This window comes from Pan troglodytes, chromosome 1 (genome assembly GCF_028858775.2).
Source record: "Pan troglodytes isolate AG18354 chromosome 1, NHGRI_mPanTro3-v2.0_pri, whole genome shotgun sequence".
Taxonomy (NCBI): domain Eukaryota; kingdom Metazoa; phylum Chordata; class Mammalia; order Primates; family Hominidae; genus Pan; species Pan troglodytes.
The window spans coordinates 52154164-52206935 of NC_072398.2; the positions used below are offsets into that span (position 1 = coordinate 52154164).

A 52772-nucleotide genomic window follows, 5' to 3' on the forward strand; every position below is an offset into this window, starting at 1 on the left:
GGTTTTTATGGTTTTAGGTCTAACGTTTAAATCTTTAATCCATCTTGAATTGATTTTTGTATAAGGTGTAAGGAAGGGATCCAGTTTCAGCTTTCTACATATGGCTAGCCAGTTTTCCCAGCACCATTTATTAAATAGGGAATCCTTTCCCCATTGCTTGTTTTTCTCAGGTTTGTCAAAGATCAGATGGTTGTAGTCAGTGTGGCGATTCCTCAGGGATCTAGAACTAGAAATACCATTTGACCCAGCCATCCCATTACTGGGTATATACCCAAATGACTATAAATCATGCTGCTATAAAGACACATGCACACGTATGTTTATTGCGGCATTATTCACAATAGCAAAGACTTGGAACCAACCCAAATGTCCAACAATGATAGACTGGATTAAGAAAATGTGGCACATATACACCATGGAATACTATGCAGCCATAAAAAATGATGAGTTCATATCCTTTGTAGGGACATGGATGAAATTGGAAACCATCATTCTCAGTAAACTATCGCAAGAACAAAAAACCAAACACCGCATATTCTCACTCATAGGTGGGAATTGAACAATGAGATCACATGGACACAGGAAGGGGAATATCATACTCTGGGGACTGTGGTGGGGAGGGGGGAGGGGGGAGGGATAGCATTGGGAGATGTACCTAATGCTGGATGACGAGTTGGTGGGTGCAGCGCACCAGCATGGCACATGTATACATATGTAACTAACCTGCACAATGTGCACATGTACCCTAAAACTTAAAGTATAATAAAAATAAATAAATAAATAAATAAATTCATACCCCAAAATAAAAATAAAAAAAAAAAGGTTCTGATGGAGATTTGGGAAGATACAGTTTAAATCATGGCACTCCTTTGCTCTGACCCTTCATCAACAGATCCTACCTTCCAAGCGCCAGGTTTTAGAGATCAGATGACCATAAATACTAGAGAAATAACATTAAATATGTGGTCTGTTTTGCAAAACAGAAAAATATTGGTGCCTGCCAGGTTAATTTTAACCCCAGATTCTTTAAAATAAATGGTTTGTAATTTGATGGTGAATTCAATTACCAGCTTATAGTCAGACTTTGGAAAAGTTCTCTCTTCACCAGGTCTTAGTTGTTCTTGTTAAATGAGAATTTTATAATTGATCAAACTAACCTCTCTAGTGAATATTAAGTGATACAAATCCTAGGAAGATAGTGACAGATTTTAATTGGTTAAAAAAAATTAAGTGGTAAGATGATGTATTAGTGTTTCCCAGAGAAACAGAATGTACAGTGTGAGATGTATGTAGATAGATGAGATAGAGAGAGATATTTTTATGCTATTGGTTTACTTAATTTGTGGGTATATGCAAGTCCAAAATTCATAGGCTAATGGAGTAGAAGCTCAGACAAGGGTTGATGTTACAGTCTTGAGGTAGAACTTCTTCTCTGGGAAGCCTAAGTTTTGACTCTTATTGCTTCAATTGACTGAATGTGACCCACCCACATTATCAAGGGTAAACTTTACTTAAAGTCAACTTATTGTAGATGTTATTAACTCCATCTATAAAATACCTTCTTCACAGCAACACTTAGATTAACATTTGATTAAATAACTAGGCTTGATAGCCTAGGCAAGTTGACACATAAAACTAGCCATTGCAGCTGCTAATTCTCACCAAAACACAAATTATTTTGATTATCTATGTGGATATACATAGTTACAAGCTCTGAAAGAAGGCAGACATGAGCTCCCAGGCTGTGACTGTTAGGAATTGACATTTCAAGATACCTGGGGTAACGTCTAGATATAATTCCTTCAGTTACCAGTAATATACTATGAAGTACCAAATAGCTGGAAGGAGAATATTTAATGCTCCTACCCAAAGAAATGAAAAATGTTTGAGATAATGGATATACTAATTACCCTAACTGACCATTATACATTATATATATGGAAACATTACTATGTACTCCATGAATATATACAGTTATTGTCAATTTTTTAAAAAAGAAAAAAAAGACAATTCCTAGGTTGTTACTTAGATTTGGTGAAGATAGTCCTCACCATTGTGACACATCTCAGATTGTAATTGCATTTTCACAAATCAACACAAAACTTTATTTATGAATAAAAATGAGTAAAACAGTACTTGAAAAATGAAATTGAAAACAAATTTAATAGTAAATTCAGAAAAAGGTGTGCATTTTACTAATAGTAATGCCATTGATTCTATTTTTCTTCACAACTGGGATATACCAGTTTCCCATTCTGACACATTGCTTGAAATGAATGAGATTTTGTTGGATGATATCCAGATTTACAAACAAATTCAACTATGTCACCTGTTCTTGAATAAAGCTTTTGTTGGTTTGTCCACTTTAATTTTATGTTATATTTTTCCATAATTTCTTGTGATATTACACATGGATCTGAAAGTAGAAAAAAATGAACATAAAACATTAAGTAGTATGCAAATCTTCATAGACTCTCAGGTTTTCAAGTAGAATGTTATATGATGGTTGAGGAATTACTTCTCAAAATCCTTTTCAAACCAATGCTGTAAAAACAAAATATAGATTTAAGTAAATTTAAAATGGTAAATGATGTAAAAATGAGGTACTATGTTTAATGGATGATAATTAGATGTTATTACTGAAGATTCATAACATCAATTGTCATATTAAGATAGTTGCATTTTAGAACCTATCATTGCTGTTTTTGTTTGATTATGATATTGGTGAAAGAATCCAAACTTTCAGTAATAAGATGAACAAGAACTGGGAATCAAATAGAGAAATGTAATGACATTAATAGCTAATAATATGGTATTATTTACTTGAAATTTGAAAAGAGAGCAGATTTTAAGAGTCCTCATCTCTCTCTCTCTCTCTCACACACACACACACACACACACACTTACACACAATGGTAACCATAGGTGGTGATGAATGTGTTAATTAATTTATAGTAATCATTGCTTTATGAATATATCAAATCAACATGTTGTAGAACATAAATATGTATTCTTTTTATCAACTAAATGTTTTTAAATAAAATATAAATATAAAGAGAAAAATTTCTAAACTTTACATTCTATCATACAGACATTTGGTAGGCAAGCATTCAGCAGAATGCTTGTTTGTTAATCTGTGAAAATTCTATTACAAACAGTGAAATATCAGTTTGTATCATATAGACATTTGGTAGGCAAGCATTCAGCAGAATGCTTGTTTGTTAATCTGTGAAAATTCTATTACAAACAGTGAAATATCAGTTTGTATCATATAGACATTTGGTAGGCAAGCATTCAGCAGAATGCTTGTTTGTTAATCTGTGAAAATTCTATTACAAACAGTGAAATATCACTGATTTTTTCCAGAATCCATGAGAATATTAAAGTACTTACCTAAGCATTTTGGTGGTTCTGACCATTGTCCGTTTCTACATGTTATTTGATTGTTACCCTCAAGTTGATACAAGTTCTGGCATTGGTACTCAACTGATGAACCTGGAGCATATACTGACAATTGGAATGAAGTAATGTCTCCATTGTCAATAGGTGGAGGGGGCCCACATTTTTCTGCAGAAACTAAAAAAACATCATTTGATTTACTGGGAGAGTAAATAAAAATACAAGTTCAAATAAGGCAAATACAAACAAGGCACTTTATATTCTATCAGGGCTTTTGTGATTTGTGCTGAATGAAATGATTCCCGGAGTAAAATTTATCCTACAAACTGAAAGTTAAATTTTCAGTTCTTTTCTCCTCCCTGAATGAACACATACAGCATTAACAAAGATGACACTTTGTAGTATTCCAGGATTAAGAAATGTTTTTCTAAAGGAATACATGCTAAACAGATAGAAATCTATGACAAAACACAGAAAGTTTCTTATTTTAAATTCAACATTCTTTGGAGTTTATTGGGTCTGTAGTCATTTCATTCTTTATTTTCATTTGCCTTACAAAAGAAACATTAACTCCTTGAAAAATTTAAAGAATACAAATTAATAGAAACTAAAAGGGAATTGCTGGATTCTTGGTATTGGCAAAATGAGGAACAAACTTTTCTACCTTTTCCTTATGCTAAGTACAACTCAAATTTTGAACACAAAGTAAAAAAAAAAAAAAGGAAAAGAACATAAAAAAACTCTGAAAGATGTAGAGAATTTCAAGTTGCTGGAGACTTCAGGACTCAAGGAATGACACAGCAGGGTGTCATGTGGGTTTTCTTTTGGACTCCTTTGTATCCTGGATAGGACACTGGAGAAGACTGCAACCCAGTATTGATATGAGGTTCAGACAGAGAAAGAAAATCCCCAGAAGAGCCTACTTTCTATACCCAAAAGCCCAGGAAAAGAGCAGCCTTACAAGACAAAAATCATTTTTAACAATAACTTACATACTGTAGGAAAGATCCTAAGAAGCCAGTGACCACCCACCACACTTCCAGATAAACAGAGGTCAACTGAGGAACCTAGACTTCTACCCACATGGTCAAGTAACAAGACACTGCTCCCTTTTCCCATGACTGATGTCAGCAGAAGCCAAATGGGAAACCTGGGCTTATACCCACCATGGCAGCAATGGAACCTGCCAAATAAGATTTTTGCAATCCAGTACTCAAAATATAACACCTAAAATATCTAGAATAAATTTAAAAATTACTCTTCATATTAAGGACCAGGAAACTCTCAAAAGGGAAAAGACAATTATTAATAACAAAAGACAACACTAAGAAGACACAGATGTTGAAATTGATGATGCTTTAAAAAATCCAATAGGAATTATAAACCCAAATAGTAAAACAATAATTAAAAAAAATCCTCTGGATAGGCTTAATAATACATTGGGAGATGACAGATGAATAAATTCATGAACTTCAATACAGAGCAATATTAATTACCCAGTCTGAAAATAGACTGAAAACAGAAAGCTGAACTGAGCTTAGAGAACTTTAGAATAAGACAAACAACAACAAATAAGGAGAGGCAATCCAGAAAGAGAAGAGAAAAAGTATTGGGCTGAAAACAAAAAAATGACTGAACACTTCCCAGATTGACCATAAGGCATAAACTAATAGTGACATGTAGAACTAACGAATACTATACAATATTTTTCTCATAACTTGAAAAAATATACATCTATTTTGACTTAATTACATTAAACTATTCCAAATCTATCAAAAATACAAGAAGGGAATGATATTAGAAGACTGAGGAGATATTGGTAGCTGGAGCACTTGAGATTGCTCTCTTTTGCATTCACATCATTTATTGCACATACTTGTCACCTGATATAGTTAGGCTTTGTGTCTCCACTCACACCACTCACATCTTATCTTGAATTGTAATCCCCAGATATTGAGGCAGAGACCTGGTGGGGGGTGGTTGGATCATGGGGATGGCTTCCCCCATGCTGTTCTCATGATAGTGAGTGAGTTCTCATGAGATCTGATGGTTTTATAAGTGTTTGGAAGTTCCTCCTTCGTCCACTTGTCTCTCTCCTGCTGCCTTGTGAAGAAGTGCCTGCCCCTGCTTCTGCCATGATTGTAAGTTTTCTGAAGCCACAGCCATGTGGAACTGTGAGTCAATTAAACCTATTTTATTTATTTATTATTATTATTTTTTTGAGACAGAGTCTCGCTCTGTCACCCAGACTGCAGTACAGTGGCACTATCTCGGCTCACTGCAGCCTCTGCCTCCCCAGCTCAAGTGATTCTCATGCCTCAGCCTCCCAAATAGCCGAGATTACAGGAGTGCACCACCATGCCCAGCTAATTTTTATATTTTATCAAAGACAGAGTTTCACCATGTGGGTCAGGCTAGTCCCAAATTCCTGACCTCAAGTGATTCACCTGCCCCTGTCTCCCAAAGCGCTAGGATTACAGGTGTGAGCCACCATGTCTGGCCAAACCTATTTTACTGATATATTACCCAGGTTGGAGAAGTTCTTTATAGCAGTGTGACAGTGGACTAATACAGTAGATTGGTACAGTGGGCACTGCTATAAAGATACCTGAAAATGTGGAAGTGACTTTGGAACTGGGTAACAGGCAGAGGTTGGAACAGCTTAGGGGGCTCAGAAGAAGATAGGAAGATGAGGGAAAGTTTGGAACCCCCTTGAGACTTGTTCAATGGTTTTGACCAAAATGCTTATAGAGATATGGACAATGAAGTCCAGGCTGAAGTGGTCTTAGATGGAGATGAGAAACTTATTAGGAACTGGAGCAAAGGTCACTCTTGCTATGCTGTAGCAAAGAGACTAGTGTCAATTTGCCCCTGCCCTAGAGATGTGTGGAACTTTGAAGTTGAGAGCGATGATTTAGGGTAACTGGAGTAGGAAATTTCTAAGCAGCAAAATGTTCAAGAGTGACAGAGTATAAAAGTTTGCAAAATTTGCTGCCTGACCATGTGGTAGAAGAGAAAACTCATATTCTGGGGAGTAATTCAATCCTGCTGCAGAAATTTGCATAAGTTACAAGAAGCCAAATGTTAATAGCCTAAGACAATGGGGAAAATGACTCCAGGGCATGTCAGAGATCTTTGAGGCTTTCCCCATCACAGGCCCAAAGGCCTAGGAGGGAAAAATATTTTCATGGGCCTGGGCCCTGCTGCTGTGTGCAGCCTCACGACCTGGTGCCCTGCTGAGTCCTAGCTGCTCCAGCTCCCGCCGTGGCTAAATGGGGCCAACATATAGCTCAGGTCATTTTTTCAGAAGGTGCAAACCTCGAACTTTGGCAGCTTCCACATGGTGTTGTGCCTGTGGGTGCACAGAAGACAAGATTTGAGGTTTTTTTTGGTTCCAGGTGGGAACCTCTTCCTGGATTTCTGAGGTTGTGTGGAAACTTCTGCATGTTTAGGCGGAAGTCTGCAGGGGTGGAGTCTGCAGGTTCATGGAGAACCTCTGCTAGGGCAGAGTGGAAGGGAAATGTAGGGTTGGAACCCCCACACAGAGTCACCACTGAGGCACTGCCTAGTGGAGCTATGAGTAGGGGGCTACTCTCCTCCAGACCACAGAATGGTAGATACACCAACAGCTTGTACTATGCACCTGGAAAGGCTGCAGGCACTCAATGCCAGCCCATGAGAGTAGCCCTGGGGGCTGAACCCTGCAAAGCCACAGAAGTGGAGCTACCCAAGGCCTTGGAAGCCTACCCCTTGCACCAGTGTGTCCTGGATGTGAGATGAGGAGTCAAATGAGACCTTTTTTGGAGATTTAAGATTTAAGGAGTGCCCTGCTGGGTTTTGAACTTGTGTGGGGACTGTAGCCCCTTTCTTTTGGCCAGTTTCGCCCATATGGGCAGAAAGTTGGAGGGAAATTATAAAGCAAATTATTCCCAATTTTACCAAATGGGTAACTAAATATCAAAGACTTTTTAAAAAACCCATCTTCTAGGTTTTTTGAACCTTTCCATTATTCTCAACTCCATCACTAGTATGTTTATAAAAACTAACTCATTATGAATATCTTCTGATTCAATTAGAAATAGTTATGTATATGAATATGTGTTTATTTTTCTTATTTAATCATCTTTCATTAATGGTTAGTTCATAAAAGTATATATTAATTCTTATGTAAACTACATAATTGACATTCAAGACGAAGTAAATAATCCAAATAAATCAAGTATACACAAAAAAATTGAAATATTTTCTAATAATCTCATAAATATTTAAAGTAACTAGTTTTATGTACTGTTATAGGCACTTTAATGGTTTGATTGCAGTTTACTCAAGCAAATCCCACTAGAATGTGACTCATTTCACTTATATAAAACTTGTATCCCTAAATCTCTGTATTTTATTCCAATATTTGGATGGCAATTCTTTATTGATTATCATCTTTTAAAAAATCTAATTGTAAAAACAAAATGCCATTGAAAACAATTGATCTGTCTGGGTACAGTGGCTCATGACTGTTACATCAGCACTTTGGGATACCAAGGTTGGTGGATCGCCTGAGGTTGGGAGTTGGAGACCAGCCTGGCCAATTTGGTGAAACCCTGGCTCTACTAAGAATACAAAAATTAGCTGGGTGTGGTGACACATGCCTGTAATCCCAACTACTCAGGAGGCTGAGGCACAAGAATTGCTTGAACTTTGAAGGTAGAATTTGCAGGGAGCCAAGATCCCACCATTGTACTCCAGCCTGGGCAACACAGTGAGACTCTGTCTCAAAAAATAAATAAGTAAATAAGTAAGTAAGTAAATAAATAAATAAATAAATAATCTTGGCTGATGTAGGGTTTCCCAGCTGCTTTATTCATATAAGGTTATTGCATGGTGTTGTAAACGGAATAACAGCCCCCAGAGATTGCACTGCACTAATCCCTGCAACATAGATTACCATAACTTGCAAAATGTTACCTTACATGAAAAAACAGACTGTGCAGCTATCATTAGGAGTCTAGTTGCCCTGAAACTTTATTAACTCTCCACAGCGTTCTTGAGCTACCATTCAACCTTGGACATAGAGTGTTCCGCTAAATTCTTCCACTTTGGAGATTCTGACTTCCTCCATCTACTCTGATAACCTCAATATGTTGCCTTATGCTTTTGGAATAAGGGACAGGCAGAGAGGGAAAGGTAGCAATATTCTGAGAACTTGAACAAAAAGATGTGTTCTTTGTCAGATTAAATAAAATGTGCTAAGTTTTGAAGCAAGTTTATTTTGGCAACTTAGTTTCTAAATGTCATTACCCACTGAATGGAACCAGAACTTATTGGAGGTATGGTTGATTCTAGTTCTTAGACGGGGAAAACATGAATTAAACCCCTGATATTTTTTGTGTCACAAAGCAACAGACTTAATCAAAGCCTAACAAAGTCTTACAGACTGTACACAAGAGCCAGCTTGTATGGGATACAGCTGGTCAAACTTAATTTGTCAAGCTTCTAAATTATAATTGTTGGGCTGACAATAGCCATCATCCCACGAAATGAAGAGAGCTTGTTCATGACATAGAGAGAGCATGGAAATATTTATGCCATCACTGAAGGCTATAAATCCTAAACCCTATTCAATCACTGCAATTTTCTGGTATTCATAACATTTGTTCTTTTTTTTTTTTTTTTTGCAAATGTTAATAGTGTTTAATCCCCTAGTAATAGAAAGAGGCTATGACTTAACTGTTTACTGAAAAACTGTCACAGTTTCAGCTGTTTTAAGAAGACTCAATTTTCTAGAAGTGTAAATTTAGTGAAGACAGGGTCTCACTCTGTTGCCCAGGTTGAAGTGCACTGGTGCAGTCATAGCTCACTGCAGCCTTGAACACCTGGGCTCAAGTGATCCTCCTACTTCAGACTTACCAGTGGCTGGGACTAGAGGCACACACCACTGTGCCCTGCTCTAGAGGTTTAAAATTAAGAATTAAAGGTGTGGAATAATATTTGATAACATAACATCTTTTGAAAGGCATACCACGGATTCTATTTCCTATTGGATGGAATAGCTGGTATCAACATAACCTCCCACTGGAAAAAAATTAGAAAACTGTACAAAATATATTTCAAGAACACTGGAAATCACCCAGCACATGACCGTGATGACTAAGAAAATGAAAAAAACTTGAAACCCCAAACTACCATAGCACACAGCCCCATCTGTTTGCTGACAGGCTGTTTCTAGACTCTGTGCTGTGAGGGAGAACCCAGCAAGAACTCAATGGTCTTCTTTAGTTGAGACTAATAAGGTCAGTCTTGGAGACTATGGTGGCCTTAATTAAAGGAAATCATTTAAATCTTTCTTTATTTTTATTTTTAACAGTCTTGCTCTGTCGCCAAGGCTAGAGTGCAGTGGCGCGATCTCAGCTCACTTCAACCTCTGCTTCCCGGGTTCAAGTGATACTCCTGCCTCAGTCTCCTGAGAAGCTGGAATTACAGGTGTGTGCCACTACATCCGGCTAATTTTTTGAATTTTTAGTAGAGAAAGCATTTCATCATGTTGGCCAGGTTGGTCTCCAACTCCTGGTCTCAAGTGATCTGCGCACCTTGGCCCTCCAAAGTGCTGGGATGAAGGTGTGAGCCACCCCACCCGGCCAAAAATTATTTTTCTTAGTCAACGATAATTTCAAACCTGAAGTGAGTTTTTCATAGTTTAGGTTTGTTTCTAAAAATCGTTTTTCCCACTAAAAGGCACTGGAATTTCATACAGAAATTATTGAAAGTTAGTCTGTAGTAGGAAAAGTCAAGGAAAGCATGGGACTTTTTGTTATGCCAAAGCTTAATGGGGGCACATGAAATATACACAAAAGCCAGCTTCTTAGTGAGATTTGAAACACATTTGAGCATCCCAAAGAAGTACAATGGCAATTAATTGTAATGCATTGGGTACTGAAAATGATCAGTTTAAAAGGGATTTAGAAGCAACCCTGCTCTACATTACTAATTGTCACCCTTGACACTTTGTTACGGCAACTCTAGTAGATGAATATAAAATTTATACAATTCTGAAAGGATATTCATAATTAAAAATAACGTTCTTGACAACCTATCTTTAAATAAGTATAAATAACTTATGACTTAATGGAAGAAATAATGGCCAATACAAATTCAATGAACATTATAATAGGTTACAATTACAAATTTTCTGTCGAGTTTGTCTTTCAAATAGTGTGGTTTCCAAAAGAATTGGTGTGCCGATTTTATTGTTCAGAACTGAAATATCAACTACCATTAAAAAAATTTTATTAGCATAAGCAATTCACAAAGTATGTCCTTCATTAATGATATGAAAAATATTTCTTAGATTTGATTTACTAGATTCTGAATATAGATGAATACAGATATATATACACATAAAGTATTCAAGAAGACAAAAATCAGCAGGAAAATACACCCAAGATATAATTACCAAATTCTGATGAATAGCCTCTAAAATCTGTGTGGTGGCTACATATATATATACTCTTGAGTAAAAAGTAAAAAATTATTTTTAGTTATTAATGTTCTTTTAATAAATTGTGTAAATATCATGGTATTCATCTGCTAGAGCTACCATAACAAAGTACCACTGATTTCATAGAAATTTATTTTCTCACAGTTCTGGAGGCTAATAGTTTGAGATAGAGCTTTCAACAGGATTGGATTCTTCTGAGACCTCTTCCTTTGCCTTGTAAATGGTTGTATTCTTTCTATGCCTTGCGTGATCTTTCTCTATATGGTGTGTTCTTATTTTCTCTTCTTATATAGACACCAGTTATATTGGAGTAGGACCCACCTGAATCATTGACCTTTAACTTAATTACATTTTTAAGCACTCCTTCTCCAAATGCAGTCACATTCTCAGGTATTGGGAATTTGGACTTTAACAAATGAATTTTGGTGGGATGCAGTTGAGCCAATGCTACTGAATACACAAAGATGTTTCTCTCTAACCAAGACGTTGAAAGTAACCCAATGAGTTACTTTCTCCTTTGAGAAATATAGGTGCGACCCAAATTTACAAGACATTTTGCTCAAGTTTACTCTTACAAAAAGTTCATTGGAGGAGACAAGTTTTCAACTGGAATATCAGATAAGGAAGAATTTGTCATCATTCATTTTTTATAGTGCTTTTAAGAAAGTAAGTAAGAAAGTATAGTGCATATGCTTCTCTAATTCCAGTCATTTCAAAATGGTACTACTTTTTTCTTTTCATTCTACTTTAATCTATTTAATCTTTATTTGAAAAAAATGTACCTGTATCAGTTCAGTTAACAAAGGAAATAACAGGAGAATTTCCTTTTCTTTCCATTTTGGCACAGATCAAGTTTGATTTTGCACAAGAAATAAAACTAGCAAATCATGTGATAGATAACACTGTAAAACCTAAAGCTCTTTACCTAGAATCAAATAAAGTGGCATAGCTTTGAGAAGAGAGGCTGAGGGAAAAGATACTCTCATAAATTGATAATTGGATTTCCAGTATTACCCTCCACTACATTTGTTGAAATATTATGAAGTTTTGGATAATTACAAAATTTATATTCTTCATTAATGGCCACAAACCCTTGATTGTCCATGATTTTTGACCCATGTGGTTCCACTGCTAATGTTACGAGATAGTTCTTTAATATGCAAGGCCTGCATTCAAAAAGATAGTTAATATAGAAAATATATGACTGTTGAGGAGAAAACAAATCAGTGAACAATAACATAAAGCTATAAAAAATAATTATTTATGTATTTATTTATTGAACATTTGCTAGTGAGCTCAGAAATGCAAAATTTACTGTCATTTAAAAGTAAGTTAAGTATATAGTCTACTTTTTGATTACATTCATGTTGTGATTTACATGTTGCTAATCTTGTTGAAATATTAAGTTCATATTAATGTTAATTCATTTTAGCAGCTTTCTTAAGGTATTATAGAAATAAAAGAAACTGCAGAATTTAAAATGTACTATTTGATGTTTTGATATATGAATCTATAAAAAATCACCATCTGTAAGATTATGAAAATATCAGTCACTCCCCTTGCATTACAAATAAGAAACTTCTGAACGTTTTAAGGTTAGAATCTGTCTAGTGACATGTTTCCTACTTAAAGTTTCATGAGTATATTCACATATCTCCATAATCAATATTAAATGTCTTTTACACTGTAGAACTTATAAAACAAAGAAAATATTATTCATTGTTTAAGTTAAAATGAGATAATTTTTCATAAAATTAATTTCTGTTATAGTCTTACAAAATATGCTATTTCTACTAGCATAGTGAATAAATCCTCTTTGGTTCATAAAAAATTGTAGACATGGAGACATAGGAAGCTAGATATTACATGAAGTTACATTTAAGATGGGAGCTGAGTGTTTAGATCTCTTTCAATTTAGCTTGTCCATTAGCATAGGAAACCCACAAGGTGAGAATGACATTAATTAGTAACAACATGTTAGATATTCTCAGTAGTATAGTAATGCAAAAGTTTCAGTTGTACTGTTTGGAGTTTGAAATCTTTCATTATTAGTTACCAAGGGTGATTCCGAATTTGAGGAAACTACCACGAAGCTAGGCCTTTAAGTTCACTTAGTAAATATCAAAGTTCAGAGAGTTTGCAAAATGCTTCAATAATTCCAGTTAGTGGTTTCACAACCATCTGTGGAATTGATTCCCTGAAATGTACGTGTAAAATATTATTTAGGGACAGTAATGGACTGAATCCAAAAGTAATATAAAACATTAATTTATTTTATTTCTCATTTTTTGAGTAAAGAGAGTATCAATAAAGGGAACGAAAGGCTTCTGCAACTATTGGAAGAACTGAGGGAACAAAGGTCAAAAATGCTATTTCCAGAAAATTCCAAAGTTCAGGAATCTTAGTGATGCCCCACTAATTATCCATTGTACTGCAGTGGATGTTTTTTAGGAAAACTTCCAGAAGCAAGGAAAGCTACTGTTGGTGATCTCAGCTGCTACCAGCAGCTGCTACCGGATAATGCCTTGTCTTTCACTTGGTCCAAGTTTTCTTTAGGTACATCTCATGGGGGAATCTAAGGGAGAAGCAAGCTAAAATACAAATACAGCTACAAATACAAATACAAGCTAAAAATAAAATAGCTTGTAAAATACAAATACAAGCTAAAATAAAAATTCCTAATACAGATCGTATTAGGAATAAATAGAAAATCAAAACAAACAAATAATGAGTAAGTTGATTAAATCAGTAATAAAATTCACCTATCAAAAAAGCCCAACACCTGTTATCTTCACTGCTGAATTCAACCAAACAGTATAAAAAACTAGTAGTATTGTTTCTCAAACTATGCATAAAATAAAGATGGGTAGACATACACAAACCAATAGATGTAACATATCACAATAACAGAATGAACAAAAGTATATGATCATTTTAATAGAAGTACTAAAAACATTTGAGAAACTTTGACATTTCTTCGTGATAAAGAGTCTCCACAAATTAGGCAGAGCAGAGCCAGATGGTGGAATAGGAGACACCAACCATTCCCCTTCAAAGATACCAAGTTAACAACTATGTACACAGAAAAAAAAAAAACACCTTCATAAAATGAAAACATTATCAGATTGGCACTCATAGTACATGGTTTTAACTTCATATCCCTGAAAGAGGCACGTAAGAGATAGGTCAGAAAATCTTGAGTCACTGACACTACCCTTTCCCCTCTCCCCACACTTGCAGCTGTGCCATGGTGTACAGAGCCTTGCTCTAGGCACTGACGGAGGGAGAACATAGCAATTGTGAGGCATTGAACAAAATGCTGTGCTGTTAGAGCAGAAAGGAAAACCAAACCAAACTGAGCTAACCCCTTCCCATGGAGGGAGTATTTAAACCAATGCTAGCCATGACAGTATTGCTGACCGCAGGGGTCTGAAATCAAGTTCCCACAAATCTTGCCACCTAGGGCTACCTACCATGCATTGTGTCTCTAAATAAACTAGAAAGACAGTCTAGGACATAAGGACTGCACACGTATGTGAGTCCTAGTGCTGAACTAGGCTCAGAGACTATGGATTGGGGGAAGACACAGAATATTCAGAGACACCAACTGCACCAGCTGAGGCAGCCAAGAGCGTGCTGGCATCACCCAACCCCTAACCCCAGGCTTCACATTTCCCAGCTCCAAAAGAAACCCCTTCCTTCTGCTTGAGGAGAGGAGAGGGAAGAACGGGGAAGACTTTGTCTTACATCTTGGATATCAGCTCAGACAAAGCAGGACAGGGCAACTGTCAAAGGAATGAGGCCCCTGCTTTAAGCCCTAGCTCCCAGATGACATTTCTTGACATACCCTGAACCAAAAGGGAACCCAATGCCCTGAAGGAAATGATGCAGTCCTGGCAGCATTCACCCAGCCTAACTGAAGAGCCCTTGGCCCTCAATAACCTGCAGTGATACCCAGATACTATGTTGAGGGCCTTAGGTGAGCCTCTGAGACTTGCTGGCTTCAGTTACCAGCATGGCCACAGGGGGTAGAGAACCACCTGGGCTCCCAGGGTCCCCAGTTCCTGGACTTGACTGGTGGGTGGCATTTTTGGACATACCGTGGACCAGATGGGAGCCCAGTTCCCAGAAGGGTGAATCCTAGGCTAGCCAGCATTCACCACAAACTGACTTAGGAGCACCTAAACCTTAAGGGAACATCAGCAGTTGTCTGGCAGTACTCCTCATGGCCTGGAGTGGTGTTAGACCATAGGGTGAGGCTCCTCTGACTTTGGAAAGGGGAGGGAACAGCGAGGAGGATTTTTTTATATTATTATACTTTAAGGTTTAGGGTACATGTGCACAACGTGCAGGTTAGTTACATATGTATACATGTGCCATGTTGGTGTGCTGAACCCAGTAACTCGTCATTTAACATTAGGTATATCTCCAAATGCTATCCCTCCCCCCTCCCCCCACCCCACAACATTTTAACTTGCAATATGACTGCCAGCCCGATACAGTACCACATAACATCAAACAGACATCTAAGGTTTTTGAAACTGGTCCCCTAGAAACTACCCTGGTCCAGGGGCCCTCATCACCCTGAATTCTCTCAGATCATGTGCAAGACCATCAATACAGTACCCCCAGAAGTCTGCAAGAACCACTGCATTGCTGGGATTTTGACACCCTGTAAAGAAGTTACAGCTTAGGTCACAACACCCAAGTCCTTTCAAACATGTGGAACATCTTGCCAAGAAGGATGGTTACAATTAAGCCCAGACAGTGAAGAAAACAATAAATACCTAACTCTTCAGTGCCCAGACACAGAAGAATATCTGCTAGCATTAACGCCATCCAAGAAAACCCGACCTCACCAAATGAACTAAACAAAGCACCAGGGAACAATCCTAGAGAAACTGAGATATGTCACCTTTCAAACAACGAATTCAAAATAGTTTTGTTGAAGAAACTCAAAGCAAATCAAGATAACACAGAGAAGGAATTCTGAACTCTATCAGATAAATTGAACAAAGAGATTGAAATAATTTTAAAAAATCAAGCGGAGATTCTGGAGCCGAAACATGCAATTGACATACTGAAGAAGATATTACACGTGCTATTCTTTAATAGCAGAATAGATCAAGCAGAAGAAAGAATTGTTGAGCTTGAAGACAAGCTATGTGAAAATACACAGTCAGAGGAGACAAAAAAATAAAGAATTAAAAACAATGAAGTATGCCTACAGTATCTAAAAAATAACCTCCAAAAAGCAAATCTAAGAGTATTCACCTTAAGGAAGAAGTAGAGAACGAGATAGGAGTAGAAAGTTTATTCAAATGGATAATCACAAAGAACTTCCCAAACCTAGAGAATGATATCTATATCTACAAGAAGGTTATAGAATGCCAAGCAGATTTAACCCAAAGAAGACTACCTCAACTCATTTAATAATCAAATTCTCTAAGGTCAAGGATAAAGAGACTATTCTAAAATCAGTAAGAACAAAGAAATAAATAACATACAATGGAGCACCAATACATCTGGTAGCAGGCTTTTTAGAGGATTCCTTACAGGAGTGATATGACACATGCTGACAGAAAAATAACGTTTATCCTAGAGTAGAATATCTGGTGAGAATATCCCTTAAACATAAAGAAGAAATAAAGACATTCTCAGATAAGGAAAAGGTGAGGAATTTTATTATGCCAGACCTGTCCTACAAGAAATGCTAAAGGGAATATTTCCATCAAAAAACGAAATTCATGAACAATAAATAATCACCTGAAGACACAAATCTCACTGGTAATAGTAAGTACATAGAAAAATACAGAATATTAAAACACTGCAACTGGGTTGTGTAAGCTAATATCCTAAGTAGAAAGACTAAATAATGAACTAATGAAACATAATAACTACAGATTTTCAAGACATAGTCTGTGCAATAAGATAAAAATAGAAACAACAAAAAGTTTGAAAGCAGAAGGGAAAATTAAGGTGGAGAGTATTTATGAGTTTTCTTTGGCTTGTTTGTTTATGCAAACAGTGTTAAGTTGTTTTCTGGTTATAAGATAGTATTTGCAATCCTTATGGTAAGTTGAAACAAAAAATTAAAGAATCTGGAAATTAAAGAATATGCCCCTGAATGCACAGTGGATCAATGAAGAAATTAAAATATTTTGTGAAACAAATGATAATGGAAACACAAAACCTATGGGATATAGCAGTTTTAGTACCAAGAGAAAAATTTATAGCTATAAGTGACTACATAAAAAAGAAAGGAAAAACTTCAAATAAACAATTTGGTGATTCATGTTAAAGAATTAGAAAAGGAAGGGCAATCCAAACCCAAAATTATTAGAAGAAAATAAATAATAAATATCACAGCAGATAAACTTGAAATTGAAATGAATAAAATACAAAGATCAATGAAACATAAGTTGTTATTTTAAAATATTAAAGATGCTGATAAACCTTTATCCAGACTAAGAGAAAAAGAGTGAGAATTCAAATAAATAAAATCAGAAATGAAAAGGAAACATTACATCTGATCCTGGAGAAATTCAAAGAATCATTATTAGCCACTATGTGGAATGATATTCCAATAAATTGGAAAGTCTAGAAGAAATGGACAAATTCCTAGACACATAAAACCTATTAAGATTGAAGCAGAAAGAAATCCAAAACCTGAACAGATCAATTATTAATACAAGTAATGAGATCAAAGCCAGAATAAAAAGTTCCATAGTAAAGAAAAGCTCAGGACATATTGGCTTCACTGTTGAATTCTCCCTAACATTTAAAGAAGAACTAGTACCAATTCTACTCTAACTATTTTGAAAAATAGAGGAGGAGGAGGAGCAAATACTTCCAATGTGAGGCTAATATTACCCTGAAAAGAAAATAAGACAAAGACACATGAAAAAAAGAATACTACAGGTCAATATCTCTGACAAACGTAATTGTAAAAATTCTCAACAAAAGAATAGCAACAAATTTAACAGCATACTAGAAAGATCACTCAACATGACCAAATGGGATTTATCCTTGAGATGCAAAGATGGCTCAACATACACAACTCAATCAATGTAATACATCATACCAACACAATGAAGGATATAAACCACATGATTATTTCAATTGATTCCAAAAAGGCATTTGATAAAATTCAAAATCCTTCATGATAAAACACTAAAGAAAACTGAAGATAGAAGGAACACACCCAAACATAATCAAAGCTGCATTTGACAGACACACAGCTACTCTCATGCTGAATGGAGAAAGTCTGAAATCATTTCCTCAAAGTACTGGAACATGACGAGGATACCCAGTTCACCACTGTTATTCAACATAATACTGGAAGTCCTGGCTACAGCAGTTAGACAAGAGAGGGATATAAAGGTATCCAAATTGAAAAGAAAGAAGCCAAATTATCTTTGTTTGCAGATGGTATAACTTTTTTTTGATAAACGTAAGGTAATCACCAGAAAAGTATTAGAACTGATAAACAAGTCCAGTAAGGGTGCAAGATATAATATCAACATAAAAAACCACTAGTATTTGTATATGCTGACAGCAAACAATCTGAAAAAAATCCTAAAGGTAATCCCATTTACAGTAACCACAGATAAAATTAAATAATTAGATATTAAGCAAAGAAGTCAAAGATCTCTATAAGAAAAACAGTAAAACACTAAAAATAGAAGTTGAAGAGGACACCAAAAAAAAAAGATATTTCATGATCATCGACTGGAAGGATCAATATTGTTATAATGTCCATACTACCCAAGGCAATCTACAGATTCAAGAAATCACTATGAAAATACCTGGGACATTCTTCACAGTAATAGAGAAAAACAATCCTAAAATTTTTATGGTACCACAAAAGCTAAAGGTACCCAAAATAGCTAAAGCTATCCTAAGCAATAAAAACAAAACTGAAGGAATAACATTACCTGACTTCAAATTATACTACAGAGTTTTAGTAACTAAAACAGGATAGTACTGGCAAAAAACAGACATACAGTCTAATGGAACAGAATAGAAAACACAGAAACAAATGTACACATCTACAGTGAATGCATTTTTGACAAAGGGACGCTGTGGAAAAGACAGTCTCTTCAATTAACAGTTCTAGGAAAACAGGATTTTCATATGCAGAAGAAGGAAACTAGACCTCTATGTTTCACCATATCCAAAAATCAAATCAAATGGATAAAGACTTAAGTCTAAGACCTCAAACTATGAAACTTCTACCAGAAAACACTGGGGAAAATCTCAAGGACTTTGTTCTGGGCAAAAATTTCTTCAGCATTAACTCACAAGCACAGGCAAGCAAAGCAGAAATGGACAAATGAGATCACATCAGGTTAAAAATGTTCTGCACAGCAAAGGACACAATGAACAAAGTGAAGAAATAACACTGAGTGGGACAAAATATTGCAAACTACCCATCTGACAGGGGATTAATAACCAGAATAATTAAAGAGCTCAAACAACTCTATCAGAAATCATCTAATAATCAGATCAAAAAAGGGCAAAAGATCTGAATATAGATTTCTTAAAAGGATACATTCAAATGGAAAACAGACATGTGAAAAGATGATCAACATAACTGATCATCAGAGAAATGCAAATCAAAACTACAGTGAGATATCATCTCACTCCAGTAAAAATGGCTTATATGGAAAAGAGAGAAAATAGCAGATGCTAATGAGGATGTGGAGAATAGGGAAATCTTGTACACTGTTGGTGGGAAGGTAAATTAATACAACCACTATGGAGAACAGTTTGGAGGTTTCTTAGAAAACTAAAAATTGAGCTACCTTATGATCCAGCCATCCTAATGCTGTGTATACACCAGCAGTGTACGGAAATCAGTGTATGGAAGCGATATCTGCACACCTATGTTTGTTGCCTCACTGTATACAATAGCTACGATTTGGAAGCCACCAAAGTGTCCATCAACAGATGAATGAATAAATAAAATGTGGCACACATACACAATGGAGTACTACTTTGCCATAATAAAGAATGAGATCCAATCATTTGCAACAACATGGATGGAACTGGAGATCATTATTTTAAGTGAAATTAGCCAGGCACAGAAATACAAACCTCACATGTTCTCACTTATCTGTGGCATCTAAAAATCAAAACAATTGAACTCTTGGACATAGAAAGTTGAAGGATGGTTACTAGAGACTGTGAAGGGTGGTATAGGGCTAGAGGGGAGATGGGGATGGTCAATGTGTACCAAAAAAAAAAAAAATAGAGAAAATAAATAAGTCCATCTATTTGACAACACAATCGGTTGGCTATAGTCAATGATAACTTACTTATACATTTTAAAATAACTTATACAGTATTATTGGATGGTTGGAACTCAAAGGAAAGATACTTGAGGGCATGTATACCCCATTCTCCATGATGTGCTTATTTCACATTGTATGCCTGTATCAAAACATTCTAAGTACTCCATCAATACATACACCTACTGTACACCTATGATGTGCACATGAAAATTTAAAAACATATGTATAGAAGAAAAGTACCCCAATACCATAAATAGCATATATGAGAAACCCATAGGTAACTTTTATATTCCATGGCTGTCATCACAATGTGTTATTGGCATTGACCAGAGTAGAATAAAACACTACTAGATATGTAAAGAAGCAGAAAATACGGCCCATATTTAGAAGAAAAAGATCTATCAATAATGCTAAAGACAAACCATATAGTAAATATAGTGAAATAAGCAAAACCTCCCCCATAACTTTAAAATAACTGCAAAACATAAGATAAAAATCTTCAGGAAAATATATACGTAAATGTTGAAGAGAGGTGGAATTTCAGTTGAATAATGACATTTAGCCAAGTATAACAGGTTACTGAAAACATTTTCAGTTATAATGAAATTTTACTCTATCTGTAAGTAGTGCTCGTAAAAACTTTATAAAAGTATTGTAATTTTAAAAACTATTGTTAGTATTTTAAAGATGGTTGTTTTTGAAACTCTATAAAAAGGAGAAATAAATATTTTTGAAAATAATTTTATTTGTCCAAGTGTCCCAACCTTTTGCAACATCTGTGATTGGTCAGAAATATGGATAATAATAAACTTTAAAATACAGCACAAGGTGTTTTCAAAGTTCTTTGCATAAAATATAATCAGAAATTACTGACCAAGGACCTTAGTGAAGAACACCAGGAATCCACTAATATTGTTAAGTGTGCTATTAACAAAAAAAGAGTAAGCCCCTTCATTAATTACTTTTTAAAGTATAGCATAGCAAAAAACCTTGACTATCCAAAATGACACACAAAAGTAAGTAGGTTCCTCAGCGGTTATTTAGGAGGTTATATGACTTTATGTATTAGTTGATAGTATTTTAATTTTTTCAATATTCAGTGAATACAAAGTGAAATACCCAAACTGAAACGTGCTTCATACTTTTATCTTTTTTTACACAAAATTTCTCCTATGGAATAATTTTAGATTTACATAAAAGTTGTAAAGAGTATTCAGATAAGGTCTTTGTTAATCTGAAAATCAATAAAACAAAGATTAGATTTATTACATGAATGTCAAATGAACTTATTTTTTGTAAGATAAGCATACTTACAACAGACATTTAACTTCTCTTTCTGTAGTAGTTAGAAAGGCTAGGCTTAAATATATTAAATAGAATATATGTACTCACAGCAATATTGAAATATATAATATTATCACTATTATTATTATTATTAAGTGTGAACACCATGCTGTGAAATAGATAGTAAAATGTATTCCTCTAGTCTAACTGAAAATTTATACCCTTTGACCAACACCTCCTAGAAACACCGCCATCCCTTCAGCTTCTGGTAACCACCACTCTACTCTCACCTTCTGTAAATTTGAATTTTTTAGATTCCACATATCAATAAGATCGTGCAGGATTTTTCTTTGTGTTGACTTTATTTTAGATAGCATAATGTCCACTAGATTCATCCACGTTTTCCCTATTGACAAAATTGTCTTCTTTTTAGTTTGTATAGTATTCTACTGTGTGTCTATACCACATATTCTCTTTTTGTAAACATTTTCATTTATTTTTTATTGGCAAATAAAATTGCATATATTTATTATGTAAAACATATTGTGTTGAAATATGTATACATTAGATAATGGCTAAATCAAGCTAATAAATATATGCTTTACTTCACATACTTCTCATTTTTGTGTGTGGTGGGACTGCTTAAAATCTACACTAAGTAGTTTTCAAGAATACAACATATTATTGTTAACTAAAGTCACCATATTTTACAACGAATTGCACGTATAAGTGCAATCATGTGGTTTTGTCTGTCTTATTCCACCTAACTTAATGTCCTCCCTGTTTATTCTATGTTCTTGAAAATGCAGGATTTCCTTTTTTCAAAGCTGAATAGTATTACATTGTGTATATAGACCACATTTTCTTTATCTATTCATCTGTAATGGATACTTAAGTTGATTCCATATTTTGGCTATTATAAATAATGCTGTAATGAACATGGGAATGCAGATAACTCTTTGACATACTGATTCCTTTTTCTTTGTACATATATTCAGTAGTAGGATTACTGGATTGATTATATGTTCTGTTTTTCATTTTTGACAAACTCTATAGTATTTTCCATAATGGCTGTACTAATATACATTTCCATTAACAATGTGCAAGTGTGTCCTTTTCTCCAGATGTTTGATAACACTTGATTTTTTTTGTATTGTTGATAATAATACTTGTTGGCCATTGGTACGTCTTCTTTTCAGAAATGTCCATTCAGGTACATTGCCTATTTTTAAATTGGTTAATTCCTTTTTATTAGCCATTGAGTTGAGTTCCTTATATATTTTGAATATTAACACTTTATCAGATATATGGCTTGCAAATATTTTTCCAACTCATGAGTTGTCTCTTCACTCTGGGCATTGTTTAATTTGCTGTGGAGAAGCTTTTTAGTTTGATGTAATACAATGTGTGTATTTTTCCTTTTGTTGCCTATGCTTGGGGAACCAATCCAAGAAATCATAGCCCAGACCAATGTCATGTATTTTTTTCTCTTTTATTTTCCTCTAGCAGTTTTATAGTTTCAAGCTTTACATGTCAGTCTTACATATATTCTGAGTAGTTTTATGTAGTGTGAAACAGCGGATCAATTACATTCTTCTATATGTGAATATCCATTTTCCCAGCAAGATGTATTGAAGAGACTATTATTTTCCCTATGTGAGTTCTTGTCATCTTTATTGAAAATATATTGAATTCTATTCTGTTTTATTGGTGTCTTGTTTTATGCCAATGTCATGCTATCTTGCCTATAATAGCATTATATCATAACTCAAAATTTAGAAGTGTAATGCCTCCAGCTTTGTTCTTTTTAATGAAAATTACTTTGACCTTCGGGATCTCTTGTCATTTCATACATATTTTTGAACTGTTTTTCATTTTTCTGTGAAAAATGACATTAGAATTTTGATGGGGACTGCATTAAATCCTTACATCTTTTTGTGTAATATGAACATTTTACCCATATTAAATCTTGCAGTCCCTGAACATGGGCTATTTTTCTGTTTATGTGTGTCTTCTTCAATTTGTTTCATCAATATTGTATTGTTTAAAATATATAGATTTTTGAGATCCTTGGTTAAATTTACTCCTAATTTTATTTTTTGGTGTTATCAGAAAAGGAATAGTTCTTTAAATTTCTTTTTCAGACAGTTTATTGTTAGTATATAAGAAAGAAAAAAGCAAAATCTAAGAATGAAGAAAACAAGTGAAAATTAATATACAACTCTATGGATTCGGTAATAGGGTGAACCAGAGATAAGAAGTACTTAAATCATTTTTGAAAAGAAGATTCACACTCAGAGTCAACTATCTAGGGGCAAAATAAACACAAAGAAATTTTAATTTTCACTTAGTTTCATTACAACGTTTCATTACACTTTTGACATTTTCATGAATGAGTCAGTAAAGACAAATGAGAGAAGAATATATTTAATGAGCATAAACATATAGTTAGAATAAACAAGATCTAGTATTTGATAGCACAACAGGGTGACTATAGTCAAAAGTAATTTATTGCACATTTTAAAATAAAAGGGATAATTGGATTGTTTGTAACACAAAGAAAGTATAAATGCGAGAGATGATGAATACCTCATTTACCCTGATGTGATTATTACACCTTGTATGCCTGTATCAAAATATTTTATGTACCTCATACATACATAGATGTACCATATACTCACAAAAATGAAAACATGTATATACTAAAGTTGTTTTCACAGATGTATTATTAAATTTGAATTGTAAAATCCAGTGAGAACAAAAAACTTTTATATTTTATTTATATTTCAAAGATTTTACCACCAAAAATCCGTGAAAATAATTATATTTCCAAAGTATTGGACATTCCCATCTATTACCAATACTTCATGGTTCTTGAGTTCTAAATTTTATTCTGCTTTAAAAATAATCAGACTTTCTAGGAAAGGTGTATGATTTTGAATGTTGGGCAGAGGAAATATAAAGTGAACTTAGAACATGTTATGCTGAAAAAAAAAGACAGAAATACTCAGATAAAATTAGGGCACATGAGAAGCAATGAGGAGCCAGTTTCCAGAGATATCCAGATTGAATAAATCAAAATACACGACTCCAAGGTGATACAAACAACTACAACAAACAAAAAACCTTTCTGTTTTTACAAAAAGACATATTTATATTTCAAAACCTAGAAGTAATATTTTGGTCCATTAACTTCCATTTTTACTAATTAATGTAATCAATTTTTTCACCTCTATAAAAGTATCATTGGCAAATACAAATTTTTATATTCACGTTATACAACATATTATTTTGATATACATAACATTTTATGATGATTATCATAATGAAGCTAATCAAATATCCAATATCTCACCTTGTTACCTTTTGTATGAATGACATCAGAACACTTAAGAACTATTGTCTTTGTAATTTCAAATATATAATATATTATTAATAACTATAGTCATCATGCTTTACACTAGGTCTCCAGAAATTATTTGTCTTATACCTTGTATCCTCTGACTGACATCTCTCTATTTCTCCCACTGTGCAACCCCTGGTAACTATACTTCTACTCTCCATATCTATGAGCTCAGGTGTTTTTTAGATTCCAAATATAAATGACATCATGCAGCATTTGTCTTTCTGTGTCTGGTTTACTTCACTTACTTAATATCTGCCATGTTTATCAATGTTGTTAAAAAAGGCAGATTTGCCTTCTTTTTAAAGGCAGAATTTAATGTGTTCCACTGTATATATGCACCACATTTTCTTTATTCAATCATCTTTGACAGAAACATAAGTTGTTTCCATATCATAGCTATTGTGAACAATCCTGCAAAAAACATGAGAGTGCAGATATTTCTTAGACATACTGATTTTGTTTTCTTTGTTTATACACCCAGAAGTGGAATTGCTGAGTCATACGATAGTTCTATGTTTAATATTTTGAGGAACCTCCATATGGTTTTCTACAATGGCTGTAACAATCTACATTCCCACCTATAATGTACAAGTGTTTCCTTTTTTCCACATCCTAACCAACACTTGTCATGGAGCTTCAGTGAAATTATTGAAAAATTTATGGGGACAACACCCCAAAAGAAATCAGCCATTTAGAAACAGATAACTCATTTTAGGCAGAGGCAAGACAATGTTAAGGATGAAGCCCACAGCGGCAGACTAGCCACACTAATTTGTGAGAAAAAAATAATTTTGCTCACATCTGGATTAAAGACGACTGATGACTAAGAGCAGAATCAATATTCAACACCATAATTAGTTCACCTTACAAATTCTGATGGGAAAATCAATGTTAAAGCAAAATTTCCATTCAGTGAGACCCAAGACCATTGCACCCAGATGAGGTGTAGTAGACAAGAGAAGAGTGTTTTGTTTTTGAGACTGAGTCTGGCTCCGTTGCCCAGGCTGGAGTGCTGTGGGGCAATCTCAGTTCACTGGAAGCTCCGCCTGCCGGGTTCAGGCCATTCTCCTGCCTCAGCCTCCCCAGTAGCTGGGACTACAGGCGCCCACCACCTCGCCCGCAGATTTTTTTTGTTTTTAGTAGAGACGGGGTTTCACCGCGTTAGCCAGGATAGTCTCGATCTCCTGACCTCGTGATCCTCACGCTTCGGCCTCCCAAAGTGCTGGGATTACAGGCGTGAGCCACGGCGCCCGGCCAGCAAGGGAATAGTTTTTAACAGAAAGTGTATTAAACAAGTGGGAATAAGAACCTGAAACATTTCTTCAAAGATTTGTAACAAGAGCTGAAACATGAGTTTATCAGTATGATCCTGAATACAAAACATAATCAAAGCAATGGCATACCAAAGGTGGAAGTGGTCCAATGAAAGCAAAAGCAGGCCAGTCAGGAGAAAACATCATGGCAACAGTTTGTGAGATGGCCAAGGCATTTTACTAGTTGAGTTCTGGAAGGCCAAAGAGTAACATTTGCTTCTTAAGAGAATGTTTTGAGAAAGATTTCAAAGCTTTAGCAGAAAAATGCCCAGGAAAACTTCATCAGAGAGTCCTCCTCCACCAGAACAATGCTCCTGCTCATTCCTCTCAACAGACAGAAACAATTTTGTGAGAATTTTTATGGGAAATCTTTGAGCATTCCTACATTACAGTCCTGATTTGCCTTCCCCTGACTTCTTTCTTTTGCCTAATTTTAAAAAATCTTACAAAGGGTACCCATTGTTTCGGTTAATTATGTGAAAAAGACTGCTTAACATGGATATAGTCCCAGAACCATCGAGTCTTTAGGGGTGGACTAAATGGCTTGTATCACTGTTTTCAAAAGTGTGTTGAACTTGATGGAGCTTATGTTAAGAAATAAAGTGTAGTTTTAAAATTTTCTTATTTTAATTCAATTTTCCATGAATATTTGGAAGTGCCTTTATATGTGCATGATTTTATTTAGGAGCTTTTAATTCTGTCTACGTATCTTTTTTGTATCAGGACTAAACTGTTCTGATTATTATAGATTTGTAGTGTAATTTGAAACCAGAGAGCACGATAGTGTGCTGTCTCTTCCTTTTTTGTCTTGTAAGACTGCTTTAGCTATTTGGTGTCCCTTGTTCTATATTAATTTTAGAATTTTTTTTCCATTTCTGCGAAAGATGTGTTTAGAATATTGACAATATTGCATGGAATCTGGAGTTTTAGGTATTGAAGACAATTTTATAATATTGATTCTTTTGATCCTTGAAGACAGGACATCTTTTCATTTATTTGTGTTTTCTTCCATTTCTTTCATCAATAGTTTATAGTTTTCAGTGTACAGAACTCTCATCTCCTTGCTTTGATTTAGTCTCAAGTATTTTATTATTTTTGATGCTATTGTAAATTAGATGTTTGTTTTCAATTTCTTATTTCAATAGCTTGCTGTTAGTGTATAGAAATGTAACTGGCTCTGTCTGTAGATCTTGTACCCTGCAACTTTACTGAATTGGTTATTACTTTTAGCAAAGTTTGGTGAAGTCCTTGGGTTTTCCATGTATATAATGAGATCATGTCATCTGCAAACAGAGACAACTGTCTTCTTTTCCAAATTCCATGCCTAATAGCTCTAGCCAGGATTTCCAGCACTATGTTGAACAGAAGTGGTGAGAGTGAGCCTCCTTGTTTTTTTTTTTTTTTCTGATCATGGACAAAAATGTTTCAACTTTTCACTCTTGCGTATAATGTTAAATGTGAGCTTGTGATATGTAGCCTTTATTGTCTTGGGGTAATTTATTTTATGGCTAATTTGTTGAGACTTTTTATCATGAAAGGATGTTGATTTTGCTAAATGCTTTTTCTGTATCTATTGAGATGAATATACAATTTTTGCTTTTCATTCTTTTAATTCGGTGTGGAACAGTAATTGATTGGTGTATGTATACTATCTTTACATCCCAGATATACATCCCCTTTCATTATGGCGAGTGATTCTTTTAATGTGTTGTGTTCACTTTGGAGGTATTTTGTTGAGCATTTTTGCCTCTATATTCATGAAGAATATTGACCTCTAATTGTTTTTTTTAGTATCCATGTGTGGCTCTGGTGTCAGTATGATTTTTGCCCTCATATAATAAAACTGAGAGTTCACTCTTAAATTTTTGACAGAATTTGGGAAGGATTAGGATTGATTCTTTAAATGTTTGGTAGGATTCCATCTGTCATGAGGCCACGAGTTTTGTTTTGTTTTGTTTTGTTTTTGATGAGAGACTTTTTAATACTTGTTCATTTTTCTTACTCATTACTGTTCTGTATTAATTTTGTATTTCATTATGTTTCAGTAATCTTGGTAGGTTGTAGATGTCTATGAATGTATCTGTTTCCATTAGGTTATCCAACAGTTATATGTTGGCATATAACTGTTTATAGCGGTCTCTTCTGTTTTTTTGTATTTCTGTGCTATCAGTTACAATGTTTCCTGTTTCATTTCTAATTTTATTTGTTCCTTCTCTCTTTTTTAGTTCAGCTAAAGGTTTGTCAATCTTGTTTATATTTTCAAAAGCCAACTTCTAGTTTTGTGGATCCTCTATTATTTTTCCAGTCTGTTTTATTTATTTCTGTTCTGTACCTTACTATTTTTTTCTTTCCACTAGCTTTGGGTTAATTTTTTTCTTCATTTTCTAGTTTCCAGAGATACAAAGTTACTTGCTTTATTAGGATCTTCATGGAGTCATTCATATCTCTAAACATCCCTTTATACTGCTTTTGTTGCATACCATATGTTTTTTAGTATGTTGCTTTTCCATTTTTGTTTTTCTCAAGATATTTTTAAATTTCCCTTTGAATTTCTTCATTGCCCCATTGGTTGTTCAGGATCATGTTGTTTAATTTCCATATATTTGTGAATTTCCTAACATTTCTTCTGCTATTGTTTTCTAGTTTCATATGACAATGTTAAAAAAATTTATGTAATTTCAATCTTTTTAAAATTTTTTAAGACTTGTTTTGTGGCCCAACATATGATCTATATTGGAGATTATACCTTGTGTGCTTGAGAAGAATGTTTATTCTACTGTTGTCAAATGGAATGTTCTATATAGGTCTGATAGGTCCATTTGGTCTAACATAGAGCTCAAGTCCAATGTTTTTATTGATTTCTGTATAGACTGTCTATCCATTGTTGAATGTGGGTTATTGAAGTCCCCTACTATTACTGCATTGTTGTCTATTTCTTCCTTTAGATGTATTAATGCTTGCTTTATAAGTTTCATTGCTCCCATGTTGAGTGCATATATATTTGCAATAGTTATAATCTATTTGTGAATTGACTCCTTTATTACTGTATAATGGCCTTCCTTGTTTCTTTTTACAGATTTGACTTAAAATTCAATTTTAGTTAATGTTAGTATATCCCCCCTGCTTTCTTTTGGTTTCCATTTACATGGAACATATTTGTTTATCCTTATGCTGTGCTATGGTCTGCATAGTAGTACCCTTTCAAAATTTGTATGTTACATCCTCATCACTATGGTGATAATATCAGAAAGTAAGGACTTTTTAGGTGATTAGGTCATGAGGATTCCACCCTAATACATTGGATTAGTCTTTTTACAAAGAAGAGTCATGGAACTCCCTTGCCCCTTCCACATTGTAAGGACATAGTAGGAAGGCACAAGCCCTTACAAGACATCAAATCAGTTAGTATCTTAAGCTGGAAAATCTCAGCCTCTAAAACTGTATGAAATAAATTTCTATTTTTTATAAACTAGCCAGTTTATGGTAATTTCTTATAGTGGCCCAAATGTACTAAAACAATTTAGGAATAAACGTATATTCCTAAGTGTTAACATTTCTATCAACATAACTTGCTAATTATAACAAATGTCCTTTAGATTTTTGAAATCTGGCTTTCCTCAACTCAAGCAATTTATCTAAATCAGGATCACTAACAAGGGGACAGCCTGAGTATATAAGCCACCTGATTTTATACGGTAAGAAGTAATAAGGTATCATTAAATAATATTTGTGTTGTATTATTGATATCTTTATTTTTCACATAATGGCTTCACCTTCTTTATGAGTTTAAAATGTTCCTAATCAAAAATGATTTTACCTAACTAGTGCTAATTAAAAAGAATGAATATAAAAATTACATTTCAGAACCTTACTATTGAAATTTCCAAAACTCTTCTACTCCAAAAATACTTAAGAGGCTATTTGATGTTAAGATCATTACTGATGAAATCTTTATCATTCTCAACATGCACCGCCTTGCTTGTTAGACATCATTATTTTAAAATAAGTTGTGCTTTTGTTTCCAAAGTGATACATGTTAAAGGTAGAAAAATCAGAGGATACTGATATATACAAAAGAATTAAACCATAACTTTTACCCCGACTATCTCTAAACACACACACACATGCACACACATACACACACACACATACATATACATATAAATATATATATATACACACACATTTATCTATAGTTTTGAATTTCCTGGCAATATTTTTTCTATAAACATTAAATCAGGGCAAGAGTATCGTGTTTCTGTGTTTGCAAGTGAGTGCATGCAAGTGAGCATGTTATAACTGATACTGTATTTTTATTTTTTGTATGTTTATGTTGTAATATTTATATACCCAATTACGTTTTAATTCTTCTTTATGATTAGTTTGCATTATCATGTGTGCTAGATTGACATCTTGTAGAAGTATCTACATTTCATCAGTTTTGGTGCATTAATGTATTGATATCACTTTTGGTCCATTTATGTATTGATAAATAGTAATTACTTATATCTCATTACCCACATGAGTTAAGACTTGCCTTGGTTTTTACATCTTTGTAAAGTGATATAATTTTGAAATTAGAGACAATGATATGTTTTCCATTTACTGTAAAACAATGAGCCTCCGAAGCTATGGAGAAAGCTTTGAGAGATTTAAGAGTGATGAACAGAAATAAAGTCTGAAAAATTGCATCTAATTTCTTGCCACAAACATTTTATGAACTGGACACAACGGTTAGTTTTCCAAGTTTTAATATGGTGCTATTAAGAAGAGAGCCACCGGTCTCGGCTTATAATTACATTTTCACAGATTAATCCAAAATTTTACGTATGAATAAAAAGGAGTAAAACAATACTTAAAAAAATGAAATTAAGAACTGATTTAATACTAAAGTTCTGAATAAAGGTGTGCATTTTATGATTGATTCTATCTTTTTACACAAGTTGGATACTCCAGTTTCCCATCCCAACATGTTGTTCGCAATGTGTGAGAACTTGGTGAAAGACGATATCCATGTTTACACACAAATTCAACTGTTTCACCTGTTCTCGAATAAAGTTTCTGTTTGGCTGTCCACCTTAATGCTATGTTACACTTTTCCATAATTTCTCGGGATATTACACACGGATCTGAAAATAAAAAACAGTAAACATAAAACATTAAGTAGTATGCAAATCTTCATAGACTTTCAGGTTTTCAAGTAGAGTGTTATATGATGGTTCAGGAATTATTTCTCAAAACACTGTCCAAACAGACTATGTAAAAACATCATATTGATTTAAATAAACTTAAAATGGTAATCGATGTGAAAATGAGGTTCTATGTTTAATGTATGAGAATTAGGGGTGTATTATCAATGATTCATTACATCAGTTGTCATTTTAGGATCCCTGCATTTTAGAACTTATCATTGCTGCTTTTGTTTGATTAAGATATTGGTCAAAGAGTACAAACTTTCAGCTATAATATGAATAAGAACTTGGAATCAAACATAGAGATCTAGTGATATTTAGAGCTAATAATATTGTATTGTTTATCTGAAAATTGGTAAGAAAGCAGATTTTAAGTGTCCTCACCATAAACACACACACACATACTCACACACCCACCTACACCCAATGGTAAGCATAGGTGATGAAGAATGTGCTAATTAATTTGTGGTAATCATTGTAGCATAAATATATCAAAACAGCATATTGTCAAACATGAAAGTATATTTTTATTTATCAACTAAATTCTTTCAAATAAAATATAAATATAAAGAGAAAAATTACTTTTTTTGTGTTGTTTTTATTGAGACGGAGTCTCGCTCTGTCACCCAGGCTGGAGTGCAGTGGCGCGAACTCGGCTCACTGCAACCTCCGCCTCCCGGGTTCCCGCCATTTTCCTGCCTCAGACTCCCGACTAGCTGGGACTACAGGTGCCCGTCACCATGCCGGTTATTATTATTATTTTGTATTTTTAGTAGAGACGGGGTTTCACCGTGTTAGCCAGGATGGTCTCAATCTCCTGACCTCGTGATCTGCCCGCCTCGGCCTCCCAAAGTGCTGGGATTACAGGTGTGAGCCACCGCACCCAGCCCTAAAGAGAAAAATTTCTAAACTTTACTTTCTAAAAGAAATTTTTGGTAGGCAGGCATTCAGCAGAATGGTTGTTCAATAATCTGTGATTATTTTGTTACCAACAGCAAAATATCAGACTCATCACACTGATATTTCCAGCCACGTGAATATTAAAGTACTTACGTAAGCATTTTGGTGGTTCTGACCATTGTCCATTTCTACATGTTATTCGCTTGTTACCCTCAAGTTCATACAAGTTCTGGCATTGGTACTCAACTGATGAAGCTGGAGCATATACTGACAACGGGAATGAAGTAATGTCCCCATTGTCAATAGGTGGAGGGGGCCCACATTCTCCCGTAGAATCTAAAAAACATCATTTCATCACTTGATTTATTGTGAGAGCAAATCAAAATACAAGTTCAAATAAGGCAAATACAAACACAGCACTTTATATAATATCAACAGTTTTGTGATTTCTGGTAAAAGAAATGAGTCCTGGAAGAAATTTTAACCCTTTAAACTGAAAGTAATATATTTAAGTTCTTTTCTCCTTACTGAAAGAACACATAAAACATTAACAAATATTGCTGCTTATGGTAGATCAGGATTAAGAAATATCTTTCCGAATGAATACATGCTAAACATAGAAAACTATGACAAAGAAAGTTTCTTATTTCATATTCAACATTCTTTGGAGTAACACTATGAGGACACGGGTTTTGAAATTGATGATGGTTCTTAAAAATCCCGTAGGAATTATAAAATGGAAAAGTATGACAAAAATTTTTTTTAAAACACTGAATATACTTAATAATACATGGGGAGCTGACAGACAAATCCATGAACTTGAACATACAGCAATATAAATTACCCACTCTGAAAATAGACTGAAAACAAAAAACTGAACTGAGACATTCAGAAAAATACAACAACAAATAATGCAGATGCAGAAAAAGAAGAGAAAGGATATTGGGCTGGAAAAATGAATAAATAAAAGGATGCCTGAAAACTTCCCATTTTGACCATAAGGCATAAACTTATATTTAAGAAGCTGAGTGAACTCCAAAGAGGATAAAAACATTGGAATTTATACCAATATACATTAAAATAAAACTACTTTAAAAAAAGAAAAAAATACCTTGAAAGCAACTAGACAAAAACTATGCATTTCCTTGAGGGGATCAACAATTCAAATGATGGCAAGTTTTTAATCTATAACCATGTGGCACAGTTTTCAAGTGTTCAAAGAACTGTCAACTCCAAATTTTATATCCAGTGACACGATCTTTTACAAGTAAAGGGGTAAATATAGACATTCTCAGAGAAAGGGAAACCAAGAGAATATGTCTCCAGTAGACCTATGCCTAAAGATTAACTAAAGGAATTCTTCAAATTAAAATAAAACAGATAAAAGAAAGAGCTTGAGACTTTAGGATCCTGAAAAAATAGAACGATATAATGGATAAAAAGAGGAGTCAATATAACACGATATCTTTTTCCTCATAAGTTTTTTCAATTATGTTTGATACTTGAAGCAAATGAGTTTAATATGGTGCTCAATGCATGCAGAGAAAATACGACTGGCATTTATACTTACAATGTGGAGAGTATAAATGGATCTACATGAAAGTAAGCTTTCCATATTCCAGTTGTTGATTTAAATGTCAGTGCCAGTAGACAGTAATATATTATTACATATATATAGTATTAGCTAGAGCAACAACTTTTTAAAAGGAGGAGAAAAGCTATGCAAAGAGATACAATGGAAAACAATACATATGAATCAAAATTAATCTCCTTAATAATTTTCCCTACAGGGAATGGAGGAATAGGGAAATAGGACTGAAACCCAGTGGGAACAGACAGAAACAAATAAATGACAGAGGTTTAAGTCCTATATATCAATAATTATGTTAAGTGTAATTGGTCCAAGTGCACCAGTTAACAGGCCATGAAAGGATGAATGGATATGTAAACAAGACCCAACTATATGCTGTCTACAAAAACTCACTTCAATAATAAACGTAGGTAGAGTCTAAGTAACATAGTGAAAAAAAAAACACAGGACAACATTAATTTTAAAACATAAAGGTGAGTAAGATACAATTTCCTTTTCTGGTTTCCCTTACTCCATCTCTATATATTAGAATGACCCAGGACTATGTGCTCGGACTTCTTTTTATAAATACAGTCAGTCACACACCTTTAAATATAATCCATATACTGAAGATGCCCACATTTATATCACAATCTATGATCTCTCTTCAACTGCCTATTCCATATCTTAGAATGCACATCACTTATGGCTGTCAAATGCACATAATGTATCTTTTATTACACGTATTCCTGAGAAGGAACTAAGTGTTGTAATGCTTAAAAAGTATTTTTTTTCAGGTTCCAACTCTTTTAATTTGGTCGAATCTTTCTCAAAAATAATATACCCTATTACTTGTGTTCTGTTCACAGGAAGAATTGACTTTTAAGCACCATCAATCATTTTATTTGCATTTGAAAAATCTATTAATAAAAATGACTTCATTTTATTTAAATCAACATATTTTAACCCTGCTATACTCCCCCAAAATGTTAAAAGAAATATAATACTCTACCTTTGCATTGAGGTGGTTCTGTCCAGTATCCATTTAAACACATCACTTCTTCATCCCCAAACATTTCATAAGGGCTCCTACATTGATAACGTACTCTCTCACCAGATGGATATTTACTCATCTGTCTCGACAGTATATGAGCATTTTGTACTGTGGGCGGATTCACACAGGAAGCGTCTGAATAGAAAAAAAGAAGTGGTTCCACCTAGTGTTCATTTTGAGTAGCAAATCAACTAATACAGTTACAAATATATTTCAAGACGAATTTAAAATAAGTAGACAATCTCATCAAATATTTTGTTGATTTTAATAAATTTAAATGTAATATTGAGGAAAAGACATGAAACTATTTTTTGTCAGGTACAAGCTTTGATGTTTTAAATTTCTTCTTCATCCTTCGCTAGAACACTGATAGACCTTTATTTTTCCCTTCTGGAAGCCAGTGTAAACGAAAGTTTTCCTGGATATCTCTCTTTGAGTTTGAGTAGAACAAATATTACCAGTTCTATTTATTTAACATTAATTTATAAAATGCAAAAAGTCAGCATAAATAGATTATGTGATACCAGATTTTTGTTTGCAATCATCCTGCTTATACATTTTAGCCTCTTAAAAATAAACACAAATAGGCATTTTCTTAGTGAATAAGCAAAGATTTAAAAACACATTCTGAAAATTACCCAAGTTAGTAGAGAAGAAGAATGGTTAATCAAAGGCTCTAAATTGGAGATGTGGAAAAATAAAAGAAAATAAGTCTATAATAATAAAAATAACTTCAGATAATTTAATTGCCAATGATTAAGGATACTATGCTGAACAATGCAAAATTCATCAGAGAGTTTCAGGTCCATGTGTAGTGATAATAGACTATAGCAATGCTTCTCACACAGAAGTGTGCATAGAATTCCCTGGAGGGGTTGGTAAAACAGATTCAGGGTTCTATTTCGACATTTTTGATTCCGTGTGTCTAGAATGAGCTTATGGAATTGTATTTTCATTTCAAACAATCTCCAAGAAGATGATGATGCTACCGGTTTAGCGACCACACTTTGAGAACATTTGATTTATATAGGTAGGCAAACTATGTTATTCAACATCCACTTGGACACAATTGGAACTGAAAATCAAATGAATAATGATAAAAGTATGTGGTAAAACCTATATTTAACCTGTAAAAAAGATTTATTTCCCTTAAACTTTATAATAGATAACAGCATATGAGAGAACAGCATTGTACTTACCAGTGGACCTGCATTTGGGAGGAGTGGACCAGCCCCGTTCTACACATGAAATGTTGTTCTCATTTTTTTGAAGTCTGTATCCTGTGTTGCAAATAATTTGTACAGTATCACCTTCCAGATGTGTTTGTCCTGAAGATTCAGAATGACCATTTTCCACAAAAGGAAAGAAACACAGTCCTAAGGACCAAAAACGGATTAATATACAAGATGGAAGTAGCAAAGAAAAAGTACAACTGCATTTTAAAATATTTTAATAAACCGGGTGAAGTGGCTCACTCTGGTAATCCCTGCGCTTTGGGAGGCTGAAGCGAGTGGATCACTTGAGGCCAGGAGTTCGAGACCAGCCTGGCCAACATGGTGAAACCCTGTTTCTACTAAAAATACAAAAATTAGCGGGCATAGTGGTGCGCACTTGTAATTCCAGCTACTCTGGAGGCTGAGACAGGAGAATCACTTGAACCCAGAAGGCAGAGGTAGCAGTGAGTTGAGATGGCTCAAAAACAAAACAAAACCAAACAAACAAACGAACAAAAAAACTTAAAAGGAAAGCTTTCAAAGCTGAAATCAAATATAAGCATTTTCAAAAGAAGTTAACTCATGCTACTATATATATGATGAAATATATTTGGTTCTTTTATATGTATATATAGAAGAAAATATTTCATTTTCTTGCTCTATGGTTTTTATAATGAAATATTTTAGTTTGTCAACCTTTTAGGGACAAAAGAACCTCTTCATATATCTATTTCTCTCTTAACTCTCATAAATGTTTCTTAGGAGAAAGATCATTGCTATCTCCTTTTTTGCCTCATGTATCTGTCTCCCAATTTTTTTTCTTTTAATACAGCTGTTATCATTGGAGTCTGCTCTCTACATTTATTGGAGAATTAATATAGCTACACTGTGAAGGACCAAAGAAATTATTTATTGAAATATAAAAGTGAAAATGCTAAACCTCCTTTCAATATGCGAAAGAATGGTAAATTCAAAACAGAATATGTATAAAAATGACATTTAAAAGGAAAACTTTGATCAGGCTGCTGCGAAATGAATATTAGTAAAGAAATATTAGCAGTCAAATATATTAAAGATCAGTTTAAAAAAATTAATATATTTCAACATGTAGAGCATTTCCAGGTAACACAAGACAGTTGACATATTTATTCTTCATCGATTCTTATAGGAGGCATCTCAAAATAGGGGGACTACATCTCCCATCTTTCCAGCTCCTTTGGTCACTGTCCCTGTGATTATCAAGACCTTATGATCTTGTCTGGCATATCCTTCTCTATTCACTGAATGACATCCATTTAATGAACAGAGCATTTACTCACTGAGACACTTTGGTGTTGGTGACCATCCTTCTTCTGTGCATGTTATGCGAGTCCAAAAGGATTTTGGAGGAGACACAAAATTATATTCACAGGAGTAATAGAAAACTTCCCCTGTAGGAACCTGGGAAAATGGCTTATATTTTTCTTCATCATATAGAATTCCATGGTTTATTTTTGGAAAATCACAAAATGTTGCTGGGAAAATAACATAAAACTGAAGAATTACATAATAAGTTACATAAATAAATCACTAGATTATATTTTAATCATCTCACTTATAGTGTTTTTCTTTCATTTAGCTTAAATGCCTTTAGCTTAAATGCTTTCCAGTGTACAAATTAGGAATGAAAAGACATCACTAACTAGGAGTACATGAGTATTTGAGGAGGTAATTGTTAATGAATATAAAATTTATATTTTGGAGTGATATGAAATATGAACTCTCCTGCAATGTCTTCAAGAAGAAAACCCACACACAACAATTTAAGAATGAAGACAGATTGTAAGAGTAGCAAATCTTCCTGATCTACATAGTATACAGTAGAGAAGTGATAGGGTTGTTCTTAGCTCTCAATTTACTTATTTTCTCTATTCTCATTGACTGCCATAGGTGTCTCTGCCAGAAACTCTGTCCTATTTTTTTTTTCTGGTGCAGTAAAGGTGTTGGATATGTAGTTTTGTTTTTTGTTTATTAATATCATTTTGAATATTTGCTGGTTACAAAGTTAATATAGTTTCAGTGGAAATAATTTAGGGAATATAAGAAAATCACTAAGAACAACTCAATCAAGATAAAGTTAGAGCTAAATTCTGGTTAATGTTGTATATACAAATATGTATTTGTATATTTGTATTTATATATTTATACTTGTGAACACACACACACGCACATATATATACATATATATATATATATATATATATACAGTCAGCCCCACTCGTTTCACTTCCTCTGATTCAACCAACTGCAGATCAAAAATATTTGAAAAAAACAATAAAGATAATAAAACAATAAAAATAATGCAATTAAAAATACAATATAACAACTATTTTTACAGCATTTACGTTGTATTAGGTATTATAAATACTCTAGAGATTCCTTAAATTGTGTGAGAGGGCTGAGTGTGGTAGCTCATGCCTGTAATCCCAGCACTTTGGGAGGCTGAGGTGGGTGGGTCACTTGAGGTCAGGAATTTGAGACCAGCCTGGCCAACATGGTGAAACCCCATCTCTACTAAAAATACAAAAAATAGCCAGGTGTGGTGGTGCACGCCTGTAATCCCAGCTACCTGGGAGGCTGAGGCACAAGAATCACTTGAACCCAGGAGGGGGAGGTTGCAGTGAGCCGAGATCATGCCACTAAACTCGAGCCTGGGGGTGACAGAGCAAGACTCCACCTCAAAAAAAATTAAAATAAAATAAAATAAATTGTATGGGAGGATATGCACAGGTTATGTACAAATACTACACCATTCTCTCTTAGACACTTGAGTATCCTTGGATTTTGGTATCTGCTGGGGGTGGGTAGCGTCCTGGAACCAATTCCTTGAGGATGCTAAAGGACTACTGTATATATGTATAAATACATCCATACGCACTATGGTGCAAGATATATTAAAACAATGTAGAAAATGGGTGAAATCTTCATACTTTTTACTCTTTTTTTGTGTACACATGCATATATACACACACATATTTTTTATTAGACTTTATACTTTATTTACAGGTTTTTCACAGCAAGATTGAGTGGAAGGTAGAGATTTCCTATATACCACTTCCTCTTCCCTACCACATGCATAACCTCCCTCACTGTCAATATAATTACCACCCAAAGTTCATAGTTTATGTTGGGGTTCACTCTTGATGTTGTACGTTCTATGGGTTTGATATGCTTTATCTTTGAGTACGTATTTAGCTCAAGATATTTCCTCAATATAATACTGCTCTTTGCTTTTATGTCAAGATATTTTTGCAATATAGTACTGCTGCATAAGAAATAATTTTATTTTTCACCTTATTTGGAAGATGTGTGCAGAAATTAAGCTGACAAATCAAGAGAAATTTCTCTTTTTCATCTATCTAGAAGTAATGTTTAATGTTGCACAATATTTGAAATATTTTCACCTTGTGAAACCTGAAATTGATTATCTAACTGTTTAAAATTTGACATTAGATAGTTTTGGTAAAGGTATTGAGGGAAAGACTCCCGTCTTGATAGTATTAACCTACCATAACTCTTTCAATTATCCTTCACTCCTCCAAAATTATAGTAGTTTATTTTCATACATTTGTACCTACATATTCTTTGCTATCCAGAATAACTTGGTTTTCATCACCCAGTTATATTGTACCTATGCTTCAGAACGAATTCTATGACATTCATCAAGTATTCATTGTGCATATCTGCAATGGTGCTAGCTAGGAGTGTTAATGTCTTCTTGCAAGCCTCCTTTACACAACCACCAATTTCAAAAGTAGAAAATAATTTTTATTGTCTCAATATTTTGATAGAATATTGTGAATATATTTCTTCTGGGATATATATATATACACACACACACACAGACACACACACACATATATATATATAAATATATATATACAGTCATACAGTTATTCACCACGTAATGACATTTTGGTCAATGACTGATCACTTATATGACAGTGGACCCATAAGATTATAGTGTAGCTGAAAAATTCCTATCACCTAATAGCCATTGTAACATTGCAGTGCAATATATTACTCACATGTTTGTGGCAATGCCGGGGGTAAACAAACCTACAGCATTGCCAGTCACATAAAAATATGCCACACACAATTTTGTACAGTACGTAATACTTGATGATGATAATATAGAAGTGTTACTGGTTAATGTATTTCATATAGTATAATTGTTATCAGTATTTTATAGTTAACTTCTTCTATTGATTAAAAAAATTAACTGTAAAACAGTTAATGTTTCCTGAGGCAGGTCCTTCAGGAACTATTCTAGAAGAAACCTTTGTTATCATAGGAGAGGACAGCTCCATGCGTGTTACTGCCGTGAAGACCTTCTAGTGGGACAAGAGCGGGGAAGAAGACAGTGATACTGATGATCCTGACCCTTTGTAGGCCGAGGTTAATGTGTGTGTTTGTGTCTGTTTTTAACAAAAAGGTTTAAAAAGTAAATAAATAAGATATTTAAAAGATAAAAGCTTATAGCACAAGAACAGAAAGAAAAAATCTTTTGTACATCTCTACGATGTTTTTTAAGCTAAATATTATCTCAAAAGACACAAAAATTAAAGTTGATGAAGTAAAAATGTTAACATAAGCTAAGGTTAATTTATTATCGAAGAAAAGTTTAAAATAAATTTAGTCTATCCTGGGTGCATCAAAAGCTCAGTAATTAGCACTGAAGAACTTATCCATGTAACCAAAAACCACCTGCTCCCCCAAAACTATTGAAGTAAATAAATAAATAAAATAAATTAGTTTAGCCTAAGTATACAGTGTTTATACCACCTCTAGTAGTGTATGGTGATGTTCTAAGCCATCACATTCACTCACCACTCATGTAATGACTTACTGAGAGCAACTTTCAGTCCTGCACACCCTATTCATAGTAAAAGCCCTATACAAGTCTGCCGTTTTTAATATTTTATACTGTATATTTATTGTACTTTTCTATATTGAGATAAACATATACTTACAATTGTGCTACAGTTGCCCACAGTATTCAGTACAGTAACATGCTGTACAGGTTTGCAGCCTAGGAGCGACAGGCTATACCATATGGCCTAGTTACGTAGTAGGCTATAAAACCTAGGTTTGTGTAAGTCCACTCTATAATGTTTGAATAAGAAGGAAATCGCCTAAGGACGCACTTCTCAGAACGTGTCCCTATCATTAAGTGATGCATGACTGTTTATACACACACACACACACACACACACACACTCACAGTCACCTATATATAGCCTTGCAATTTATTTGCCTATTTACATTTTGCTTTTCTTTAGGACACTGTAAGTTGCAGTGAGGTGTGGTTAGGGTTGTTATTTTCTTCCAGCTTCTTTGCTACATGAAGCACAACATAGTGCTTGATAAATATTTTGCTACTGGAAGCATGCAGCTTTCTATGTATACAAATGTGTTGCTTCAGTGTGTTGTTTTTGCTGTTTGGCAGGTCTCTCAGTAGACACCTAAATGACAGTGTAACACACACTTACAGATCATTTAACATCTAGGCAACCTTTAGATAGAATTTCACTGAAGTTTCTCCCAGAGACTGCATTGAAGCTTGAACATTTTTTTGGTGGGAGGAGGGTTAGGAATTGTCAAAATTCTACATATTTCTCTCATATTTTTCACTTATCTTCCTCTGCTACCCCCCTATTTAGAAATCCTCATGTAATGCCATGTGTAATAGGTGTATAAGCCACTTAATAAATACCATAAACACAGACTTAAGAAAAATCAAATACACTCGTACAATCGCACTCCTGTGATTACAACTCAGCACTAAAAGTGAAAACAAAATAAAATGAATTTCAAGGGCCAGGCATGGTGGCTTATGCCTGCAATCCCAACACTGTGGGAGGCCGAGGCGGGCAGATCACCTGAGGTCGGGAGTTCGAGACCAGCCTGACCAACATGGAGAAACCCCATCTCTACTAAAAATACAAAATTAGCCAGGCGTGGTGATGCATGCCTGTAATCCTAGCCACTTGGGAGGCTGACGCAGGAGAATTGCTTGAACCCAGGAGATGGAAGTTGTGGTGAGCCGAAATCACACCATTGCACTCCAGCCTGGGAAACAAGAGTGAAAGTCCATCTCAAAAAAAAAAAATGAATTTCAAGCAATAGAAATAATATTTTGCAACATTTCTAAGGGCAAATATTTAAAGGAAAGCATGTTATTGTTCATGTTGTTCTGTTATGTCAGGACTGAAGAGAAACTGTTCAAATAAAACTTCAAAGGTCTGGAAACATTAGGAAACAGCAAAACAGTAAAGTAAAAACTTTTTGGAAATCAAAGGGTAAAGCATAATGATCGAAACTCCAAGTACAGACATAGTTTAATTAGTATCCTAGACCTTGGTAGAGATTTTGTTTGCAATTCCTTTGACATGGTGGTCTTAATTTCAACATGAAATAAAATGGGACCGTTTATAAAATATCATAAGAAGCAGTTTGTAGTATTAATAAAGAGGTGATACATTACTTCATTCTCAACATTTAAGAGCCCAGAAGAAGCAATTTCTTGACAGTTCACTGGTTTATATATAAATGATATTTTCTATTGTTTCAGTAAAATATATTTCCCTCTGTTGAAGGATAATTCGACTGAAATGGGAATTCCTCCATTTTAATGACCTTTAAAATTTAAATGATCAAATCTAGGAAAATAAAATCCAAAAAGCATTTTGAAGGTGGCCAAATCTTTTTGAGATTGATTGTTCTAGTTAGTGGCATTGCAGAGTGTATGCAGAATTACACCAATACTTCACCTTGCCACCGTTAGTATAGCAGGTTTTCCCTCATTTAATTCCTCTTTACATTCTCTATTTGGTGGCCATTTACCTTTGCAACTTAGATTATGGAGAGAACTAATTTTATTCTATTTTCCTGCTAATTGCATGTTAGAAAGTATTTCCATAAAATAGATTAATATTATAACTCATTTAAAATATTTTCATCCATTTATTCATTTAAAAATATGTAAGCATACACACAAAAACCGATAAATGTATCTGAAAAAGGAACTAAATATTCAGGTCTGTTTTGAACTTACCTTCTCCCCCAACAGAGGATATCCGTGAGATTAGAATTACACTGACCATGAGCCACATGCTTGGTAGTTCCAATCTTAAATAACTAGAAATACTTCAGTGGTGGTGGTGTTGCTTTGAATCTGCTTTCATTAACAGTTATGAGCATGACTTTGAATTTCAGTGTACTAACTGGAAGCTAGTTTAGTAAAGTCCTTTGTGGTAAACATCAAAGTTCATGGAGGGTTGTGCAAAATAAGCAAATAGTGTCTAATCAGTGTTTTCACAATAATACTCTGAGTTTATCATGTAATATTAACTTGAGCAAAATAAAAGCTGTTCAATTTCCTTGTTGTGGTCCCTGAGTCTCTGAGTTTGGAATATTCAGAAATGGGCCATTGAAGGGGAAAGAGGAAGCCCCTTCTTTTTTCTAGCCAAGAGTTCAGCTACATCAATAGGCAAGCAAGTGAAGGTGATCAGTCCTCATCTTAACATAACAGCATCACTGTTCTAGTTATAAATTCCACTTAAAACTGGTATTAAGAATGAGGTAACTTCAGACCATCCTGGCTAACATGGTGAAACCCCATCTCTACTAAAAATACAAAAATTAGCTGGGCGTGGTGGTAGGCGCCTGTAGTCCCAGCTACTTGGGAGGCTGAGGCAGGAGAATGGCGTGAACTCGGGAGGCGGAGTTCACAGTGAGCTGAGATCACACCACTCCCCTCCAGCCAGGATGACAGAGCGAGACTCCGTCTCAAAAAAAAAAAAAAAAAAAAAAAAAAGAATGAGGTAACTTCTTAATAGTTTTCATATTTTGTAGACTATAAAAAGTCAAATCAAGAATAATTTTTGGTATGTAATGGTTCCCAAAATTGTTGAACCAATTTTACTTCAGAATAATTTTGTTCCGATGGGACTTTGAGAATGGGTATTTCTGGGTCTTGGTATATTCACTCACCACCAAAAGGCAGCAATAAAACTGGATAAAATTATAAAAATAATCTCTAGAAATTGGCCAAAGAGCATACTGTTGGGAAATATTTATTCCAGAAAGTCCACATAAATCTCAGTAAAAAAGAGTGGCTGCTTTTATCCACCTTTGTCTCACAGCCCAGTTCTGTGGCTCAGAAGTTGAACCCTGGGTAGGCAAGCAGTCTGTGTGGACTGGAAGCTCTGCTGCCCCACTGGAGGGGAGTGACTTTATAGCGTGGAAAAGTGCCTGCCCAAGGATCCTATTGAATATAAAGAGGTTACAGTGGGAAGCAAGTAGAGAAGATTAGTATGTGTAGAGGATGTTAGCTGGGGCAAGCAACAAAGTGGCCAGTCAGCCAAAAATTTAATGGCAAAATTTGGAGAAAGGGACAGCCTAAGGACTCCCACTAAGATGAAACTTACTGATGGTGTTTCAGAAATCAATGGGAATGCATATAGCTATGTTCAATCAAGAAACCAGAGAAGTCTCTGTGAGCTATTAGTAGTCTCCACTATTGAATCTAGTCTATCTAAACCTTATCATTTCCAATTAAACTACCTAAATTATCTAAATATTAAGTGTCACACTCTAGACCATTTCAACAATCTTTTTAGCTCACTTAATCTACTAAATTTGTTCCAACCATTCAATGACACTGATGCTTTTTCACTATTCTTTTCCCTTCACTTTCTCTCTTCCCACCATACCCAAATTAGATTCAATGTTTCATCACTGTAAGTCAATCCCGTGCACACACTCTCCTGCCCATTCCTTTCTTTCTATCTGTAATCCAAGTCTTAGAAACCCTCAATCCTTTGCAAATAAATTCTCTGCCTGCCCTGTCCCTGAACTGAAGCAGCAGAGTGTGTCTACAAGAAAAACAAATGCGGTCACCGCTCCAAGATGGCTGAATAGGAACAGCTCTGGTCTGCAGCTCCCAGTGTGATCAGCGCAGAAGATGGGAGATTTCTGCATTTCCAACTGAGGTACCTGGTTCATCTCATTGGGACTGGTTGGACAGTGGGTGCAGCACATGGAGGGGGAGCCAAAACTGGGCGGGGCATCGCCTCACCCTGGAAGTGAAAGGGGTCAGGGGATTTCCCTTTCCTAGCTAAGGGAAGCCATGGCAGACTGCACCTGGGAAAAATGGGACATTCCTGCCCAAATACTGCACTTTTCCGAGGGTCTTAGTAAACGGCAGACAAGGAGACACTCTCCTGCTCCTGGCTCGGCAGGTCCCACACCCACGGAGCCTTGCTGACTGCTAGTGCAGCAGTCTGAGATCAACCTGTGAGGCAACAGCCTGATGGGGGGAGGGCATCCGCTATTGCTGAGGCTTGAGTAGGTAAACAAAGCGGCCTGGAAGCTTGAACTGGGTGGAGCCCACTGCAGCACAGCTAGGCCTGCTGCCTCTGTAGACCCCACCTCTGGGGGCAGGGCATAGCTAAACAAAAGGCAGCAGAAACTTCTGCAGACTTTAAACGTCCCTGTCTGACAGCTCTGAAGAGAGAGGTGGTTCTCCCAGCATGGCATTTGAGCTCTGAGAACAGACAGACTGCCTCCTCAAGTGGGTCCCTGACCCCCATGTAGCCTAAGTGGGAGACAACCTTCCAGTAGGGGACAACTTACACTTCATACAGGTGAGTGCCCCTCTGGGACAAAGCTTCCAGAGGAAGGATCAGGCAGCAATATTTGCTGTTCTGCAATATTTGCTATTCTGCAGCCTCTGCTGGTGATACCCAGGCAAACAGGGTCTGGAGTGGACCTCCAGCAAAATCCAACAGACCTGCAGCTGAGGGACCTGACTGTTAGAAGGAAAACTAACAAACAGAAAGGAATAGCATCAACATCAACAAAAAGGACATCCACACCAAAACCCCATCTGTAGGTCACCAACATCAAAGACCAAAGGTAGATAAAAACCGCAAAGATGGGGAGAAACTAGAGCAGAAAAGCTGAAAATTTGAAAAACCAGAGCACCTCTTCTCCTCCAAAGGATCGTGGGACAAAGCTGGACAGAAAATGACTTTGACGAGTTGACAGAAGTAGTCTTCAGAAGGTCAATAATAACAAACTTCTCTGAGCTAAAGGAGGATGTTTGAACCCATTGCAAGGAAGCAAAAAATCTTCAGAAAAGATTAGATGAATGGCTAACTAGAATAAACAGCATAGAGAAAACCTTAAATGACCTGATGGTGCTAAACACCATGGCACGAGAACTTCGTGACACATGCACAAGCTTCAATAGCTGATGCAATCAAGTGGAAGAAAGGATATCAGTGATTGAAGGTCAAATTAATGAAATAAAGTGAGAAGAGAAGTTTAGAGAAAAAAGAGTAAAAATGAATGAACAAAGCCTCCAAGAAATATGGGACTATGTGAAAAGACAAAATCTACGTTTGATTGGTGTACCTGAAAGTGACGGGGAGAATGGAACCAAGTTGGAAAATACTCTTCAGGATATCATCCAGGAGAACTTCTCCAACCTAGCATGGCAAGCCAACATTCAAATTCAGGAAATACAGAGAACACTACAAAGATACTCCTTGAGAAGAGCAACCCCAAGACACATAAGTGTCAGATTCACTAAGGGTGAAATGAAGGAAAAATGTTAAGGGCAGCCAGAGAGAAAGGCCAGGTTACCCACAAAGGGAAGCCCATCAGACTAACAGCGGACCTCTCAGCAGAAAATCTATAAGCCAGAAGAGAGTGGGGGCCAATACGCAACAATCTTAAAATAATTTTCAACCCAGAATTTCACATCCAGCCAAACTAAGCTTCATAAGTGAAGGAGAAATAAAATCCTTTACAGACAAGCAAATGCTGAGAGATTTTGTCACCACCAGGCCTGCCTTACAAGTGCTCCTGAAGGAAGCACTAAACATGGAAAGGAACAACTGACACCAGCCACTGCAAAAACATGCCAAATTGTAAAGACCATTGATGCTATGAAGAAACTGCATCAATTAATGGGCAAAATAACCAGCTAACATCATAATGACAGGATCAAATTCACACATAACAATATTAACCTTAAAGGTAAATGGGCTACATGCCCCAATTAAAAGACACAGACTGGCAAATTGGATAAAGAGTCAAGACCCATCAGCATGCTGTATTCAGGAGACCCATCTCACGTGCAGAGACACACATGGCTCAGAATAAAAGGATGGAGGAATATCTACCAAGCAAATGGAGAGCAAAAAAAAGCAGGGGTTGCAATCCTAGTCTCTGATAAAACAGACTTTCAACCAACAAAGATCAAAAGAGACAAAGAAGGCTATTACATAATGGTAAAGGGATCAATTCAACAAGAAGAGCTAACTATCCTAAATATATATGCACCCAATACAGGAGCACGCAGATTCTAAGCAAGTCCTTAGAGACCTACAAAGAGGCTTAGACTCCCACACAATAATAATGGGAGATTTTAACACCCCACTGTCAATATCAGACAGATTAATGAGATAGATGGTTGAGAAGGATATCCAGGACTTGAACTCAGCTCTACACCAAGCAGACCTAATAGAAATCTACAGAACTCTCCACCCCAAATCAACAGAATATACATTCTTCTCAGCACCACACTGTACTTATTCTAAAATTGACCACATAGTTGAAAGTAAAGCACTCCTCAGCAAATGTAAAAGAACAGAAATCACAACAAACTGTCTCTCAGACCACAGTGCAATCAAATTAGAACTCAGGATTAAGAAACTCACTCAAAACCACACAACTACAAGGAAACTGAACAACCTGCTCCTGAATGACTACTGGGCAAATAACGAAATGAAGGCAGAAATAAATACGTTCTTTGAAACCAAGAACAAAGACACAACTTAGCAGAATCTCTGAGACACATTTAAAGCAGTATAGAGAGGGAAATTTATAGCATTAAATGCCCACAAGAGAAAGCAGGAAAGATCTAAAATCGACACCTTAACCTCACAATTAAAAGAAGTAGACAAGCAAGAGCAAACAAATTCAAAAACTAGCAGAAGGCAAGAAATAACTAAGATCAGAGCAGAACTGAAGGAAATAGACACACAAAAAACCCTTCAAAAAATCAAGGAATCCAGGAACTGGTTTTTTGAAAGAATCAGCAAAATTAATATACCCCTAGCAATACTAATAAAGAAGAAAAGAGAAAGGAATCAAATAGACGCAATAAAAAATGATAAAGGGGATATCACCACCGATCCCACAGAAATACAAACTACCGTCAGAGAAGACTATAAACACCTCTACGCAAATAAACTAGACAATCTAGAAGAAATGGATAAATTCCTGAACACATACATCCTCCCAAGACTAAACCAGGAAGAATTTGAATGTCTGAATAGACCAATAACAGGTTCTGAAATTGAGGCAATAATTAATGTCCTACCAACCAAAAAAGTCCAGGAGCAGATGGATTTACAGCTGAATTCTACCAAAGGTACAAAGAGGAGCTGGTACCATTCCTTCTGAAACTATTCCAATCAATAGAAAAAGCGGAACTCCTCCCTAACTCATTTTATGAGGTCAACATCATCCTGACACCAAAACCTGGCAGAGACGCAACAAAAAAATAGAATTTTAGACCAACATCCCTGATGAACATTGATGCAAAAATCCTCAATAAAATACTGGCAAACGGAATCCAGCAGCACATCAAAAAGCTTATCCACCACGATCAAGTCGGCCTCATCTCTAGGATGCAAGGCTGGTTAAACATATGCAAATCAATAAACATACTCCACCACATAAACAGAACCAAAGACAAAAATCACATGATTATCTCAATAGATGCAGAAAAGGCCTTCAACAAAATTCAACAGCCCTTCATGCTAAAAACTCTCAGGAAACTAGGTATTGATGGAATGTATCTCAAAATAATAAGAGCTATTTATGACAAACCCTCAGCGAATATCATTCTAAATGGGCAAAAACTGGAAGCATTCCCTTTGAAAACTGACACACGACAGGGATGTCCTGTCTCACCACTCCTATTCAACATAGTTTTGGAAGTTCTGGCCGGGGATTTCCGTCAAAAGAAAGAAATAAAGGGTATTCAATTAGGAAAAGAGGAAGTCAAATTGTCTCTGTTAGCAGATGACATGATTGTGTATTTAGAAAACCCCATCGTCTCAGCCCAAAATCTCCTTAGGCTGGTAAGCAACTTCAGCAAAGTCTCAGGATACAAAGTCAATGTGCAAAAATCACAAGCTTTCCTACACACCAATAACAGACAAGCAGAAAGCCAAATTGTGAGTGAACTCTCACTCACAATTGCTACAAGGAGAATAAAATACCTAGGAATCCAACTTACAAGGGATGTGAAGGACCTCTTCATGGAGAACTATGATCCACTGCTCAACGAAATAAAAAAGGACACAAACAAATGGAAGAACATTTCATGCTCATGGATAGGAAGAATCAATATTGTGAAAATGGCCATACTGCCCAAGGTGATTTATAGATTCAATGCCATTCCCATCAAGCTACCAATGTCTTTCTTCACAGAATTGGACAAAACTACTTTAAAGTTCATATGGAACCAAAAAAGAGCCCTCATTACCAAAGCAATCCTAAGCAAAAAGAACAAAGCTGGAGGCTTCACGCTACCTGACTTCAAACTATGCTACAGTAACCAAAACAGCATGGTACAGCATGGTACCGGTACCAAAACAGAGATATAGACAAATGGACCAGAACAGAGGCCTCAGAAATAACACCACACATCTACAACCATCTGATCTTTGACAAACCTGAGAAAAACAAGAAATGGAGAAAGGATTTCCTATTTCTTAAATGGTGTTTGGAAAACTGGCTAACTATATATAGAAAGCTGAAACTGGATCCCTTCCTTACACCTTATACAAAAATTAATTCAAGATGGATTAAAGACTTAAATGTTAGACCTAAAACCATAAAAACCCAAAAAGAAAACCTAAGCCATACCATTCAGGACATAGGCACGGGCAAGGACTTCATCACTAAAACACCAAAAGCAATGGCAACAAAAGCCAAAATAGACAAATGGGATCTAATTACACTAAAGAACTTCTGCACAGCAAAAGAAACTACCATCAGGGTGAACGGGCAACCTACAGAATGGGAGAAAATTTTTGCAATCTACCCATCTGATAAAGGGCTGATAGCCAGAATCTACAAAGAACTTAACAAATTTAGAAGAAAAAAACAAACCCATCAAAAAGTGGGCAAAGGATAAGAACAGACTCTTCTCAAAAGAAGATATTTATTCAGCCAACAGACACATGAAAAGATGCTCATCATCACTGGTCATCAGAGAAATGCAAATCAAAACGGCAATGAGATACCATCTCACACCATTTAGAATGGCGACCATTAATAAGTCAGGAAACACCAAATGCTGGAGAGGATGTGGACAAATAGGAACACTTTTACACTGTTGCTAGGAGTGTAAATTAGTTCAACCATTGTGGAAGACAGTGTGGCAATTCCTCAAGGATCTAGAACTAGAAATACCATTTGACCCAGCCATCCCATTACTGGGTATATATACCCAAAGGATTATAAATCATGCTACCATAAAGACACATGCACACGTATGTTTATCGTGGCACTATTCTCAATTGCAAAGACTTGGAACTAGCCCAAATGTCCATCAATGGTAGACTGGATTAAGAAACTGTGGCACATATACACCATGGAATACTATGCAGCCATAAAAAGGATGAGTTCATGTCCTTTGAAGGGACATGGATGAAACTGGAAACCATCATTCCCAGCAAACTATCACAAGGACAGAAAACCAAACACCGCATGTTCTCATTCATAGGTAGGAATTGAACAATGAGAACACTTAGACACAGGGCGGGGGACATCACACACCAGGGCCTATCATGGGGTGGGGGGCAGGGGGAGTGATAGCATTAGGAGAAATACCTAATGTAAATGACGAGTTGATGGGTGCAGCAAACCAACATGGCACATTTATACCTATGTAGCAAACTTGCACATTGTGCACATATACCCTAGAACTTAAAGCATAATAATAAAGATAAATAAATAAATAAATAAAGGTTTACATTATGAAGAGTTGAAAAAAAAAAAAACCGAATGCAACAGTGCTGACTTGCCTTGCTTTAAATTAATGATCACGGGCCTAAATGATTTTGACACTTCCTTTCTCCTCCTCTGTTTTATTATCTCCCTCCTTAACCATCAGTCCTCACCTTGTACTTTGCTAATGATTTTATTTATTTTTTTCATCTAGATATAGAAGCAATCAGAAGAAAACTACCTGCTGTTCACACACATACTTTTCTGCATTGTCTCCTGTTTCACTGGATGTTGATCCTTACTCCTATCCTGTTATGGTCTCTACCAGATTTGATCCCCTCTTTTCTATGCAAGGATTTTGCTCTTTCAATTATTCCCTCTCAACTGTATCATTAATTTCTCCATTTTTCAAATTATTTCTGCCAATACGCGAAAATACCAAACATCTTCCATCTTAAAGAGCAACAACAACAAAAAAAGCTCAAAAAATCCTTTGTGGAACCAAATCTCTTTCTAGTAACCTCCCAATTCTCTTCTCATTTTATAGTACAATGACTCCAATGTATTAGCTACAATTTCTGCCTCATTTCATTTTTTCATTCTCACCACTACACTTAAACCTCTCTTGTAACAGTCATCAATATCTTCTTTGTAATCATATCCATTGGTTGAAACTGAATAATCAGCAAAAGTTCACATGAGTTTCCCATCCTTCCATTTTGAAATACCTGCTTCACATGGTCTATGGAACAACACATTCTCCTGGTTTCTCTTCTGTCTGAAAGGCTTCACCATGTCAATGTTTTCATGGCTTCTTCTAAACTCTCTGACATTTAAATACTGGTTTGTCTAAATCTAGGGGATGTTATCATTTATTTATGAGCACAGAGTTAATTTTCACAGAGCTAGTGCCAATTTTTAGTTGAATTAACAGTATCTTCTCTTGTCTATTCTTTTTTGAAGCAGTACTCAACAATTATTTTCCAATTTTTTTGCTGAATATTTCTTCCATTCTTCTAATTTGGAAACTTAGATTTTCCTTTTGTTTTTCTGTTTCTTATTTTAAGTAATTTCAGTAGATTATGCCCTCCCATGTATTATCAAGTACAATAACTGAGACCAGGGAATTGACATCAGCACAGAGTGAGACCCTGTCTCAAAAAAAACTGAAAAACTTTTAATTGATTTATTTATGCACATATAAAGTACAAACATTAATTTATTTCTAACATCCTGTATAATTTTACAAACTTCAACACATTTTATTTTCATCTTTTTTATTTGTTTTGTGTTCTCTGTTTTCGGTGTCCGTTGTGTTCCATCAGTTGTTAAGTTTTAATGGATAATGACTTGACTTTTACCTACTAACTGAGCAAAGAAATGAGAACAGGTTCTGATGTCCTACTCATGCTATTTTCCTCCAGGGATCATGTAAGCTGATCATGCAAGAGTTTACCTAATCCATAGCTTCCTCCATTGCTAAGAGCTCCAGCATTCTCCAGCTGTACTCCATAAAGTCCTTCCTATACATCCCATCCTTTACTTACAGGACACATTCTTCCTACTGATGCTCAAGA

At 35.2% G+C, this 52772-nt stretch overlaps 1 protein-coding gene across 4 annotated transcripts; it reads right to left on the reverse strand.

Annotated features, from left to right (window-relative positions):
- Window positions 1-1676: 1676 nt before the first annotated feature.
- Window positions 1677-43414, reverse strand: CFHR4 (complement factor H related 4). Of its 4 annotated transcripts, XM_024350741.3 has the most exons (6): window positions 43214-43381; window positions 37437-37631; window positions 36103-36279; window positions 34862-35038; window positions 32433-32615; window positions 30922-31316 (listed from the first exon to the last, which is right to left on the reverse strand). In XM_024350741.3, exons 1-6 carry the CDS (start codon window positions 43269-43271, stop codon window positions 31114-31116), a joined length of 993 nt encoding a protein of 330 aa, XP_024206509.2. In that variant the 5' UTR covers window positions 43272-43381; the 3' UTR covers window positions 30922-31113. The 4 variants fall into 4 exon arrangements, with proteins under 4 accessions (XP_024206513.2, XP_054512977.1, XP_054512975.1 ...); XM_024350745.2 differs by lacking the exons at window positions 30922-31316; window positions 32433-32615; window positions 34862-35038 and adding exons at window positions 1677-2416; window positions 3394-3576 and having other exon boundaries at window positions 43214-43414; XM_054657000.1 differs by lacking the exons at window positions 30922-31316; window positions 32433-32615; window positions 34862-35038; window positions 37437-37631 and adding exons at window positions 2077-2416; window positions 3394-3576 and having other exon boundaries at window positions 43214-43404.
- Between the last annotated feature and the right edge of the window lie 9358 nt (window positions 43415-52772).

What these genes read in the sequence shown, in the direction of transcription:
- CFHR4 (XM_024350741.3), bottom strand. Translation starts at nt 43,271, where the DNA reads ATGTGGCTCATGGTCAGTGTAATTCTAATCTCACGGATATCCTCTGTT. An exon ending in ATCCTCTGTTGGGGGAGAAG is followed by an intron (nt 37,632 to 43,213) that starts GTAAGTTCAAAA and finishes TTATTTTCCCAG; the next exon opens with CAACATTTTGTGATTTTCCA. An exon ending in AGAACCACCTCAATGCAAAG is followed by an intron (nt 32,616 to 34,861) that starts GTAGAGTATTAT and finishes GATGTTTTTTAG; the next exon opens with ATTCTACGGGAGAATGTGGG.